This window comes from Megascapheus bottae, chromosome 26 (assembly GCF_031878675.1).
Source record: "Megascapheus bottae isolate mThoBot1 chromosome 26, mThoBot2.hap1, whole genome shotgun sequence".
Taxonomy (NCBI): Eukaryota; Metazoa; Chordata; class Mammalia; order Rodentia; family Geomyidae; genus Megascapheus; species Megascapheus bottae.
Window position 1 is genome coordinate 19331090 of NC_143534.1, and position 72089 is coordinate 19403178.

The 72089-nt window shown below is 41.9% G+C and overlaps 1 long non-coding RNA gene across 1 annotated transcript; it reads right to left on the reverse strand.

Annotated features, from left to right (window-relative positions):
• Positions 1 to 2113: 2113 nt before the first annotated feature.
• On the reverse strand, positions 2114 to 26395 carry LOC150046035 (uncharacterized). Its single transcript, XR_016532717.1, has 4 exons — positions 26317 to 26395; positions 8791 to 8896; positions 4226 to 4322; positions 2114 to 2188 (listed from the first exon to the last, which is right to left on the reverse strand). It is a non-coding gene; the product is annotated as an uncharacterized LOC150046035 (long non-coding RNA).
• Between the last annotated feature and the right edge of the window lie 45694 nt (positions 26396 to 72089).

Below are 72089 nucleotides of genomic sequence, written 5' to 3' on the forward strand. Positions count from 1 at the left end.
TGGCTTTGGAAAGGTTGTTCCACAGACCTGAATTTGTTTGCCAGCTTCTCAAATACCTCTTTGGGGAAGGTTTCTCTCATTAAGCAGTGTCTGATTTCTCTCACGAAACCGTCTGTGCACTGGTACGTTCTGACCTGATAGGTTTGGCATCCTTATACAAATGCAGTGCTAAGGGACCAGATGTGCACCAAGGCTTCAGTGAGAGCTAATGGATGTGGTAAAGCCCTGAAGGCAAGATTATTTTGCAGGGAGGCCTTCCCTAATGTTTGCTGATGATAGCCAAGTGGGCAAGTTCACTCGTTTCTCCCCAGAAACATAATCCTACTTTCGGTACCAACAAGTATTAATTCAAATCCCCAGAGGGCAGTCCAGGATATGAAAATAACAGTAATCTAATCTGGAAGAGGAAGAAGTATGAATCATCATTACAGGGTCTGACAAAGAGGAAAGTGATTAATGCCAGCCATACAGAGGTGAGGGTCCATGTGGTGCCTCTCCAGCGACAGCAAACCAAACAGTGGGACCCAGAAAGCAAATATCAGAGAAACAATATCCTGGCTTCCATCCCCTGCCAGGGGAGCCAGGAGGGGGAGTCATGCCATGTTCCCAGGACCACATTTTTAAGACATTTTATATTGAGGAAAATTCCAAGACTGTAAAAGCCAAAGGAAGGTAATTTGACTCTTCAGATCTCGGTTCTGCTCTGCTTTTTGATTCTGTTGAGAAGGGTGTAAGCTCTAATGATTAGTTGTAACTGCAAGGTTTGGGGACTAGTGGTATCTGAGAAAATGGCCTAAAAACCCCAGTCTTCTGCAAAAGACAAGGGAGATGGCTGATAGCCACATGAACAAGAATGCTCTCTTAGTGGTTATTGCCTGCAATCCTAGCTACTCAGGATGCCAAGATCTCACAAGTGAGGTTCAAAGCCAGCCTAGGCAGGAAGGTCCAGGAGACTAATCTCCAATTAACCACCAAAAAGCCAGAAATGGAGGTGTGGCTCAAGGGTACAGTACCAGCCTTGAGCAAAACAAATCTGAGCAACCGTCTCCTGAACCCAAGTTTGTGTGTGTATCTGTATACTCATGCATGTGCATGCATGCACATGTGTGTACACACACATACACACCCTCTCTCTTAACCACCACCCAATAACACAGTTCTGAAAGAAGTCTTGGCCTTCCCTCCAAATCTTCAAAAAGAACACCAAAGCTCGTTGCCTCCCATCTCCAAGAAACCACAGTCAAAGTGCACTGGGAAAGTTGGTCAGGGCGCCTGTAGCTCTGAACCATTCCCCCCTCCCTTTCTTTTCTTTTTTTTTTTTTATTTTTTGCACATCTGTATTCAATTTTCTGTCCTTGGGGTTTTAAAAGGAACATTTATTCCAGGGCCAGGATTCTCAAGTTTTATGGTTATACAACTCCCTCCCAGGGCCAAAGAATGTTTGAGAAGTCTTAAGCCCAGCAAAGAGAATTAGTAAAACTATCCAGATGAAAGTGAAATCGAAAAAGAGAAAATTAAGACTTGTTCCAATTGATACTCAGTCTTTCACCTTATTGTACATTATTTGTTTGTCCTTCTAAAGGTTGTTGCATGCATTCTTCATGAAATTACAGGTAAAGGACATGTGCATGTGTACAAGGTCTGGAGGGAGATGGGAGGGAAAAGATGTATGAAGGCTTGTCTCCATGTATGCTTTCCGCTTTCGCTGTATGGCAATTTTCATTTTAAGTTAGCCTATACACTACAATTGTATTAATAAAAGTTCAAAGACTTAATAAAAGAAAGGGGTTCCTTTAGAATGTTTATAAACTGCTTAGTTGTTCCTACTTAGATAGTTGGATACCCTTGAAGGATTTTTGTTTTTATTGTTTTTTGGTAGTAGATAGCAGTTTAAAACAAAACCAAAACCCAAAGAATCTTTTTTCATCTAAAAAGTTTCATTAGTGACATTTTTTCAGTAAACTGCTTTAAGCTGACTGACATCCAAAAATCATTGCCAGGAAACATAAAAGGGGATGGGAATAGAATGAGCCTCCCGCCAACCATGAAATACTAACTGGTTTACAAAATGCAACCAAACAGAGCTATTTTAGAAATTCCACAGGTTCCTTACCTGCCTTCTTCTGTTCTTCCCTTCAGGCCATCAAATTCTGCACCATGGTCATCTGTCCAACGCTATCTGCACAGGCTGACAGAATCCCTTCATAGTCAGTCGACCCCTGAAATCGCTCAGAGGCTTTGCCTGCCTCATGCACACTCATCTGATTCGCCAGACAAAGCAACACTCAAGCTCTGGGTCTAAGGTTTGCGACACAGCACACACCACCCACATTAGAGGCCTGGATACTGCCCAAAACAAATAAAATGTTTTGGAGAAACAAAGCAATTTGCACTGATCCACCCTCAGCAGAAAAAAAAAAATGGAACTGGTACTCCTCCATAAAATGACCTGCAATACTGTCAAAGAGCCTCATAGAAACAAATCTTTGAGAACAATTAGAAGAAAAGCAAACTGACCTGGCCTACCCTGAGCCATGACAGGTCTGCTGCAAACACTCCAGGCCATGAATCCAAAGCTGAGCCCACAGTGCCCTTCCTATTTTGCACCTCCTTTCTTTTATTCTTCTAAAACCAAGCAATCAAAAGTGCCCTTTAACCAGCTTTGCAGCAAAGATAACAGGTTGAAGTTCATATGATTCCTGCCATAAACTACTCTAATTCTCTCTAGATTAGAAGTTGCTAGAAGCTACTTTGGATCCTATACCAAGGGTACAAGACAGCTGAGGAAAAAGCTATGGTTCTGAAATTAGAGTTTTTCTTTTAAAACTGTGATTTCTTCATGGAAAATCATCTAGCTTCAAGTCAAATAGTCCACACTGTCAATATGACTGACTCCTTATAAATGTTAAAACCTGATGGAGCTGAGGTCTACAGCAAATAGAATAAAGTTAAAGAAAGTAATACTAAAAATTATTTCCTCAAAACCCCTAATATGTGCATATTGTATGTATATATACAATAATCTTGCACATTAACACACATTTACACACACACAAACACACACAAAGGATACTCAGATTTATATGCTATTCCCTTAAAAGACTTGCTATCATGATGTCTTTCCGTAACTATTTTTTTTACTCTTAACATACTTACGTCAACACACAGATACTGCTAATCTCATTTATTATTGCTGTATTCATAACATCAAATAATGCAATGGCTAGAGTTCAAAAAACAACTAATGAATGAGGGAATCCTGGTCATAAGCAGAGCAACATTGTTCTACAGAACTATTCTGAAGCTTGCTAAGCACACATCATGTTGATTTAGCTTTAAAGAAGACTTGTTTGTGTGTGTGTGTGTGTGTGTGTGTGCGCGCGCGCGTGCATGTGCGTGTGCACACATGCACGCATGCGTGTGTGCTCATGTGTTGGTCCTAGGCTCTGGTACTCAGAGCCTAACGTCCCTGAGCATTGTGCCACAGGCTAGGTAGTACTCTACCACATGAACCATAGCTCCACTTACAGCGTTTTGGTGATTAATTGTAGACGAGAGTCTCACAAACTTTCCTGCCTGGACTAGCTTTCAGCCATGGTCATCAGATTTCAGATTCCTGAGTAGCTGGGATTACAAGCACAAGACAATGATGCCTGGTAAGACTTGTTCCCTTTAAAGGAATGTTCCCCAAGCATCCATAGGTAGAGATCCATCAGCTACAACTTATCTCCTATAAATTTAATGACAAAAGAAGCTGTGTTCTAGGGAAAACACTTGGAGGACTACTGCCCCAGATAGACAGGTCAAAGAGCAAAGTCCTGAAATACCACTCTGCCCTCATCCTACAATGACTATGCTCCTACCTGGCAAACCTAATTCAGAGTTATTGGCAGCAATTTTAGGGCCATAGCTTAATTCAAAAAGCAAACATCTGTTTTAGTTTTCCTTTTTGTTCCTGGCTTGCTTAAAAGGTACACTGGGATACAGGATCACTAACAAAATATGAAGAGTTTTGTTTTTCTAACGATCATAATAGTTTCATTTCCCAGTATGTCTATGGGCATACAGCCCAGTGTTGGGCAACTTAAACCTTTTTGGAGCTCTGGCTCATGTGATTCTGACAGGGTCACCATTTGCAAGGTGCCTTAACTTGTCCTCAGTATACAAGCAAAGCCAACAACATCATCCTACCCACAAAACATGTAATTCTTTCTCAAGAATTTACCTTAGTGCTGATGTTTAAATCATGGCTTCAGATGTGGATTAACTTCAGAATCATCTTATCTCAGTTTTCTGTGTCTTCAAGCTTCTCTACTTGAACTCTGATAAAAGAGAAATAAGAATCTCTACTCAGAAATCTAAGAGAGAGAGAGAGAGAGAGAGAGAGAGAGAGAGAGAGAGAGAGACAGAGACAGAGACAGAGAGAGAGAGAGAGACAGAGAGAGAGAGAGAGACAGAGAGAGAGAGAGAGAGAGACAGAGAGAGAGAGAGAGAGAGAGAGAGAGAGAGAGAGAGAGAGAGAGAGAGAGAGAGAGAAGGCACCCAATAAAAGATAACCCTACATGTCAGTATTCTGGATGCTGTGCTCTAGTGCATTCAGTGTTTTGAAGAGCTGTTTCTCTCTGTTATTCACTCATTTCACTCACTATATTATAGGCAGTAGGGCATATTTATAAATCTTATATTCAAAGTATGCAATAAAACTACATTTTTCTCCCCTTTCAACTTCAACTTGGTGAATAAAAGTCATTTCTAGGGAATGGTTCTGCAAAGCTCTTATTTTCCTGTAAACGAAATTTTATATATTTGGCCAAAAGGAAAGAATTATCTTTAGTAAATACAATACTTTCTAAATTCAGACTTATATTAAGATCCAAAGAAGAGGGCTTGGGAAAATGAACCCTGAAACACATGGAGACCTGGAAAGGAGACTTGGTTGGAACTCATTCGGAAGTTAGATGTACACACCCAGAAGGAACTAATAAAGGTTCAACTGCTTAGAAAATGAGATGCACAAAAGCAAGACTGGTATAACCTTTCCTAAGCATCCAGAAGGAAGGATTTGACTAAAATTTGGGTTGTGCCATCAATTCCAAGCAGAGACCATCATTAGTGGTTCAGTGGCTGAGGAAGAATGGACTAGAATGTTCTAGCATCCACCAGAGCATAATAGATGACTATGTGCATTTCTTCACATGATCTGCCTCAGGAGGTGTCTTACCTGGCCAGTCACTCCTCACACTTAAAATAGCTGAGTGGTGTGTGGGGAGTTTTGAGGTACCAAGCAAAGAAGGCCGCAGCCCCAAGATCCAGATGGAAGGGGACAATCACTTAGGTTCATTAGCTGTCAAGGAATTAAGACAAGGGAAGCTTTGAGGAAACCAAACATCTCATCTACTATGGTATTTTTCTCCCTGTCTCCTGCCCATGTCTATTCAGCACTTTCTCATATGACCTTTGAAAAAAGCCAAGAAATAATCAGTGCAATTGGCCTTAGGAGAGAATAGCACCTAGAGATGCTAACACTGTGAAGGACCCTGCAAAGAACCAGAGCTTGACAGTCCTTGGTTCTCAGTTTTTCAGCACTTGGTCAGAAGCCTACTATGGTATTGAGAGATCATTGGAACTAAAACTCAGAAGCAATGTATTTAGGGAGTCATCTTGTGGTCGGTGAGGAGGTAGAAGGGTGTTGTCTATGTGAAATTCCCACAAGGCAAAAAAAATAATAATAAGTTATCACCACTATATGGTATAATCCAGACAGACACAAAATCATCACTTTATGCCATAAATATGGTTGCAATACACACAGACAAGCTATTGGGTTTAAATAGACTACTCTCTGTGCCAAAAAAAATCATTTTTTCTCTTTTCCCACAAATCTGTTTATTACTAAAAAGCTTTGGAGCCTTTGTGAACTGGGTTAGGTCATTTTGAGCCTGACTTCCTCACTGGGGCTTCTTCTTAGTATTCTGAACTGAGGAGGAATTTGTCTGTTTTGGAAGAGGAGAACCTCTTACTGTGCCAGCCACATAGGAAGCAAAATAAAATTATTCAAAGAGAGCAAAGGTCAAGAGAACCACAAGAAGCCAAGAAGAAAGGAGAGGAAAGGAGACACAGGCAGGCATCCTCATCCCTTTCTCTTCTTTAAGAGCACCATTTTCCACCCAGATGTCACATCTGTATTTGCCCCTGTGTCCCTCCAGTGCCCTGAGGGCAGAAAAGTTGTTTTGGGCTTCTAAAACTGCAGCTAGAAATGGAGAAAAATTCTACAGTAGAGATCATTAGTTCATGGACTGGGGAGACGTCTCTGGACACAAAATGAGTTAACTGTAGAAATATAGTTTGCTCAAAGACAAAAAAAAAAAAAAAAAAGCTTGGGCATAGTGGTACATGACTATTATCCCAATCCCAGCTGCTCAGGATGTGGAGACAGGAGAATCACAGAGGCCAGCCTGGATTAAAAAAAAAAGAGTTAGCAAGACTTTATCTCAACAAGCAAGCCAGGCATGCTGAAATCCCAGCTACTCGACAGGTAAGGGAGACAGAAAGACCACAGTGCAAAGCCAGCCTGACCAAAATAGGGTTTGAGCATCTATTTAGACAGCACTTGGACTGAACTCAACCCTAGTACACTCAGGCTGGAGGGAAGCAAAAGAAAGATCGTGGTTACTAGGTAATACAATTTTAAAGTAAAATATATCAGTGAGAAACCCAATGAATCCAGAAAAGAACAATAATACAACTAGAAAAGAGTTCAAATTTAGTGATGGGTTGAAATTGAATAAACTAGTGAAACAGAGTATATAAAAAAAAATTCCAGTGGAAAATAAAACACTGAAAAACAAATGACCCATGTGGTTCACATGAAAGGAAGAAGAGAAAGGAGGAAGCTCGAGGACAGGCGATGATCTTGCCTTGCCTTTCCAGGGCTCTCACGTCTGAAGATTCAATCCTTCTAGTTGAAAGAAACTTTCCCTTGACTTTCTTCTCTATTCTGTACATCTGTAGATGGTTTTCCAAATTCCATTGAGAAGCCTCCGGTTTCCAGGAGCCTCTTCCCTGACTGTCTTGCTGCTTCGTCAGCAACCTTTTACCTTTCCCAAATTTGTGCCAAATGGCTGATTATGAAGGAATATTGTCATTGCAGCCAGCTCTCCCTGCTGGGGATGGGTTCCAGCTTTACCCTCATACCAAAATCCATAGATATTTAAGTCCTTTATATAAAATAGTATTCATAATATAACCTACACACATCCTTCTGAATACTTTAAATCCTCTCTGGATTACTTTTTTTTTTTGGCCAGGCCTGGGCTTGAGCTCAGGGCCTGAGCACTGTTCTTGGACTTTCTCCAGGCCAGAGCTCTACCACTTGAGCCTCAGCATCACTTCTGGCTTTTTTTTTATGTATGTGGTACTGAGGAATTGAACCCCGGTCTTCATGCATGCTAGGTAAGCTTTCTACCACTAGGCTAAACTCCCGGTCCCGTCTCTGGATTACTTTTGCTTATAATACCTTACATAGTATAAATGTCATCTAAATTATGAGCACAAAAATGCTTTTATACTGTACTGTTTAGAACATATGGACAAACATACTTTTTTCACAGAAAGTGGCTGAATCCTAAAATATGGAACCCATGGATTCAGAGTTATTACTCTCAAGCTTCCCAAACTGGATGAGCCACAGTGATAAAAATAATATTCAGAAAAATAATGATGATAACAGTATTATTCTTATTTCAATATTTGTAAACCATAAACAAAGTGCCCCCAGCTTCTCAGGAGTCTGAACTCTATGAATTCAGGCTTAAAGCCAAGTCTGTGAAACTCTTACCGTCAATTAACCACACATGCATAAAAAAATGCAAGTGGAGGTGTATCTCAACTGGTAGAGCACTAGCTGTTAGTGAAAAAGTCAAATAAGAGTGTGGAGACCTGAGTCCAAGTTCTAGTACCAGAGCTTCCAAATTAACAAAACCATTGATCTGCAGAAAGGAGCTATGTGTTGGGTAGAGTCAGGTAGACATTACTGGGACTTCACCCAGTTTAACAAGAAACCCTATTTCTCTGCTCTTCACACATATGTTTCACTATATTAGTGTTTCTAGCTTAGAATCCTGCCAACATTAATTCTAGCTCCAAAACAGTGGATAGAAAAAACCAGTTAGTAAGCAATTGGATTATCTCATGAAGCAGATAAGGCCAGAGGCAAGGAGTAAGGTCATATGGGAAAAGGTGCCATTGAAAGACAAGCAGAAGGAACCCTGAGACACCTATTGTGATGCCTTCACAACAAGGGACAGACATGTCTCAGTGACACACTCAGTGACACTGAGGCTGGCTGGGCTTCATTTAGAATTGTGTGTATAACACACCGAGGTGAAGAACAAACAATAAAACATTCTGTGAATTTCAACCACTTGACCATTTTCTATGCCCAGTCATTCACAGGTGATTTTGCAATCGTATACTTGTAACAATTTGGCACTAAGATATTATAGATAGATAGATAGATAGATAGATAGATAGATAGATAGATAGATAGATAGACAGACAGACAGATAGATGTATATGAATGTTTTCCTACTACTAGCTTGTTGACTAAATAAATGTGGTTTTCGTCAGGTAGGATGTGTTCAACTGGACTGAGTCAGCCTTAATGTCTTTCCTCTATTAATCCAGAAGACTTTTATTTCACAGCCACTTGTTGCTCTAAGATCAGACTAGGGGGCTTTTCAAAGCAAGAGTCTTTTTGGATTGTATGTTCATAGTGTCCCAGGTACATACCCTGTGTATCTGTCCAGTATCTGCTCAACAGATACTGCCAGGAACGAATAGGCAGAGAGGTAGCTTGTCTTCCCTGGAAGGGCTTCCAGCCCCAGCACTCCACGGGCTGCAAGGAGATACAGTTCCAGTCAAAATAGTAACTGACGTGGAGGACATGTGAAGGAGAGGGAGCTAAAATAGCACCACAATCCTCCCTGGTGCATGCAGAAACTCCCCCACCCCTCTGTCCTTGATGTTAGTATCCTCTAGGGACATGATCCCAGCTTTATGGGCTCTTTGCTGCTCTTCAGTGGCAGCACATGTTCATCAAGAAAATGCCAGGCCTTGTGCATCTGCAAATGTGCTTCTATAGAAGCCTTGGAAAAGGACATTCAAGAGATAATGGGTATTATTCCGAATCAGTGCAATAATTAAGTTAACAAGGGGAACTTGTTAATTCTTTAATGAACACACATACACTAACAAATTCTTATTAATACACTTGCAGCCCTGATTTTTGCTGCTTATTTAGAAGATGAACTCCAGTAATTTTTTTTCTGCCTGGGTTGTCCTCAAAACTTCAGTCCTCTAAATCTCAGCCTCTTGAGTAGCTGGGATAATTGATGTGAACAACTGGTACCTGCCACTCTCAAATCATTATTTATTATTACTTTTTGTTGTTAGTGCTCTACCACTTACCCTCCACCAATGCCTCCAACCACATTTTTTACATATATTTTTATTGTAATTAATAGAAGGGTTACATTATATTCACCAGATAGAAGGTGCATTACTTCACAAACATTGATTCCGTTTCTCATGTTTTGGTCCCCATTTCTCTCCCCCCATCCCCACCCCTTATCTTGTTTTCCCCTCTTCCCTATCCTATTTCAAATAACCAAATAAACATGCATACAATGTTATCAGTCCGACCACTTTTTTTGTTTTTCTGAAATCTTGGGTAAGAGCTAGAGATATAGCTCAGTAGTAGAAAGTTTACCTAGCATGTACAAGGTCCTGGTTTCTATCCTCAGCACACCAAGACTTTGGTGGCTCTTACTACTTACCTAAAAGCAACCACAAAAATGAATGAACAAGTTGCACACATTGAAAAATAACTCAGCTTGCTTCATGGTAGATATGTGTGCTAGATTTGATTTTTCTATTACCCACAGCAAAGTTGGCAAGAGCCAACTTTTATACTTGTAATTTAGTCATTACAAGTAGTCACAATCAATCATAATTACATAGTATATTTTGTACTTTCAGTTAAATACACATTGTCCATACATGTGCTAAGTAAAACACAATGCAACACCTGAACATTTTATACTGCACATCAAAGAACTTCATCCTGTCTGCCAAGTATCCTCAGACCTGAGTATATCTGCAAACTTTGTGTGAAGATTTTTCAGAGAATCCCAGGGGTCTCTCACCATAGCTAAAATAAAACTAAAAAGGGAAGCAAATGGTGGTTTCCCCACTGGGCTCAGAACAACACAGTGTCTTGAGTCATCTCTGGACCTCTTTCACCCCTGGGTCCCTTACAGTCAATTCATGCAACGCAACATTGAGAAGGCAAATGTCTCTCCTCGACTGGCTTCACATATATATTTTCATGAAAATAACAACCCTAGCCAGGCAATAATGGATCAGACCTACAATTCTAGCTACGCAGGAGGCTGAGATATGAGTGTTTTGGTTAAAAGCAGGCCCAGTCAGGAAAATCTCTGCTTATCAGCCTTTCTAAGAGATTAAGAGATGGTGAGTCCAGACTGAACCTTGATGACTTTCACACCTTTTCTCCTATTATCTAAGTTACATCTCCTGGACGTATACCAAGATGGGTCTCAAGAGTTTCAAATATGAGCCTGTGTGTAATGTGGATGCTTTCTGGGACCCCCAGCTATGCCAGGGACTGCACTTTGAGAAGACAGTTATAATGTCCAAAGCTACAATGAATTCAGTAACACAGCCTATAAATTACATAGTATCAGAGCATTTAAAGTAACTTTACATTTGTGAGACATTATTTAACTTTTAGTCAATGCTTAGAACAACATAAATCCTTTAAACCTTTTTGCGATAACTCCAAAATGCATGTGTAAAGTCAGGCTACATCAAAGCCAGTGTGCACATATATAGATAGACTCACTGCAGTTGTGCTAGCCTATTACATAGACAGGGGGCTTGTTGGCTATGTGTGTACTCACTGCTCCTTAGGGCCCCAAACTCAAGTCCTGAAGTATAGGCTACAGCAAGCAAAGCAAACTTGACTGGATTCCCAAAGACAACCTCAAGACTCTTCCTTAAATGACTACTGCATGAGTTTCTCCATATCCACAGGAACTAGATTCCAAGATGCTCAGTGAATGGTCAAAATTGTAGATAATACCAAACTATAATCAGTCAATCCCAAATGCCTAGGGAGAAAGTACGGTGAGGATAGCAAGAATAGTGTGGATATGAATAGAGGATTGATTCCTGTCTTGGACAGAATGCAACAACATGGAATGAAATTTTATGCCTTGATGAGGTATGAAACTTAAACATATATATACATATATATGTATGTAGATGATTTTCTTCTGTGTGCTAATACTTGAGCTTGAACCCAGGGCGTGGGTATTGTCCTTCAGTTTTCTCACTCAATGCTGGTAGTGTACCACTTAAACTTTTTGTTCCACTTCCAGCTTTTTGCTGATTAATTGGAGATAAGAATTCCACAGACTTTCCTGTATGGGTTGGCTTTGAACTGTGATCCTCAGAAATCAGTATCTTAGAATGACACAGCTAGGATTACAGGCATGAGTCACCAGTGGTCATCTAGCCTAGGTTTTTTTTTTTTCTTTTCAGTTTCTGGAAATTTCCATTTCATATTTCTAGACTTGGAGTAACCCAAACAATGGAAAGCAAAACCATGGATGAAACAAGATTGAGACAGCTTTGTGAGGCAATGCCAGAAAAAAAAAATGGCTGTCAAGCAATGCTAAAAGAAACAATTTTTGGATGGAAACATCAACAACGAAACTCAGAAGGGGCAGAGGAAACAATTAAAAATTCTTCTGCCAAAATGTGCAGCCCGGATGGAGTGAGCCATCTGTGGTAGACTCCATCCTTGGAATAGAGGAAACAGGGATGGAAGGAGGCCGGTGTACCTCAGATTGACAACCTGACTTCCTTCTGAGCCCCGGGGAGCACTGAAGACCAGAGTGCACATGGGAACATGGCCCCATAGTACTTAGGCTAAGCAGCCGCTACACAGCAGTCTCGGTGCTGTCATAAAACGGCTTCTGACTGCTAACTCAGTTCAAATCAGTCTTTTCTTTGAATGAGTTTTTAGAGCCCAATAGCCATGTGAGCAAGACAGACTCATAGAAAACACATATTTCAAGGTATTGGGGGTAAAGCTGAACTAGTAACAATCATGGCAGCCACTAAGTATGTGCTCAGAAGGCATGAAATGGTTGCCAGGCACTGTTCTAAGCACCATATACGTATTAACCACCGAAGATCACTACTAGCAATGATTACTCTCTCCCTGCTAATCACCTAGCTATAATTACTAACACCCTCCCCCACACCACCATCACTTTACAAAAGAAGAATCCGAGTCTTTAAAATGTCCCCTAGAGCCAGGCACAGTGGCTCACGCCTGTAATCTTAGCTACTCAGGAGGCAGAGATCTGAGGATCGCAGTTCAAAGCCACCCCAGGCACTAAATGTGAGACTCTTATCTCTAATTAATGACTAGAAAACAGGAAATGGAGTTGTGGCTCCAGGGGTAGGGCAGAAGCCTTGAGCTATAGAGCTTGGGGACAGTGCCCAGGCCCTGAGTTCAAGCCCTATGACCAACAACAAGAACAAAATGTTCCCTAAGGGTTAGGTGTCAATGGCTCATGCCTGTAATCCTAGCTATGCAGGAGGCTAAAATCTGAAGATTGAGGTTCAAAACCAGCCTGGGTAGGAAAGTCTGTGATATTTTTATCTCCAATTAATCAGCAAAAAGCCAGAGCAGAAGTGTAGTTCAAATAGTGCAGAGCTACCCTTGAGTGGAAAAGCCACGTAAGTGCATAAGGCCTTGAGCTGAAGCCCCAGTCACAGTAAAAAAAAAAACAAAACAACAAAGAAAGAACCCAACAACAACCATAAAAAGGGTTCATGGCCAGTTAATAGCAGAATTTGGCTCTAGAATTCCTATTCTCAAACACAACTGTATACATCACAGCTGATTTTAAAAACTATGAAAGGGACTGGGGCTGTAGTTCAACGGTAGGGAGTGCTTTCCTAGCATGTGCGAGGCCCTGACTTCAATAGTTAACACACACAAAAAGTAAATAAATAAGCAGCCTTAAAAGAGATTTAAAAACCCTAAGTATCTCTATGCTTTATTGTAACTACCTTTGAAGAAGCACAGAGTACCCTACAAATAAGCACAGAGCTTTATCTCTTGTTTGCCTGGAACAATATAACAAGATGCAACTTCATCATTGCAGAAGTCCAGAACTTTGTTCATTGACCCCTTCTTCTTTCTTCCCAATACATTCACAGAAAGATTGATGGAAGTTCATTTATTTGGAGCAAAAGCTCCTTTAGTCGTGTGTGTGTGTGTGTGTGTGTGTGTGTGTGTGTGTGTGTGTGTGTAAAATTAAGTACACCCCAAGTTTAGATCATAGGTGGGGATCTCTCATACAGTTTTTCCCTTTACCAACAGGTCTACCTTCTGAAACTATCATATATAGGTAAGATAAACAATTCTGATCCAAAGATAAACAATTTTTATGATGCAAATTGGAAAAGTATGCACTATTCTGTCTAGGCTAATGAAAATTCATGACATCTAGCTTATCCTGCCTGGAATCAACTCCTTTGCCAGTGTATCCATTCTGTATACACTACCCACCTGAGTAATCAGAGCAACTGTCCCTATAACACAGTTTGTTTCCAAGTAACCCTAGTATAACTTCATAATTGTCCCAAAGCTCAAGGATACTGATGGGATATGCTAAAGGTTTCGTTGGCTTCCTTTATGTGAAAGACAAAAGTATAGTAAATTATTTTGGGAAAGGAAGTAAATTCAAATAAACTTCAGTTTCTTAATATAATCGGTCCACTTTGTTGTGACTGTTCATAGCTTACTATGTCTAATTTACAAATTAGACCTTTTTGTGGGCATGTTATATATAGGGAAAAAAAGTGAGAAATGTGTAAGTTTGTAAGAACTGTGATTCTAAGGCGTCCACAAAAGTCACATAGGGTGGTGTGTTAAAAAATAAATGATGGGGATGGGAGTTTGGCCTAGTAGTACAGTGCTTGCTTAAAATGCACGAAGATCCAGGTTCAATTCCTCAGTACCACATACAGATAAAAAGCCAGAAATGGTGCTGTGGCTCAAATGTTAGAGCACTAGCCTTGGGGAAGTCCAAAGACAGTGCTCAAGCCTTAGGATCAGCAATAAAAACAAAAAATAAAATAAAAATAAATGAGCATGTGGCTCTTTCTCTTCATGTTCTGCCAATCACTGAATAGAAGGCAAGCAGGACTCTAATTATCAGTCTGCCTGCAAAGTCTGTGACAAGCAAATGTGTAGATCATTGACACTTTCAGGTATTGCTGTCCAAATACTGAATCCCTTTGCAAATAAAACAAAGTTGCTGCTAAAATCTACATAAGCATGAGTAAACTTAAACGAATCTTGACTGGTAAATGGTGAACTTTAGTGAGATAGGCACAAATGTAAAAAATAATCATTGCATCCTTGATCACATAACTAGGGTATGATGTATGTAATGTGTAGGCCCAGAGCACAAGTATGGCTCTTCCCTTGATTCAGTGTCCAGCTATTCTGAGGACCTATGTGTGCTGAGTACTGTTCTGGCAACTAAAACAATAATGTGCCACCGAAGTCCTTGTCCTTATGGAGTTAGTGTCTCTTGGGAGTAGCTAGCAAAGCCTACATGAGCGGACAAATGAACTGGCAGAATGTGAATGCATAATAAGGAGCAAAGGCAGAGTAAAAGAATGAGGGCTCTATTTTAGTAAAGTGGTGGTTGGCACTGCTGGAGCTGGGGCTTATAGAAGATGTGGAGGGAACACACTGAGTAAAAGATACAAGTACCAACTCCCATCTCTGGAGATGAGAGGGCAGCAGGAACATGGTAGAGACTAGCAAATGGGGCCATTCTGCCTCCAGTGTAGTGAAGGAGGGTGATCCCACGAAGGCAACAGGACCGGCTGGTGGGAGAGCAAAGTGTGGGACAATGGGCCATGGAAGGAATGGGCTAAGAATAAACAGAGGCCTTGCTGGATGTTAGAAAACAAAAACAAAAACAAAAACACCTCAATTGTAACCTGGCACTGGTGGCTCATGTCTGTAATTCTAGCTACTTAGATCTGAAGATCATAGTTCAAAGCCAGCCTGATAGACTGTCAGCCTTGAGGAAAAAAGCATAAGGCCCCAAGGTCAAGACCTTGAGTTCAAGACCCATGGCTGGCACAAAACAAACAAAAAACCCTCTGAGAAAACATACTTTGGAATGTGGGACCAATGGGAGGTGAAGCAGACGAAGCAGGGAACTTGACATGTGCTTACCAGAGCCATGGGGTACCAACAGGAACCCGTGGATGGGTGGTGACGGTGGCAGGGGTAAGAGGTGGACAGAGGGACCCTGGTGAGTGAAAGGACCAATGTCTGAGCAGGAAGATGCTGGGGTAGGACAGGTAGAAAGCCATCAGAGTTGAAGGGAAATGAAAATTACACTGTTATTAAGGAGTTGGTACGATTTTAGATAAAGAATGGGATGGTTCCAATGACATTAGTTGACTCAGGTCCAATTCAGTAAATTAATTTGGTATATTAGTAATTTAGTCTTGCAATAACATCCTCACTGATTAGATGCCATTAACCACACACAGCTAAAATCAGATTTCTATGAGGAAACTATGTGATCCAAGAGATTGTTAGAGTAAGTGCTCCCTAAATCACCACTCATTAAATGCCTTGTCCTCAGTGCCCTCCCCCCCAACCCCTTAGAGGTGATGGAGCTTGGGGGAGGGCATAGACAAGGATTCTTGATATCACTGAAGGTAAGTCATCAGAAGGAGCTGGGATCCTCAGTCTCTACCTTCTTTTGTGTCTAATCAGGATTGGTTTATCTCCATTACCTGATCCTACCAGGACAGGCCTTGATTGACCCAAAGACATGGACTAAACTTTCCAATACTGTGAGCCCAAAGTAACTTTTTGTCTTTGTAAATGTTTTATCTCAGGTAGCTGTTGTGGAACTGACTAGTTAGTTAGTGAACTCTGAAGAAAACAAAGATTTCCATTAGAACTTGTAAACATTGCAAAGCTGTATAAAACATATCATCAGCGTTTTGAAGATCCAATTTACTTAATACTCAAACCAAAGAATATCTACAAGATGGGAGAGTAAAATACTTTGACTTGGTTTCCATTATAAAGAAGTCAAATAACGATTTTGCATTGGTTGGCTTAACAGTCTTTTAGGTAAACTCTTTAACATAATTCAAATTGAGCATGCATCTGCATTATAGATTATTTCATTCAGATTTAGGCACTGAGAAAAGTCAGATTTGTAAAGCTTTGAACCTAGTAACAGGCCAGAAACTACATAGAATTGTACCAGCAAGAGCAAGTTAATTCCTCCAAGAATGAGGTGCAGTGGCTGGGTCCAGCCAGGCTCAGCTTCCTTCATTATTCTCATGTCCCAGAATCACATCTGCTCCATCCTAGGCCAGGATTCCAAACATAAGGAAAAATTTAAATTGTTTGGATTGGAATAACTGACTCTAGTCTGCTAACATGACTTTTTTCCAGAAAACTATCAACTCCACAATTTCCATCTTTCCTTCTTCCTTTCCCACTAATTCAGCCCTAAGAACAGGAGTACAGAGTTGGATGAGAACCAGATCCAAGCATGTGCACACTTCCCAACACAAGGGGCTTTAGGCTTTCACATGCCAGGGGCATCTGCTCCCAGTGAAGAGAAAATAGTTCAACCTAGTCAGAAACATCCAAACCTGAAACCACTTGGTAAACTTCATCTATTTTTTTTCATTTTTAAAATGTTTTCCTTCAGCCAAGCACCAATGACTCAGACCTGTAATCTTAACCACAATGGAGGCTGAGATCTGAAGATCATGGTTCTAAGCCAGCCCCAACAGGAAAGTTCATGAGTTGCTTACTCCAATTAAGTAGAAAAAAAAAAAGCTGGGGCCGGGAGTTTGGCCTAGTGGTTAAAGTGCTTGCCTAGCATGCATGAAGACCTGGGTTCGATTCCTTGGTACCACATACACAGAAAAAAGCCGGAAGTGGTACTAAGGCTCAAGTGGTAGAGCTCTAGCCTTGAGAAAGTCCAAGGACAGTGCTCAGGCCCTGAGCTCAAGCCCAGGACTGGCAAAAAAAAAAAAAAAAGCTAGAAATGGGGGCAGTCGGAGAGTGCTAGTCTTGAGCAAAAAAGCTCAGAAACAGCTCCACGGCCTTCAGTTCAAACCCCAAGACTGGCACATACACACAAATAGAGTGTTACTGGACACAAAAATTTCTGAAGTTATCTAACTCATCTGTCTTTCCATCATTAACCAAGAGAGAAAACCTTTGAGCCGTGGTGTTTCCCAGGGTTTCCCAGCAGTTTGTTTCCTCCTTCCTTCCTTTCGTTCTTCCTTCCTTCCTTTCTTTCCCTTATTTCCTGTTTTAGTGCTAGTTTTGAAGGCCTAGGCACTGTCCCTGAGCCCTTTTGCTCAAGGGTAGTGTTTTACCACTTGACCTTTTTGGATAAGTAATGGGAAATGAGAGTATCCAGGACTTTTCTTCCCTGACTGGCTTCCAGCTGTGATCCTCAGATCTCAGACTATACTGTTTCCTTTCAAGTAATATTTTTGAAGTCCTTTAATGGTGTTCCAATTTTTTATGACATTCCATCTTTTAGGATTTTCTCTTGGAATGATGTGACCTTTCTGTTCTCAATGATTCCTTATTCAAGTCTATGAATTTACTGACTTTTCCCACAGTATCAGAGATTAAAGACAGATTTTTTTTTCCTGGCTTATTGCAAAGATGTCAAGATATATATAATTTTCACTTAAGAAGATTTCTTTCTTTCGTATAATGTCTTGTCCTTATACTAACAAGTCATTTTTGTCTTGTTACAGAAAACAGCAAGATCAAGGCTCATAATGTAGACTTTTAGGTTTTTAGGTAATTTGTTCAAATATTTACCTTATTTCTTCCCAAAGTCTCCAGACAAACCACATCTATTCTTATTTTTCAAAAACCCCAGTGTTAAAACACCCATAAGCATACCATCAAGCCCTGTGCCAAGCCTGTGTTTCTGTGGTTTCTCCTTGGACTCATCTATAATGACCTAAAGATGTATTTTATCAGGACTCTTTGAAATCTGTTAAATATTAAATATAATGAAGTGAAATGCTGGGGAATTGGGTCAGTCTAAATCACCAGCATTAATCTGATCTGCTATCATTTCTCTGTAATTTCTATAAACTTTCCAAAGTTATCACTGACCAAAACTCTAGCTTACCACTAGTTCATTTTAGAAGCTAATGAAACGTACAGGCTCCTAGGAAAATCCCTCTAATTGGGATTCTGGAATAGGGGTCACCTAGCATAGACCATAGGTCATATCAAGCTTGCTGCTGACTTTTGTCAATAAAGTTTTATTGGAGCATAGCTATGCTTATTTGTTTCCATTTTGCCTTAAGCTACTTTCATTCTATCCCAGCAGAGCTGAATAAGTGTGACAGAGACTACCAAGCCTTCAAAGTCTGAAATATTTACTATTTCCTCTATAGGGAAAATGTTAGCCAACTTCTACTCAAGAGCTCTAAAAAATGATGCCTAAGATGATGATGATAAATCCTACCCTTTGTAACTTTGGAATATCATTTTCCACAGAGTAAAAATTAAATGAAGCTAGCTACTCAAGAGACTGAGATTAGGAAGGTGACAGTTCAAGGATATCCCAGGCAAAATATCGAAATCCTTATCTCAACCAATACCTGGACACAGCAGAGCATGCCTGTTATTCAAAGCTTTTATTCCCACAGGAAAAGAAAATAGTAGGATCAGGGTTCAGGCCTGCCTAAGCAAAGAGTGAGAGACTATTAGAAAAACAAAGCAAAAGGTGCTAGCAATATATGTTTCAGGTAGGAGAATACCTGCCAATCAAGCAGGCTTTGAATTTAAATTACACAAAAATTAAATGAAAAAAAAATTACTTGTAAATATGCCTATTTCAGTGCCTGGTAGTCAGTAGGTGATTAAGAGAGATCTGGTTTGTTTGTTTTGTTTTGTTTTCTAGTTGCCAACCTCTTTGTGGTCCTTCAAATCATTGGGCCACTTTCTGCAGACTTCGGTGTACAGCTGGCAGTTCCTCTTCATGCACCTGAGATTATCCTAACACCAAGTCTTCTGTGTTGTTATTATTATTGTTGTTGTTGTTATTATTATCATCATTGTTCCCTTGTTTGCATCTGCATCTGGAATGTGGGTTCTTCATGGGTAAGCACCCATGTTCTTTACTTTTATCCTCTCCAGGGCTTGGTACACAGCAGAATCTCAGCAAAGATTGCTTCCAAGAATGAGTAAAGAAATAAATCAACACTTGCCTGAATTCTAAAACATGTTATACAAGCACTAATGAATAACACATTAGTAAAGCAGACAAGAACTTTCCACACTGAATCTACAAATCATGAATACTGTTTTTGTGTGTCACTGACTTAAGGTTCCAACATACTACATAGTATAGCAGCCTCAGTGAGCAGAGAAAAGGCAGGCTCGGACTTCAGTTATATGTGGAGTCTGAGTTCTTAGACCAACAAGAAAGCCCAAGTTGATTATCTATTGCCGGTAATGCTTGGAATTATTTCACTTGAGATTATTTTTCCTTTTGACTTTTTGGGTATTTGCATTAACAAAATGAATATTTGGGAGATGGCACTACATCCATTTTCAACATAACATTCACTGGTGTTTCATATTCACCTTACACAGAAGGCCCAAGGGAATTGTACACAGTTTTAGTGTTGCTTGCATTTTGACAGCGACCTAAGAAGGTCAGGTAGATGATTTTTTATTGTTGTCTCAGGCTAGTGCTGAGAAATGTTTCAATTCTAGAGCATTTGGAACTTCGAAGTTTTAGATTAGAGTTGACCAGCCTGTTCTAATGGCTTTGGTTTCAACCCAAAATAAATTATAGCCAAGACTCCTCTTTGACTGAAAATGCATAGCACGTTATTCTTTGTCAACAACAGAAGCTGGATTCAACAGGTCTAATAAGGTAATACACTAGATAGTGTAAAATTATTTCTTTGAAGAGATAAGTGCTTTGGATTTTTGCTACAAGACTCAAAATGAATAAAAAATGAGTAAGTCAGCTACTAATCTAAGTTCTCAGGGTAAAAGAGCAAAGAAATAAAGTCCTGACTCTAGTCAAGTAAATTAGCTTAGAAAATTCTCAGAACTGGGGGAGGGTAATGGGTACCAAGACATGTGAAAGGGTATCAATGTATGTGAATTAATGCACCTTTTATCTGGCAAATATCATGTAACCCTTTTATTAATTACAATAAAAATTTTTTTAAAAATTCTCAGAATTAATTTTGACAAAGTATTTATATGCTACAGGTTCCCCATATTATATTACATAAATAACAAGGAGGGTTTCACATTTCCAAAATAGAAGCTTGTTCCCATTTCTATATCAGTTTACTATGGTTTGCTGTAACAAATCACTACACATTGGTTGGCTTAAAGCAATACACAGTTATTATTTTATACTTCCGGTAGTTAGAAGTCTAAAATGGGCCAACCATTGGTGGCTCATGCCTGTAATCTGAGGACCACTGTTCTAACACAGCCTGGACAGAAATGTCCATGAGATTCTAATCTCCAATAAACCACCAAAAAGATGGAAATGGAGGTGTGGCTCAAGTAAGAGACTGCTAGTCTTGAGTGAAAAAGCTAAGGGAAAGCACCCTGTCCCTGAGTTCAAGCCCCATTACTGACACACACAAAAGAAAGTCTGAAATGGTCCTCACTGGGCTAACAGAAAAGCTGTTCACAAGGCCACAATCTTCCTGCACCCTTGGATCTATTTCCTTATCTTCTAGCTTCCATTGGTCCTCTACATTCCTAAGCCATGCTCTTTCCTGGTCCTTCTAAGTAACCGTCACCATGGAGATGACTGTGGACTATCATTCCGCTCTCCCATTTCTCTTCACTCCACAGGAGTCATGTGATTACACTGGTCCCACTTGGAAAACACAGGATGCTTCCCCATCTTAAAAGGGGCTGAATAGCAGCCCTAATTCCTACTTTCTACACAAATGACATATTCTGGGATTGTGTATTAAAAGGAAGACATCCTGGTCTGCATGTCACCCACAGCTTTGTAGCCAACTAGTCCAGGTCACACGTATGAGGCCAATGCCAAACTTAGAATATGTGGATCACAATCTCGGAAACTATCTTACCTCAACTCCCCATGTAACACTGGGAATTATACACCTATGCAACCTCACTTTGTGTGACTGTGCCAGAGAGCCAAGATTCATTTAATGGCTGTTTTGTTTCCCCCCCCGCCTTTTGGTACTGGAGGAGATGCCCAGGGGATTTGTGCACATGTATTCTACCACTGAGCCTATCTCCAGACACAAGAGCAAAGACAGTTTACCTTGGTTAACACAGGTACATGTCAACCGCGAGCGTCTCCTGCAGAGTTACCTCCCTGCAGATTCCTGAAGCAATCTTGACCACGATAGTACATGACACATGCTTGGGAGGCTGTACTCTGGGCAAGGTCAATAAAGGGGACCACAAGAGTATCTGGCTGGCCAGGACAAGGCAGAGAAGGTCACTCTGGCTTTAAGACGTTACCTTAGTGAGCCAAAGCTCTTAGAGCACAGAGCTGGATGTTGGTTTGAGGGAATTATAGCCAGCTCTTCTGTTTTTTTGACAGCAGCCTCTGGCCACGAAGAGGGCATTAGTTCAGCTGGCATCAGCCGAGGATGTAATGCCCATTTGGCCATATGGAGCAGATTTTCCAGCTCCCTGCTCAGACTGGCACTCACCCATGACCCTAGGGCCTGGAAGCTTCTACTGATAACTAGCCCAAGTCATGCAAAAGTTCCTCCCAGGTCACTGGAGCCCCTCTTTCTGCCTGATCAGATATCACCTGCCTCAGGAATATCTCAAAACAAAGGTGAGTAAAGTATCTTGAGCATCTGAGTATTTAATACCCACCATTTAATGGTGACTATATCAAAATTCAAATTAGAAAAATGGAAGGCTTTTGTAAGCTTTTTATCTCTGTCTCTGTTTCTCACATACTAGGATTTAAATTTAGGGCATTTGTATTATATCCCAGCTTTTCTTTCCCTTCCCTTCTTCCCCCTTCCCTTCCCTCCCCTCCCCTCCCTTTCTGCAACAGGGTTGAAAAATCAAGGTTTTACACTTGCTAGACAGCACTCTGCCACTCTGAGCCAAAGCTATAGACCTTGGGGTATACTTGGCTATCCTCTTATTTAAACTTCCCACCGTAGCTGGCATGACAAATGTGCAGCACAGCACCAAGCTCATTGATTGAGATGGGGGTTCCTTGAACTTTCTGCCTGGGCTGGACTGGAACTGTCGTCTTCCTGGTCTCATTGTCCAAGTAGCTAGGATTGTGGCTATTCACCAACACACTCAACTTTCAGATAGTTTTTCAGATAGTATGTCGCTGGGGTTAATCTCAGATGGAGATTCTCCTACTTCTACTTCCTGTATAACTGGGGTTACAGGCATATATAACCTTGCACCGCCCAGAAAAAAACAATTAAGGAAAATAAAAACAATTACAGAGCTGAATCATATTAAACTTCTCCCTAAGTGACTATGGCAGATGCTCAAGGGCTTTGGGACATCCTCCTTTCAGAGACTGTTCCTCAGTTTGGCTGTCACCCTGGCTTGGGAGCTCAGATGCCACTAGCATGGGTCATTCATTCCCTTTCCACCTCTAGGTAATGCTTCTACACGTGAGGCATGAAACACACTGGATGCTTTCCCTTTCTTGTGCTCCTTTGTTCCTGTTAGGTATCAGCAACATCTTCAAGCCATAGAATAAAGGCCATCAAGAGATCCAGGCCAGGCCCCAGATCTGAGTGCTTAGACTCACAGTGACAGCCTGGGCCAGTTTCATCAGCCTCTCTGCCTTCCAGCTCCATGGGGAAAGAGGAAGAAGCCCTTCTAAGAAATCCTGCAGCTCATCTAATACAGCAAATGAATATCAGATCCTCATTTAGTTGATGCTCTGCCCACTAAATCCACCACGTTTAACTCTGAGAACCCCAAATACTCAAACAAGAAGATACCCCAGAGGACATCTGCTCAGGTATCCTCAGTTGAGAGTGAAGCCAGGCTTGCAGAAAACAGAGCAGTCTCCCTAAGGAAGTCATTTTCTCTCCATTCTGGGACAGATGCCCAAGGAGAGGTTAGGACTACCTTATCTACAGAGCAAGGGATCAGGAATCTGCTAGAATCCCAAGTCTCTGAATAAAAGACTCTGTGTTGAAGTCTAGAGCTTGGTGGAAACAGATCCACAATTTGGCGAAGTAGCATTTATCCACAAAAGAAACAAACCAATACAGCAGAGGCCTGGGGAGGTCTGGAGATGCTGGAATCCCAGAGCCCTTCTTCTTGTGTTCTGCCTCTGCTGTGGCTCTTTTGCATTCTAGCAGAGTCCAGGCGGAGAGGAAGGGTGGCTGCCTCCTAACACTGATTTTCTTGTGGTAGCTCATATATAAAATTTCAAAGACTTAGGCTTAGAACTGATTGGGATTACTGCTTTGTTTGTTGTTGTTCGTTTCTGTGCTGGTTAACTAGGGCTTGAATTCAAGGCCTAGACACTCTTCCATAGCTGGTTTTTGCTCAAGCTGGTGCTCTACCACTTGAGTCTCAGCTCTGCATCTGCCTTTCGGTGCATATCCAGAAGAGCCAGGAAAAAGGGGAAAGAAAGGATGGAGGAGGTAGCCAGTGGGCAGGGACATTACATTCTAGGCTGGCCTCCCTAGTGATTGGCACACAGAGAGAAAATGGAGCACAGCAAACTTGCAGGGTAGGGAAGCCATGAGTCTCCCACAGCTGGAGGCAGAACTGTCCTAAGGATGTTGCATTGGCAATTGGCATAGCAGGAAAGGAACTGCAAACTGAGGCTGGGGCACTTGCAGGAAAGGAGAGAAGGGGGGTAGGCACCATTGTGTGACACAGGATGAGAGTTCACACAGGCTTGATGGCAAGTGATGTAAGTCCTGCAGACAAAACCCAGCAATGCCAAGCCATGACACAGCTTCTAAAGGTTGGACAAGCCTAGAAGAGGAAGAGGAAGAAGGGGGGGAACAGAAGTCCAACTGTCACAAAATTATTTATCAGCCAACAAGACATCCGACATATTTTAGCCACCATAAAGTTCTTGTCCCCAAAATTTCCTTCCAGGTATCCATGCTTAGTGTGGGGTTTGTGCCAGGTTGCCTGTTTCTCTCTCTCCTGGGAGAGGGTGGTAAGTTTTCCTCAGGGGCCCCTATTCAATGATGTTATTAGATCATCAGAGCTAGAATGGTCTTTTCATGTGCCCGGCTTCTTATCTGCTGCCAATGACATTATGCATGCTGTCATACAACACCAGGGCCCTGGTCTCAGCCACAGTAGTTACTACACCATAAGCACCATAAGCGTGACTCCTCAAACGGGCAGGAAAGGGAAACAGAGGAGCCATCTCAACCCTCCGAAAGGGACAGGCAATTCTTTCTCCAAATGACTCATCCTACAATGGAGCTGAGACCTAACCAGAAGAGGAAGGCTCAGAGACAACTACAGCACACCCTTCCTGCTCTCCACCCTCCCTCATGTCAGCCCATCAGATCTTTTCCTGGAAGGGACTAAGGAGGCCAGCCCAATACAGCCTGTCAAGGGACCCTGACATAGACACCAGCACTGACTCTGTCTCTGCTTCCGAACCTGTAAGCAACCTTGAAAGAATCTTCAACACAATCACTGATAATGAGAAACCCATGTGGAAGTGTCTCTCCCCACAGAAAGTAGCCAGTGCACAAAGCAGTTGCTGTGTCAGTCCAGTCACATTGATTAGTCCTCCCCACAGCGACTAATAGTTTCTTCAGAGAATTGTTTTATTTAATTTATTAAGCAACTGTTTACTGAGCACATGCTCCTTTCCAAACACCAGGAGCTTAGGTTCAAGTGATAGACTTGTATTTGGTATAGGGAGAGTCTGTTTCTTGACCAGGCCCAGAGTTTAAGCCCCAGGACTGACAAAAACAAAACAAACAAACCAAAAAAGTCTGTTTCTTTAAGTCCTCTACTCTTTGATGGAAGAAGCTAAGTGGAAACTAATTTAAATTAAAATTTTAATTTAAATTACAAATTTAAATTTAATTATAAATCCAGCTGTTAAAGAAGAGAGAAAGGAAAAGAGTAGGTATTTTGAGGAACTGTGATTGTCTGTAGAAATGAAAGACTGTGGGCAGATTTTATGGTATGTAGCACATACAAAGCCCTGGGTTCCATCATTAGCCCTGCAAAAGCAAATCAAGCTTATGTGTGACTAAAATGAGTCCCTATAATTTTGTCATTCAATAATCTGTACCTTAGGCATTGTCCCATTCTCTGGGTACAGAACAGGCAGGGGAGGAGACAAGCTTAGAAATGTGGGCTAAGAAAAAGACTGGCTGGGGATGGAGCTCAGAGGGCTACAGCCTGGGTGCCATCCAAGAAGAGGGGGAGGAGGAAGAGGAGAGGAGGAGAGGAGAGACAATGGGGAGGAGATGAAAGAGGGGTGAAACAGAAAGAAAGAGAGAGAAAGAAAGAGAGAGAGAGAGGGGAGGGAGGGAGGGAGGGAGGGAGGGAGGGAGGGAGGAAGGAAGGAAGGAAGGAAGGAAGGAAGGAAGGAAGGAAGGAAGGGGAAAAGAAGGAGTTGAGGGGCTAGGGGAGAGGGGAAAGAAAAAGAAAGAGGAAAGAAAGAAAGAAAGAAAGAAAGAAAGAAAGAAAGAAAGAAAGAAAGAAAGAAAGAAAGAAGAGAGAAGAAAGAAGAAAAAAAAAAGGAGTGGAGGGGCCAGGGGAGAGGGGATGAAGTATCAGTTGTCAACTGCTTAGGAAGGGAATAATACCTTAATTCTTAAATAGACCTAGCCAAAAAAGGCAATTTGAGAAGAATATGGTTTTGTTGTTATTGTTTTTTTTTAATACTGTCACATAACTAAATTATAATAGTACCAAGTTATTTATTTTCTTTGCCAGTCCTGGGGCTTGAACTCAAGGCCTGGGCCTGAGGAATCGAACCCAGGACTTTGTACATGCTAGGCAAGCTCTCTACCACTAGGCCAAACTCCTGGAACCCAAGTTAATTTTTGCAAAAGAAAACATCTAGAACTCTCTCTTCCTTGTTATTTGCTACTACAGCAATTGACCTTGTCCAAGTATGGTAAATATGTTCTAAAAATCATTGTAGTTACCTTTTATTCGGTTTGTTGAAACTTAAAGAGAATTCACCATCTCTTCTTGAGCTTCTTTAATTTTAGAAAAAAAAAAAAAACAAAACGGTGTCCAATTCCACTTGAATCTAAGGAGGAAAGCAAAAAGGTTTTAAGAATTACAGGCTGTAACTGAGAGGTGGGAAGTTCTCAAAGGAGCTTCATCTCACCTCTTACTTGATCAATACCCCTCCTTGCCCTTTGGCCTTGATTGCAGTGGAATTTGACACAATGACAAGAATGTGGCTTAGTGGTAGAGTGCTTGCCTAGCAAGACTGAAGCCCTGGGTTTGGTCCTTCAGTACCACATAAACAGAATAGGCCAGAAGTGGTGCTGTGGCTCTAGTAATAAGAGTGCTATCCTTGTGCACTCGGGGACAGCGCACAACTTTCTATTTTGGCAATATTTTAATTTTTTTATTTTTGGAGAATTCAACTCCAAGGACATCTAAATATGTATCCTATGGCTAATTAATCTCTAGCCCCTACTTGGTAATTTCAGTCAGGATTAAAATTGCCCTGCTGCCCTTACTGAATTTTCTTTCTGTGTGTGTGTGTGTGTGTGTGTGTGTGTGTGTGTGTGTGTGTGTGTGTGTGTATGTACTAGTAATACAGGGTATTGAACTCAGAGCCTAGATACTATCCCAGAGCTTTTTCACTCACATAACCCATTAACATCCAACAATTTTTCCTTTAATGAATTAACTGATTAATTAATTTTTGCACCATTACTGGGGCTTGAACATAGGGTGTCTGGCTTGTGGCTTTCTTTGCCCAAGGCTGGTGCTCTGCCACTTGAGCTATGCTTCCACTTCCCTGAATCTGCTTCAACCCAGCTTCACGCGAAACACCTTCAGTAACTACCACAAACAGACAAGTTACTCCCCAACTTCTACAATTCAGACTTCCCTTTCTCCCCAACACCCTCCTCAGTACGATAACTAATCATGATCAACATAATCGTGGCACACGGCTCCCCCACACATTCACAGGGCAGAAGCCAACATTTCCCAGCGCAATGAGGAACATGCCAATTACTCTTCCTTTATCTGGGCAATAGGGAACAAATCAAATTACAACAGATAGACCAACGATTCTGCCTCCCCTCAAGGGTACATGGAAAATTTCCAAGATCTTGAAGAAAAATGAGAAGGCCTTCATTTTTTAATAATGTAACAATGAGCTAATTCCGTCTGTGGATGCTTTACCACTGAGAACCCATCTGCTGCTGGGGACTTGTCTCTACTCTAATGATGACTGATTGCTTTATTTTCTGCCCAGGGTGGCTGCTCCAACCAGAAGCCAGAGGTCTCAACCTTCCCAAGTGATTAAATGCTAGGTGGAGTGTGCCGGGGCCCATCAAATGCCTAAGGATGCCTTTCAGAGCTCAGCCTGAGTTTCTAGCTTGTTCCATGCCTGCTGGCCTCTCCTGATCTCAATTTGCCCAGCCTGGCAGCAGTACAAGCTTTTTTTGGTGATTTTCCCCTTGTCCTCCTTCTGATTCACTGAGTGTTTGTTTCTTCCTGTTTACAGCAGCAACAATAGGCCTCTCAGTCCTGGGATGTATCTATCATAGGTCTGAGAAGTTTTTCCAAATGATAGGGGGAAAGAAATGTCTACTTCTGAAGATGCCTATGGTCTTGTGGCCAGGAACAATCTCCCAAACTCCTAAAATTATGCAAATACAGCCTAGTTCTGGTGGCCTGCCGCCCTAGCTATTCAGGATGCTGAGACATGAGGATCAAAGTTTGAGGACAGTCTGGGTAGAAAGCTTATGAGACTCTTATTTCCAGTTAACTACCATAAAAACCACAAGTATAGCTATGGCACATGTGGTAGAGTACCAGCCTTGAGCAAAAAAGCTAAACAAGAGTGTAAAGCCTGAGTTCAAAATCTGCCACCAGTATAAAAATTGTATGCCGATGCTTGGTTGACCAATTGTAGGATATATTTTCCTATATTAAAACACATTGACCCAATAAATCACCAGTCATTAAAAAGGAGAGATGTGTCAAACAGGCGCAGTGGCTCATGCCTGTAATCCTAACTACCCAGGAGGCTAAGATCTGAGGATTGAGGTTCATAGCCAGCCCAGGCACTAAAGTCTATGAGACTCTTATCTCCAATTAACCACCAGAAAACTGGAAGTGGCTCAAGGGGTATGGCGGTAGCCTTGAGCTGAAGAGCTCAGGGACAGTGCACAGACCCAGAGTTAAAAAAAGAAGAAGAAGAAGAGAAGAGATTTGGGGCAGAAAATACAAACACAGAGTTAAGAGCAGAAGCTAAAATAGGACTGAAATACTATTTACAACTTTTCAGAGAGCTTGATGGTAATTGGGCGAAGCTGCAATAATGAGATATAGATAGAAAGAGATATATAAATAGTGCAAAAATTGAAAGGAGCTGGCTGATGTCTGCTAAATTCTTGAACTCTATGAATGCAGAATGACGTTGCCCTTGACAGGTTTAAAATATCAGCAATTTAGAATCACAGAATGTTGGCATTTACAGGAACATATATACCAAAAGAAATTAAATCACCTATTCATGGTCAGGCTAGGTATTTACTGGTTAGAACTGAGACTATAATGAGGTCTTCCCACTTGTGTACCTCTTCTTTAGTAACTCAGTACTACAGAGGCAAACAAAAAGAATCCGTTATCTGAATTTCTGTAGTGATGATCTTGTCCAGAAAAGCATAGCTTCAAAATCCTCAGATATTTTCTATTAATCAACTGCAATAAAACTTGAGCATCTATCAGAAATTTTGTCTTCATTCATCTTTATTCCCATACAATGGGTCCTAGGGCCAATCATTTTTTTTTAACAGATGTGAATTCACCATAAGGAGAATTTTGGAAAGTTTGTCCAAATAATTTGCTCCTTTCAAAATCATATTTGATATTTATACTATTTAGCCTGTTAGATATAAGTGGAAACAAACTTACCTTCATAACTTTCAGTTTACTTTTACATGGGAACTCCCTATGTAAGTGGTTTGCTTTAGATAGCCCTTGTCTGATTCTAATTACCAGAGAAGAAGGAATTTTTTGAAGCATTAAGTCAGGAATATGGAGTGTATTTATATCATTCTGAGCCAAGTACACATTTTTGGAAGCAAGAACATCTGATCCAAAATATGCCAGAAACACTAGGGAACAATAAAACCATGTCTTTTTCTGTTCCTTTGTCAGCAAATACAATGCATTCTGTACTTCATACAAAATAAAAATCAAAGCTACCATATCACAAATGAATATCTCTCTCCATTTTTAAGTGGGTGTAAAAGTGTAATAATAAATTTATAATCCAAAATTAATTTTGCTATTCTAGTTTATTGGAACCAAACTCTGGTTATGGATAGTTGTTGATTGGCATATTGTGATTGCTTTCCTAGTCTGATTCTGAATAATTCATGATCTAAACTCTACCTGAGACATTTCAAGTCAGCTGAGTTTGCCTATAATCAAAATGCTTATAATATGGAAATAGTTAATATTAAGGGGGCTTAACTCACATTCATTTAGATAATGAAACCTTTTGTAGGGACATAAAATTCATTTTAGAAGCATCAATTATTCAGTGGAACATTTTCTTCTAGAAGGGTAAGAGAATATTTTTCCCATTAAATAAAGCTGCAACATTCCAGAGTAGAAAGATATTTCCTTTTACTTTTCAATCTGCAGGACTCATAACCAATGAAAACCAATTGAGAATAGGCAAAATATTTGCAAACAAGATTCACTGGGCATGACGCTAGCAGTTTGACTAAAATAATGCACAATTTATGTTTATTAATTCTGTCTCAGAGGTCAAGACCAAGCTTAATGACTCAGTCTTTCTGCCAAATTAACTTCTCTCTCAACTAAGTATACATTTGCAGCTCACAATTAACAACAGCAGAGTCTCCATCTGTCTGAAGCTACCAGAAACTGAAATTGTGAAATATATTCTACTGTAGGTCCACACAAGCTACTTCATTTCCTGGCATCTAAGGAAAAGAAAAAGAACTCAAAATCATTTTTACAAATTTTTCTTTCCTTTTTGGTGGTACTGGGGTTTAAATTCAGGGCCCTGGTCTCATTCTACTTACTTACTTGCTCAGCAGGTGTCCTACCACTTGAGCCACAGTCCTACTCCTGCTTTTTTTGTGCTGGTTATTACCGTCAAGACAGTCTCTCAGGTTTTTCTGACTGAACTTTGATCCTCCAGATCTCAGCCTCCTACCTAGATAACTAGGATTACAGGCATGAGTCACTGGCATGCATTTTTGCAAATACTTGAAAGTCATGCTAAGGAAAACAGGTGAGCAGCTCTCCTCTGGTCCACTTCCTGGAATGAAATAAACAATGGGCAGGGTATGCATGGTAGGGAGGTGTCAGCCAATAGGCAACTGAAAACTCAAAGACTAGAGTCTTGCTGGGCTCATTGGTTTAAGTTACTATCAACCTCAACTGGAAGAAAAATGTGCTCACCTGTAACCATAATCCTTATACAGCTAAGACTGGAGAATTGCAAACTCCAGGCCAGCCTGGACTACAACAGTAAGGGCCTATCTCAAAAAAAAATTTTTTTATAAGTATTCAATGGTTTCCTCACTAAACAGCCTCATAAAACCATAGGAAACAAACACACTATAAATTTGGTTCATTCAACAATTTAAAAACTGCCCTTAAAGAAAAAATGCAATCCTAGCTAAGGTGGTGCAGGCGGCTTATTGAGGCCACATTCTAGCTATACAGCAGGTACTGGCCTGAGGCTTGCTGTAGTAGAAAATAAAAGATATGAGACCCTATAAAATGTATGAGACCTTATAGAATATGTATGAGACTCTAAAGATAAATGAATAAACTCCTAAATATAACAAAAACATAAAGGTCTGAGGGTCTAGCAAGTATAGTGGAGGGAGAGGGAGAGGGAGAAGGGGGAAGAACGAGAGGGAGACAGAGGAAGGGGAAGAAGGAGAGGGGGGGAGGGTCATTCCCAGACTGATTATCAATACAGGAGAAGGTATAACTACCCTGACAAAGCAGGCTAGCTCTCCTGCTTGCTGAAGGAAGCTGGGCAGGCCACGGCATGTTGGTTGTGGGCTGAGAAATCCCACAGTCTGTGTTCGGCCCCACCTAGCTGGGATAACTTTCCACCTTCCAAACGCTTTTCCTTTTTCATAAAAGAACAAACACAAGATTTCTCCTAGCCTTAAACTACATAATCAGCATCATGAGCATAACACATTGCTGAGCCTCCGTTAGATGTTCAAGAGGTTTGGCTAGTCCAACAAGATGAACAGAATACCTTCCTGGCTTTTTCTGCACATACAGTGAGATGTCAGCAGCTATTCCTTTAAACTAGAGTTGATCTCGTCTACCCAATGCTGGGACTAGAAGTTATTCTTTCCTGCTATGAAAATATCCAAACTAATTCTACCGGAGGGATAGGACACATATTTATCTGGGTTTGATGATCACTAAGTCTGACAATAATCATGATGTGTCTGGAACTTCAAATGCCTTGTAATTAGTTCTGTAATTTTTTTTTATCATAGTCCTAGGAGGCAGAAGAAATTCTTGCTCTGATTGTACAGACCAGGAAACTGAGATGTGGATAGTTAAGAAACTTGCCACAGCATCAAAGCCAAGTAGGAGTCAAACCAGAGAAGTGGTTGCAGTACCCACACTCTTAAGCAAGATGCTATATGACTAACTTCTTATGTGTATATTTATTTAGGGGCTGGAGGAGAGGAAGAAAGACAAGGAAGAAAAAGGAAATTTAAAAAATCCAGGGGGTTAGGAGTTTGGCCTAGTGCTAGAGTGCATGCCTGACATGTACGAAGGCCTGGGTTCGATTCCTAGGTACCAAATACATAGAAAAAAGCACAAAGTGGTGCTGAGGCTCAAGTGGTAGAACTCTAGCCTTGAGAAAGTCCAAGAACCGTGCTTAGGCCCTGAGATCAAGCTCAAGACTGGCAAAAAAAAAAATCCAGGCCACACACCAGTAGCTCATATCTGTTATTCTAGCTACTAAAGAGGCTGGGATCTGAGGATCATGGTTCAAAGCCAGTCTGGGAATGAAACTCCAGGAGACTGTTATTGCCAATTAACCACCAGAAAACTGGAAGTGGCCCTGTGGCTCAACATGGTAGAGCACTCGCCTTGAGCTGAAGAACTCAGGGACAATACCCAGGCCAAAAATTCAAGACTCACAACTGACAAAAACAAACAAACAAACAAACAAACAAATAAATAATCTAGCCAGGCTTCGGTGGCTCACACCTGTAATTCTAGCTAGTCTGGAAGGCTAAGATCTGAGGATGGCAGTTCAAAGCCAGCCTGGGTAGGAAAGTCTATGAGACTCCAATAAACTAGGCCAGAATTGGAGGCACTTGTGACTCAAGTGATAGAGCACTAGCCATGAAAACAGGGACAGCATTCAGGCCTCGAATTCAAGTCCTGGGACCTGCAAAAAAACAAAACCTCCAGGAGAACCATCCTTTCTCCAACACATACACACACACACACACACACACACACACACCTGTGAAAACATTATTATCTTTGCATCTTAAATGATCTTTAGAGGTTCATTCATTAAATAAAGGCCTGGTCACCAGCCTATTAGTAGGTAGTAGAACCCTTAGAAGGTGGAACTTGCTGGGAGAAAGTCAGAGCTGCTAGGAAATTAACAGGCCTTCTCCACCACGTGCTCTCACCAGGATATTCTATGTTGGCACAGGCCCAAAGTAATGTGTGAGGCAACCATGATTGAAACTGCTGAAACTAAGCCAAAACAAACCTTTCATTCTTATTAACAGATGGATGAATGGGTGGGGTGAATGGCTAGAGGGATAATCAGGTGGCTGGGTAGGTGAAGGAACTGGTGAGTGGGAGGGTGGGTAGAAGATGGTTGGACAGAAAGAACGTTTTGTCAGTGCCATTTCAGAACACCTGACCCACCAGGGGACAAGGGGACAAGGTGGTGACACGCTGTGCTAATGTGGCTACATCTGCTTAGGGTAAAACAAAGCCATCCAGCTGCAGAAAACCTGTCTCAAATGACAGGAAAATACTGCATATTTTAATGGACTTAAAACAACTTGAACAACTGGACGACATGCTGGATCTAGCCCAGTCTTTTGTGGATTTTAATAATGGAACAACTGTTGATTTTAATAATGAAACAACATTGTTAGTTCTGGTGTGTGTGTGTGTGTGTGTGTGTGTGAGAGAGAGAGAGAGAGAGAGAGAGAGAGAGAGAGAGAGAGAGAGAGAGAGAGAGAGAGAGAGAGAGAGAGAGAGAGAGAGAGAGAGAGAGAGAGATACTGGGGCTTGAACTTAGGGTTGATGCACTCTCTTAGCTTTTGCAGTCAAGGTGTTCTCTCCACTTCCAGCTTTTTTGGTGGTTAACTAGAGATAAAGCGTCTCAGGGACTTTCATGTTTGGAGAATGAGCCTTTGATCTCAGCCTCCTGAATAGCTAGGATTATAGGTGTCTGTCACTGGTGCCCAAATTTGCTGAGCCTTTTAGTTGGTAGTAGAAGTTAATGAACTGTTAGATGTGCAGACAGATGAGGTCAAATCTCTAGACAGGAGAGAAGGCCAGCCCTACCAGTCCTGTCCTCCCCTCTACCCTCCTGCCCTACCTCTGGGTCTTCAGGACCAGTTACAAAGGAAACCAAATAAACTCAACAGTGGTTTGGACTCTAAACTTTCTCTTCCGGCAAAGTTGTAAGAACAGAAAAGGGAGCTGAAAAGCACCCCCTGTTCTAATGGTCCTGGCTTTCCAGGGAGAGATTCTGGGGGCTTTCCACACTCAGGACTCAATTATTGTTTGTCCTTCACAAATAAAAATGAGGAAGATGATATAATGATTAAATCTAAAAAATAGAGGGACACAAAATGTAGTCAAGAGTGCCTGGCTTTGTTGATCATGGCACAATCTTCTCTATAAGGCTCAGATATGCTGAAATATGATAGAAACTGGACAAAGGAGGCCCTCAGAAGAAAGCAGAGACACTAACATCATTTATATATGATGAAATTCATCAGCAAGCTCACTTTAGGTCACATTCTTCACTGAGAAAACTTGTTTTTGTGGAGGGCAAGATCTTGTGCTTGCTAGGTAAGCATTCTACGATTTCAGCCACACTCCACCCCCACCCCATCCCACAATTCTGTATTTCTTTGTTTTATTTATTTATTGTTTCAGTTAGTATCTCATGCTTTTGCTCAGGTGCTGCCTCAACTGCAACTTTCCTACCTCCACCTTTAAAGAAGCTGTGATAACAGGAATGTAACCACTATAATCTTAACTTTTTATCCAAGCTGGCCTCAAATCTCAATCCTTCTTTTCACTCCCTGAGTAGCAAGATTACAAGTATGAGACATCTTTGATGGGAGTGCTCCTGTGTTAATTAGTGACGGGTCATATTCCCTACGAAATGCAATGTTAGACAATTAGGTCAGTGTATAAACATCTCATAGAGCCTACTTAGCCAAGCTACAATGGCTGCAACATCACTAGGTGGCACAATCACATAGGAGGTCAATCATTATGTGACTAGATTTCCATGGAAATGCTCAAGGCTGCCAAGTGATCCCAGGAAGGAAACAAAATGTTACTGTATTTGAATATGGTACCTGATGTATTGTATATACATTTATTTGTTTATTTGAAAAAGGGAAGGTAAGGGATAAGAGGAAGGGGTGGGGGGAGAGAAAGTGGGAGCAAAACAGTGTTCAAGCAGTAAGGTACCCACTACCTGATAAATGTAATTATAACCCCTCCTCTGCATATCATTCCAACAATAAAATAAAAATAAATAAAATTTAAAAGAATCTGAACCCAGGAATTCGCAGGAAGAACTCTAGGTATTCCCCTCTGTGAATTCCCTCTCTCACAGTTCATAAAATGCTGCAGAATTCTTACTGATTTCTTTTTTAAATGTATCTTTGGTGGCAGTATTGGGTCTTGAACTTAGAGTCAGGGCACCTTCTATTTGTTTTTGTCTTTTGGGTTTGTTGTTGTTGTTTGTTTTTTGTTTTTGCTCAAAGATAGTGCTCTGTCATTTGACCCACAGCTCCACTTGTGGCTTTTTGCTGGCTAGCTTTGTCTTCCTAAGCTGGCTTTGAACCTGAATCCTCAATTTTCAACTTTCTGAGTAGCTAGGAGTACAGGCATAAACAACTGGTGTCTCACCAAGTATTCACTATTAAGATAGGAAAAATTAAAAAGTGTTTTTTTTGCTTAAAAAGTATGTAAAAATGTTCACTTTGAAACACTGAAGAGTCCTCCACTTTTATAGACTTTTCACTGACATTTACACATTTTTTTTCTCACTCCAGTTACTGAATGTTCCCTGTGAGCACTGGCTCTGAGGCTCACTTGGGTCAACAGGGGTCAAATGCCAGATACGAAGCAGTCTCCCTTCACCAGGCGTTCTATGCCCTTGGGGTTCTGGCAGCCCTGCAGCCATCTCAGCCACCTGTTGCCAAAAGCCCCTCCCAGTGCACCCCTCCTCTCCACTCACATTCCACTCATTCATGACAAGTGGAGCAGGAGAGGGCAGAGGAAAGAACACAGGCTTCTCTGTCAGCCATCTTCGGATGCATTTGAGCAGACACAGGGGAACCCAGCCCTGAACTTAGAGCCTATGGTCCATAGAATGTGGATAGATGGAACCACCAGGTGACCTCTACTAAGGGAAGGGTCTGGCTCTGGGGCCACAGAGATAAAGAGAAGTGTGGCTGGGGCCTCCCTGGGTCTGCATAGAGGTGATAATAGTGTCCTACAGCACTGGTGTTGGTAAAGTCAACAGGAAAAGCACACACTCCTCCCACTTCCTGTCAGTTGGTTGCGGAATTGCCTGTTCTGGACACTAGTGTTCACGAGTAATTCCTGCGGCAGTGGGCCACGCTTTCCTGCCTGCCACATTCACCATGGCAGCCTGGCTTCCTTTCATCAAATGTGGACAACTCATTCCCTAAACTATGGTAATTTTTGTTTGTTTGTTTGTTTTAATGAGTGTGTGTGTGTGTGTGTGTGTGTGTGTGTGTGTGTGTGTGTGTGTGCCAGTACTGGGGCTTGAAGTGGGGGCTTGTAGTATTTTTGCTCTCCTTTCATGCTCATGGATGGCTCTCTGCCACTCAAGCCATGCCTCCAGCCCAGCTTCTTGCTGGTTAATATGAGATGAAGTGTCATATTTTTGTGCCCAAACTAGCTTCGAATCTTAATCCTCTGATCTCAGCCTTCTCAGGAGCTAAGATGACACCTACTTGCTCACACGGGCTAAATCACAGCATTTTATGTGTTATCGCCAGTAACTGAGCGTACAATCAAGGGCGACGTAAAATATGCCACATGCGCAAAAACATGATGAATGCTAAAGATGATGATATCCCAATTACCCCGACTACAACATGACACACTGTAATACATGCACTGAAATATCACACTGGATCCCCAAATACACACAACCAGTACATGTCAATTCTACATTTTAAGTAAGAACTACATTTATAAGCTGGGCGCCAGTGGCTCACACCTTTAATCCTACCTACTCAGGAGGCAGAGATCCGAGGATTGTGGTTCAAAAGCCAGTCTGGGCACAAAAGTCCATGAGACTCATCTCTAATTAGCTACCAGGAAACCCTAAGTGGCACTGCAGCTCAAGTGGGAGAACGCTAGCCTTGAGCTGAAGAACTCAGGGACAGCACCAGGGTCCAGAGTTCAAGCCCCACAAAGGAAAAAAAAAAGAACTACATTTCTTGATAGTACATCTGGAATGCTCATATACTTCACACATGGTAGGTAAGTTTTCTGTCACTGGGCTATACTACCAGTCCCCATGTTTTTTTTTCTTTTACTGGCCCAAAGCATCTAGCATAGGTAAAATGGGAAAGCAAATCTCAATTATGCTTCAATGAATTGCATTTAAAATTTAATTTTTCAAGCTAATGATCATTTCTTCCAGTTCTTCCCTTCATCTACCACCAAAAACAAATCACTTACTGACAAAACTAAAAATAAAATACTGTTGGCTTTTATTTGAAGGAAATTGGAAAAACGTCATGATGGGACACAATCATTTTCACAAGAAAATCATGAGGCCGGGTGCCATGGCTCATGCCTATAATACTAGCTACTTAGGAATTTGAGATCTGAGGATTGTGGTTCAAGGTCAACCCAGAGAGAAAAGTCTGGAAGACTTCTATCTCCATTAACAAGTAAAAATAAATAAATATAAGTAAATATATATAAGTAAACACACATATAAAATATATATATATATAACCATATACATATAAAGCTGGAAAGCCTTAAAAGCTCTTAAAGTTGTAGCTCAAGTAGAGTGAGGGCAAAAGCTAAAAGTGAACACTGAAAAAAAAAGTGAAGAGTACAAAAAAACTAAAGAACAACATGCAGGCCTTGAGTTCACACCCTAATAATGGCACAAAAAGAAAAGAAAGAAGGAAGGAAAGAAGGAAGGAAAATTATGATAACAAATACAACAAGTTATTGATATTATTCTTGAATCGTAACCCTAAAGAACCTGTGAAAACCTGCAGGAACCAGACAAAAGGACACAGGGACAAAAAGGTCCATGAAATTGGTTGCACAATCACTGTGGGTGGGGGAGGGGTGCTTATGTTCTTGTACAATTAGCCCCTGCTTCCTACCCATATGCTCTTGCTAGGCCCAGCTGCTTATTTAACTTTTAGATTTCAATTTAATGGCATTTCCTCTCACCTGATTTAAAGGTTTTTCCCATCCCTACCACCACTGGTATTCACACAGTTATTTGTTCATGTCTATCACCCTTTCTAGACTAAAAGGTCCAGGACAATAGGGCTAGGTCTGTCCTATGAATGAACAGTACCCAGTGTACAAATGCCAGCATGGCCGGGACACCAAGAAGACCAAAGGTGGAGAAAATCACCAATGTAGTTCTTATTTATCTGTCCTAGACCACAGAAGCAGCAGGGGGAGAAGGCCTCAGTGGCTCACTCTCTCTCCTGCTTTGAGTTACACACCTGGTATTACCTAGACAGGGTTGCCGTCCCAGCACCCAGCACAATGCCTCAGACCAAGTGCCAGAATAATTCCTGCTACTTCTTTCTCTTTTCCTGAGCCAGATTCTAGGAAAGTATACACATGCTATAACCAAATGCTGGTGGCTCATACCTGTAATCCTAGCTAGTCTCAGATTTGAGAATCAAAGTTCAAAACCAGCCTAGGCAGAACATTTCATGAAGCTCTTACCTTCAATTAACCACCAAAAGGCCCAAGGTGGAGCTGTGGCTCAAGTGGCAGTGCAGTGACCTTCAGCATACAAGCTAGCTCCTGAGTTCAAGCCCCAGTACTGACACAAAGCAACAGCAACAACAAACCAGACAGAGAAACAAACAAACAAAAAACCAACCCTGAGCACAATTTAAGAGAGCCATGCTGCCAATGGGAGTAGGATCTGGGTGCGGCAGAGACAGATGAGAAACAGGAAGCAGAGAAAGTGGGGATGTGTCAGGAGCTGTATTCTTCACTTAGGGACGTGTGCTCCAGGCTTTCCTCCTTGGACCATCAGGAATAATCCAAAATCTCTCAAGATCTAACCTCTAAACCCAAAAGACATGCACAGATACCAGCCAGGTGTCCTGTGATGGGAAACGACGACAGTAACTTTCAACACATTTCAAGAAGCATTATCCAAAAGCTGTCCCACGGGGAATACAAAGGTGCAATGCCTCGGTGCCTTTGATCATATAAAATAATACTGATCAAAATGAATTCAGGAAACGAAAACAAGTGGCTTTTGTTTTTCTTTGTGTCTTTATTTGTCCTTTCATCTATCTTTGAGGGTTAGGAAGGGAGAGCACAGAAATGGAGGGACAAAGGGTAAACAAAGGCAATAGTGGTACTCACTAGACACTATGTTGAAGATGAACAGGAAGGAAACACTGGAAGAACTGGGAGAGAATGGGGGAAGGAATGACATTGGCCAACAAGAAATATACTCATTATATGATTTATGAAATGTTGACCCTTCTGTATATTACCTTTACAATAATAATTTTAAAAAACATAGCTAGGGGCAAGGAATGTGGCCTAGTGGTAGAATGCTTGCCTAGCATGCACAAAGCCCTGGGTTCAATTCCTTGGTATCACATACACAGAAAAGGCCAGAAGTAGTGCTACAGTTCAAGTGTACAGTTCTGGCCTAAGCAAAAGAAGCTCAGGGACAGCGCCCAGACCTAGAATTCAAGCCCCAGGACTGACAAAAAAGAAAGCAACAACAAACAAACAAACAAACAAAAACCCACCCCTTATCTAGATCCAGATGTTTAGATGGCTGTGATGGATCTGTCTACATCCTGTAAATCTGATGTCAGCTTTCAAGGTATTACTTGAAACAGAATAAGACAGGATGAGAGCTTTATAATGAATTTTTTAAATCTATACACCAGAAAGTATTACTGGTCCTGGGCTATGAGTAAATAAAAGCTAATTTTAGGGGGAAGGGATTCTCTTTCTCAGTCTGTACCTTTCCCAAGGAAATAGTTAATCCAGCCCAAAACATAGATGCCATAAATACTCATGGTTAAAAGTATAAGTATGTGCAGTTAGTTGGCTGAACAAAGGACCCTCAGGAGACATTTAAATCCTAGCAATCTGGAAATGTTACCCATTTGGCAGACTCCACAGATGTGATAAGATTGGTTTAGGGACTTGAGATACAAAGATGATCCTGCATTATCACAATAGACCCAACACAATCACTTAGCATCCTTACGGAGAAAGCAGAGGGAGACAGACTAGGGACTATATAGTCTACTTTTCTGGAAGTTTAAAACATTTTTTAAATATTTGCAAGGAAAATTTTGAAGGGGGTGGGAAATTAAGTATCTCTACATCTCATGCTATTAGCTTTGCCTCAACCAAACTTCTGCTAGGTCCTTCAACTGAACCTTTGAAGATGTCTGTGGTGGCAGGGGAAAGGTAAAAATAATGACAGGAGCAGTAAAAGAAGAAGAAAATAAAGAATCCAAAGTATGTTATAGGTGAGAAGTGCTTGTTAGAGTGAAGTCAGATAGTCCCATAATCACAGCATCTTTGAATAATAATTGAATAGACTCTAATCAGTTTTAGATAATATAGCTAAGACTCTGTAAAGCATGCCAGAATTTGTGCTTAGCCCTTCCCCTGTACTATTTGATTTCCTCTCTTAATACTGATGAGACACATTATGCTTCCTATCCCCACTTCACAGATGAGAAAATGGAAGCTCAGAAGGAGAGTCTCAGAGCAAGTGATGGGCTGTTCCAAATTGTGATGTGAATAAACTCCACACAGCCCAGCACACTAAAATGGTAGTTACAAAATATTAAAAAGCTCTGTGCAACACAATTTGAAAAGGTAATTTGAAAAAGAAGAGTGTATAGGGAGGGAAGGGCGGGAACGTTGACACTGATCAAGAAGCATTGAATTTATAAACTGCTTTGCTAAATGGCAACTCCTTTATACAACTACTGAAAGATAAGAACAAATAAAACAAAAAGTTAAGTAAAATAAAATCTGCAATAAAATATAAAAAGATATGAATGTACACTACGGAGAGGGGAAAGCATGGTTCTTCCCTTAGCAAGATGGGGCAGAGGAGCAAATCAATAAAATACACAAAGAAAGAAAGATATCATGGGCAAAAATAGCATCAGAATGTGTTGTGATTTTGAACAATGGTGAAAGTAACTAAATGAAGCCCTTTGAGAGAGGATGAAAGCAGTCTTGGAGATGCAGTAGGCTGCGGTGAGAATTACAGAGCAAGGCATGTAATCACAGCTCACTCCTTGGCTCTGCTTCTGGCAGGGTTTGTACTAACACTGTTTTACACCCTTTGTATTCAAAGGTTAGACTCACTGTCCCACCAGCTCAAAACCACTACACATAACCAGTAGGCAAACTGATGACAATTCCAGGTAGAAAAGACAGCCACCATCATCCTCGGCAAGGTAAAAGTAAAGACATCAGAGGCACCAAAGGCCCATGCCTAGAACCCAGGCACCTTGGGGAGCTGAGGTTGAGAACTGAGATTCAAATCCAGTTTAGGTATAAAAGTCTAGGAAATTCCAAGGAAATACCAAACAGCCAGAAGTGAAGCTGTGGCTCAAGTGGCAGAGCACTACTCTTAAGCAAAAAAGCTAAGTGACAGAGGCCAGGTCCTGAGTTCAAGCTCCAGAACCAGCACAAAAAAATGAAAGTAGATAAAATAAGACCGAGAGATGTACAAATATTAAAACTGCAAGACAATCAGTAGAAGAATTTAATAGCTGACCTATGTGTTTATTTGTCTATGTGTGTTTGCTTATCAGCTTCATCTGTCCCAGCAGAATCAACAGATAAAACCCAAGCAGAAACATCAAAAACAGCCAAGGAAGAATATTAAGAATATTATTTAAGTTACAGAAGTAACACAAGCAAAAGAAGCTATAAAAAAAAAAAAAGTGTCGCCTTTGGAGGTCAATTATTGTCTCCTATCCCGTGATCAGCATTTTTCACTCTGTAATTTTCTTTTTTTTTCAACTGTGTTCATGAATCACACTGAAAACGCTCATTTAGTTCAGGATTGGCACACTTAATCTATAAACACCCAGATGGTAAATATTTTAGGCATACCGTTCTTTTGAGATTCTGCCATTGTAGCTTGAATAGACAATTCCCAAATGAATGGGTGTGGCTCTGTTCCAATAAAACTTCATTTAACAAACACGTGGGAAGCTGGATTTGGCCTGTAGGCTGTTGTCCGCTGACCTCTGGCCTACTCCAACATTTCCTAAACTTGGCACTACAGGATATTCTAGTGTACTGAAGAGATTTCCTACCAAAGAAAGGAAGAGTTTCCTATTTACAAGGGGTTGGAAAGGCTAGATATATCAGTGCTGAGCCTACTTCTCTACATTTCAGCCTCTTGCAGCCTCTAATGTGCTCATAATCTTTTCAACCTAGGGTACTTAGTATGATGCAACCATCCTTAATGCTGGAATCCAATAGACACACACCTACTAGTAACATTTCACCAGCCACTAGTGTTCAGTGGAACCGATTAAGAGTTCAGTGCAAACCAATTAAAAGACAGAGTTACAATCTAATTTCTACCTAGATGAATTAATAAAAGTTCAGAGAGAGGTTACACAAGCCAAGGCAATTCTACCAGATGGTGTCAGAAATGGGACTAGATGCCAGAGCACTGTTGCCTAAAAGAGGGCTACTTATGCAGTCCACATAACCAACTAGTATAAAACTAGCAAGCCACTGCTAAACAGAGTAGCTTTACAACAGATACTTCCATATAATGTACCCACATGGATGCAAATTTTATTTTCTTTAGATATCTCATTAGGTGAGGTGAGTTGACAGCATATTCACTGGTTCCTAATTCAAGAGTAGAGAAGAAAAAAAGTTTTAAAGAAAGGGAATAATGTAATGTTTCTCTTAACTCCCTAGGATTCTAGAATATTCTATTATGGATTATGCCCAATACATCATATTTGGGAGATAAAGAATTGGGGACATAGAAAAGGCTTTGAGAAACCTAGGAACTAAGCATATATGCCCAATGTCTTGTACAGATATTTCAAAAACAACGCAACATATTCGCAACTACAGAAATGCATTGGATATAATCTGAATTCTTTTTTCAGGTCAGTTGTGGGACTTGAACTCTGGGCCTGGGCGCTGTCCCTAAGCCCTTCAGCTCAAGGATACTGTTTTCCCCTTGAGCCACAGAGCCACTTCCAGTTTTCTGGTGGTTGATTGGAGATAAGGGTCTCACGGACTTTTCCCCAACTGGCTTTGAACCTCGATCCTCAGATCTCTGCCTCCTCAGTGGCTAGGATTACAGGAGTGAGCCAATGTGCCCAGCACAACCTGAATTTTTTAAGAGAGAAATTAGGAATACAAGGTTTAATCTGGGTCTAGGAAACATGTGAGTAAACAGAATTGAATGTGCTCTCTCTGCAAATAATAATCTGCTCCCTAAGGTGGATTCTGAATTCTAGAATCCTTTACTACACAATATTTTCTTTTCAACATACAAGTCAAATCAGCCAGTCCATTTCCGTGTGTGTGTGTGTGTGTGTGTGTGTGCGTGTGCGCGTGCACGTGCGTGCGTGCCAGAACTGGGGCTTGAACTCATGATACTGTCCCTTGGTTTTTCCACTCAATGCCAGTGCTCTATCACTTGAGCTAGGTGGATAATTGGAGATAAAGAGTCTCACGGACTTTGCTGCTTTGAACTTCAGGCTGGTTTTGAACTTCAGTCTTCAGATTTCAACCTTCTGTATAGCTAGGATTACAGATGTGAGCCATGGGTGCCAGCTTCTCCATGTTTTTTAATTGTACTCCCACATTTTTTTTATTATTATAGAAGTAAAGTTCTGAAATCATCCATAACCAGCATAGCTAGGGGCAGCTTTCCCCTCATACCCTCAAAATCACATGAAGATGGAAGCTGCCTTGTTCTGCACAAAGGAAACACTAACCCTGCTGGCACCCCATTGTGTGAAGTTGCTGCTCTAGGTCATTCATGGTAGCCCATGGAAAAATCAACAGCAGCTATAATTGGCCTACAAACCCTGCTGCGGCCTAGTCCCATACCAACTCTTCATTAGTGCTCACAGTCTGTCCCTGAAATCAGAGCTCCATCCAGACAGAGACTTATCCTGATGTCCTGACACAACAGGAAGTTGCCCAATACTTGATGCATGCTCACACACAAAGTCTCAGGAGACTGCGTACTTCCTTTGTTACATTTCTGAAATCCCTAGGTGCAGCGAGATAGAATGAGATAAGAAGGACCAGCTTCAAAGCAAGGAGAGGTATGAAAAGCAAGTTCTCAGGTTTACTTGCAAAAAGTTCTTGGTTTGATCTACCCAGATAATCACATGGTATCTGAAAAGAAGTGAGCGTAACTGAGGGGACTAAAGCAGTGACTAGGTGCCTAAAGCTCATACTTAGGTACTCAGGAGGCTGAAATTCCAGAATCCAGGTTCAAAGTCAGTCCAGGTAGTAAAGTCCATAGTAGCTACTCAGAAGGCTGAGATCTGAGGATCATGGTTCAAAGCCAGATGGGGCATGAAAGTCCTGTGAGACTCATCTCCAATTAATCACTAGAAAACCAGAAGTGCTGTGGCTCAAGGAGTAGAGCGATAGCTTTGATCTGAAGAGCTCAGAGACAGTGCCCAGGCCCAGAGTTCAAGTCCCATCACACACACACACACACACACACACACACACACACACACACGCACACAATCAAATCCATATTGGTTAAAAACACAAATGGTGTTGTTGTTTTGTTTTGTGTCTCTTCTCCTCCTCCTCCTCCTCCTCCTCCTCCTCCTCCTCCTCCTCCTCCTTCTTCTTCTTCTTGAGTTAAATGAGTTTTCCAGTAGAAGAAACATCAGTCAATTCAATGTATACTTGGGGTAGTTTTTCTAATCTCAAAAATGTGCAAATTTATGAATAAATGTTGTCAACTCACAGTCTTCAAAAAGAAGACTGAATTCATGTCCCAGATACTTTTGACTCTTTAGCATCTGTTAAGAAACAATTTTGGCTAGATTTGGATATAAAATGCCTCAATCATATCAAAATATATTCAACTATGTTGGGTCAAAAATCCAGACTTACCAGAATTTTTTAAAAAAGAGGCTGGTTTGTCCCTTACTACCCTTCATTACATTCTAAAATACGATATTAAATTTTCTTATATTTTTTATTGTAATTAATAGAAGGGTTACATGATATTTGTCAGATAGAAGGTGCATTAATTCACATACATTGAAAAATCATATTAAGTGAAGTAAGCCAGACTCAAAGGAACTTAGGCTCAATGGTTTCCCTCATTTTTCATAATCAGTAGAAACCTTGGGCTCTCCTAGCAGAGATTTGCAATAGAGCAAAACCTTGATACATAAGGCCATATAGTAGGACGCTAAATGAAAGGACCTCTAGGATATAGAAACAAAAGCCATATAATGAGCGATTGTTGTCCTTAAGGTACTATGTTATCTCTCATCTCCTGTGCTGTCCCTTGGTTATCTCATATTGTTACAGTATCTCACTTTGTTATCTGATATATCGGATATATTTGTATTTGGTAAGACCAAGACACGATATTAAAATTTTCTTCTTGTTGTTCTTCCTAAAATACAGTCTCACTCTGTAGCCCAGCCTGGCCTTGAACTCATGTTTATCCTGACTCAGACTTCTGACTACTAGGATTACAGTCTGATCATCAAGCCTGGCTTGAGACTTACTTTTCTTTTTTTTTTGCCAGTCCTGGCCTTGAAGTCAGGGCCTGAGCACTGTCATTGAGCTTTCTCAAGGCTAGAGCTCTAGCTCTTGAGCCACAGTACCTCTTCTGGCTTTTTTTTAATGTATGTAGTATCAAGGAATCAAACCTGGGTCTTCATGCATGCTAGGCAAGCTCTCTACCACTAGGCCAAACTCCCAGCTTACTTTTATCCAATTCTCTGAAACAAATAATGGTACCTTTTGTCACAAATGTTACATTTATAGTATAACAATATTTGGGGTAGACTGAGTTAAAGAGAATAGGTTATCAAAATTACTTTTACCTGCTTCTTAATTTTTAAAATGTAGCTAGTAGAGAACTTTCAAATTACATTCATGTCTCACATTATATAGCTATTGGGTCAAGTCAGACACTCTGGATTTTGAAGTTGTTTTGGGAGGCTTGTTTGTTTTCCACAGCCTTACCAATATTGTCTAAAAATGTCTTAGAAATACAGAATCTCCAGTCCTAGTCAAAATCTACTAAATAGAATCTAAATTTTAACAAAAACTTTTGGTGTAGCCAAGATGACATGACAGGAAACATTTATCCATCTGCTTGTGACCATCAAAGAGTGTGGAGGAGAAAGAAGCAAAATATGTGTTACAATATTTGTCTGGACAGGGGTCATGACAGAGGAAATGTGTTGAGCCTAGAATTGCCCCTAGTTGATGGCTGGAGGGTTTTCTTAGTAAGTACACAGGAAAGGAAAACTTTCAAAGAGCCAACCAAGCAGACTCCCTAAACTGAGGACATAGAGCTGACAGTTTGTGGAAACTAAAGTAAGTACTATTTGCAGATGAAGATACCTAAAAGGAAAAAATTGCTTACAGAGAGAATACCTGACATTTCAGCCCTATGTGTTCAGTACTTGTATGTAAGCAAACTTCCTGTGATGGGGGAGAGGAAACAGGAAAGATTCGTGACAACAGCTCTGTATGAACTGAAAACAGGGCCTGTCTCCACCAGACAGACTGGAAAGACCATTGGAATGTACTGAGTACCTAGAAAGACATTGCCTCCACAGGAGAGAGTAATTAGCTTTAAACTAAATACTGCCGAAGTCTCACTTGACAAACCTTAAAAGCAAGACAATTCAAAAGAATTAACTTTCTCCCAGTAATTTAGCTATGTTCCCAAACAGAGCTCAAGAATATTGTAGCATCCAATTCAAAATGATGACATAGCAGCCTGGTACAGTGGTTCATGCTTGTAATCCTAGCTACTCACTATTCTTTAGGTTGAAAGAAATGGGGACAAATACACATTAAGGCCAGCTCAGAAATTTCTCAACCAATAAGTTGAATGTGATGATATGTGCCCATTATATAAACCATAAAGGAGTCTGTAGGTAGGAGGATTGGAGTCTGAGGCCTGCCAGGAGGCAGGATGGAAGAGTGAGATTTTTATGCGAGAAAATAATGAAAGCATAAAAGATCTGGGGGTATGGTTCAAGAGGTTGAGCATCTGCTTAGTAAGTGCAAAACCAGGCCTGAATGTTTCAAACGCCAGTTTGAACAGCTCCACTCTATTTATGGTGGTAATCTATACTCTTCCAACAGCTGTTGTTTTATATTTCATAAGGGATTTTTTTTTTAAAGAAAAGAAGCTGGACAGCTTTACAATCAAGTTTTAAATAGTGATAAACATAATACCAGAAATAACCATTATTATTTAAGATTTTTGAAAACATGCCCTGGAAAGTCTCTATCGCTTGTTATTGGCTCAATCAAATCAAGAGTGGACAAAGACAGGTGTGAAGGCTCATACCTGTAATTCCAGCTACGCAAGAGGCAGAGACAGGAGGCAGACAGGCAAGCATGACCATATCTAAAGGAGAGAGAGAGACAGAGACACAGAGAGAGAGAGGAGGAAAAGGAAGGAAGGGAGGGAGGAAGGGAGGGAGGAAGGGAAGGAGGAAGGGAGGGAGGAGGGAGGGAAGAAGGAAGGAAGGAAGGAAGGAAGGAAGGAAGGAAGGAAGGAAGGAAGGAAGGAAGGAAGGAAGGAATTTGCTGAAGGTGGCAGAGGCCTAGAGGTCAATCTCCTGTTCCACCAGCAAAAGAAAATGTAGCCTTTCTTGTTAATTTTGAACAGAGCACTTTTTATGGTGGGTCTTATTTTTCAATTTCTTTATCTATAAAAGAAAGGAAGATATGTAACATCCATCTTCTAAAAAACAAAACAAAAATAAAATGTGTGGGAGACCACAACACATGCACACATGCACGCACGCACACACACACACACACACACACACACTTAAGTACACAGTAACTTTATTTTGAATGACTGTGGTGATTGGTTCTCTCTATTAATACAGAACAACATTAAGTTCACAAGATCATTCTCTCCAACTAACCATAAAAAATGTGGAGATATGGTAGTGATGCTCAATGGATAGAACCCCAGTCGTGAATGAAAAAACTAAGGGACAACACCCAGGTCCTGAATTCAAGCCCCAGTGCTCACCTGTATACGTGTGCGCACACACACACACACACACACACACACACACACACACACACACACAGTGCTGGTGGCCTACACCTATCATCGTAACTATTCAGAGGGCTGATGTTGGTTCAAAGCTGGCTGGTGTTGGTTCAAAGCTGGCCCAGGCAGACAAACTCAAGAGATTCTTATCTCCAGTTTAGTACTAAAAGCCAGAAGTGGAAGAGTAGTTCAAATGGTAGAGTATCAGCCCTGAGTGAAAAACCTATAGGACAGTGAGAAACCCTGAGTTCAAGCCCTGTATCAGAAGAAAATAAAGAAACAAAAATTGGGAACTCCAAAGTCTATAAACATCTCATAATAGTCCTGGTAATGGTATCAAATCAACTACCTCAAATACAATAGGGGCAACGGTGCCTGTCGCCACAGCTCCGAGCTATTCAAGAATCTGAAAAAATAAAAAATAAACATTTTTATCCTATCATTGTTGGGTAAACTTTATGCAATCCATGTGAATTTGGCAACCAAAGAGCATTATAAAACTTGGAAGAGAAAAAGACTTGGGTGAAGATTATACAAACAAAGCACTTCACTTGGCAAAGTTGATTTCTAGCTGAAAATGGGGAGCTGGGGAGAAATTACATATCAGAAACAGAGAGGGCCAGTAAAAACCAAGGTGTTTTTTTTGTTGTTTTGTTTTGTTTACAACAGTACACATCCAACAATCAGATCCAGTGTTACTCTCAGGCCTGAAACCCACTATTTGTGCTCACAGGGAAATGAAGAATAACATTAAGTGTGCAGATTTCTGAAAGGTTGGTCCTTTTGGAGTGAAGGGGATTTTTCTTTTCTTTTTTTTTAAGCCTAGATACAAAGGATGGAACCAATTTTCACAAGGAAAAAAATATATAGCACATTCATTGCTCTTATAAACTTGTGATTTCCTTCCAGCCTGTGAGAACTAAGTACAGAAGAAGAAAAAAAGAAAAGGCTATGCGATGAAAGCTTTTCATTTTTTTTAAATGATGAGGAAGTTATTTTTGCTTTTTTTTAACACACAGATGTTGGGTTTACATAAATAATCAGCTCCAATACTTTTCAGCCACACAATTTTCTGGTCAAGCATATAATAGGTTTTTCTTTTTCCAGGAAATTCAATGTCATAAGGCTATGGTGATGACTATTTTTCAAAAGATAATTAAATAATTCTGAGGTCAGAATGAAATCTATATATTAGTCCAGTTTCAGACTCTTGAACCAAATTCATTTTGAGGAATTTGGAAACACAGTCTAACACTGCTGAAGGAAGAAGTTCTTTCTAGACTTGAATTTGTGCTCCACTGCTTTATCCAAAAATACAAGTTCTTACCCTTATTCCCCAAAAGTAAAAATAAAGTAGTTGCTGGGTGCCAGTGGCTCCTGCCAATAACTGTCATACAAGCCAACCTGGGTAGGGAAGTCCATGAGACTTTTATCTCAAGATTAACCAAGAAAGAGCCATAAGTTACTCAGTGGTAGAGTACCAGCCATAAATGCATAATACTACAGAACAACACTCAGACCTTGAGTTCATGCCCTTACAACATCACCAAAACAAAAAAGTATGTTTATCTCGAAATTTTTTCATTTTTAATTGTGTAATGTTCTCATTTGGACACACAAGTCAGAAGTAGAGCTACCTTGTTCTGCCTGCTGCCCAAATCAAGAGCAAATCTGAAACAAAACAGTCAGACATGTGGTTTGCAAGTTCTTTGTGAACCCTGACATGATTCATCCTTAAGAAGGCTGCCCTGTAACCCTGTGACTTCATTTACCCCTTCTGGAAGAAGACAGAATCCACATTCGCTTCTCAGGCTCTTCTTTACTCAGAAAATAGGTTTCTTACAATCTGCTGGGCCATGATTCCTCACAGTTACAACTAGGCATCCTCAGAAACCACTTGGCCATCAGACAAAGCAAGAATTAGGTGTAAGAGCGGTGGTAGCCTATATCACTCCAATTTAAGGATAATTTAGGTATTCAATCTGTTCACAGCCTGGGGGAAAAGAGGTTCCTTAATTAGGGTCAGTCCAATAAGGATTTCCCAAGACTCCCCCTGCAGTGTGCAATTTTTGTGGATACAGGACCACAGGTAAGAAATAACCTCTGACAGCCTTTAAAACAAAAGGAGCCAGCACAGGATCAGTTTTGTTCACGACTTAATTATACACATCCCAGGTCAGCCACAACACACAAACTCCATTCCAAGGTTGTCCAGAAAAAGAATGTATAGAAAGTAAGATAAAACAAAGCATCAGCCTTAAATTCTGTTCTGTGCCTGTACAATTTCCATTTGCAAAACAAAGTTTGTCCAAAACAAACTTGTGTTTCACTTGCTTTCAGGTACTGCCACGGGAAAGCCAAAATAAATTTCCATCTTTCCCTCTCAAGCTCAGGCCTTTTAAATGACCTGACATGACCAGTTTCAAAACGGAGTGTTTCTAAGTTTCATTCCCAAAGCATTCTGAAAAAAACCAAAGTTCCCTCATTATGAAAACTTCAATGGAGAATTTAATGGAAGTATTATACTACACTGAGGTGACAGCCAAGTGAAACTGATTCAAGATAATGACAGAAGGGTTAACAACTCATTGAAAAATAAAAAAAGAACATGTCTATTAAGAAACATGGTCAAATAGGGGGAAGGAGGAAGGAATGGGAGAAAGAAAGCAGAATAGCCTGGAGAGAAACAAAGCCATACATTGGAAACCCTGGGAAACTGTGGGCACAGGGGGTGGCTTATCTAGGGAGTGGGAGGGGAGGGGGGGCAAAACTTGGGGCAGCTGAATTGGCCAGAGGAAAAGCTGCCAGAGTAATCCCAAAGGACCGAGATCAGGGCACTTATGCCAAGTAAGAGTAGACTGGACAGAGGGGGAAGCAATTAAACACCAATGACAGATGGAGAGAAGGCCATCCAAGGCAAGGCAACCCTAAGACACTTGAAACCTTGGATGCTAGGAGGTGGCTGGGCACAAGCAACAGACCTGGAACAGGAGGGGCTGAATGTCAAGGAGAAAACAACCATCCTAGGGTGAGGGAGATAGCTGCTCAGGTTTAAGACAAAGGAGCAGAACCAGAGCTGCTTAAGAATACTAGAAAACTCCTCAGCAAAGGACATGCTCTCTCCCTGGCTGGATCCCCGAGTTCACCACTGATTCCTACGACAAGCAATAAAGGACTGTCATATTTAACTTCTATGAACATGAATCGGAAAGGACATCTGTCTCCCTCGGGGGAGACTGGCTTATTTTCCAATAGTCTCTCTCAGGAAAGGACAAGATAGGTTAACTTTTGTATCTGATCTGGATTTGTAGAAGCCAAACCATTAAACAGAAATAACTCCTTTTCATAGTGTAAATTTGGAATCATTTCTGAAAGGCAAGGGATTGGTTAAGAAAAGATATTACTGGGTCCAAGAGCCATTAATGGGTCTCTATATTATATATAGCTGTGAGCACGTGTGTGTCTAAAGAAAGGAAAAGTGTTAGAAAGATAACAAGTCTATATTTCAGAGACAAGATTTAGAAACATAATAGGCTAAAAGAACAATTGTTAATCATGGCTACTCAAATGATAGAAACAGAGGATCACAAATTAAAGCCAGCCCAGGAAAAAAGTTAACAAAATCCCACCTCAACCAATAATTTCAGATATGATGGCTATTGTGGTTCCAGCTATGCCAGAGACAAAAGGAGAAGGAAGTGGGTTTGAGGCCAGTCCTAGGCAAAAATCTAAGACCTTACCAAAAAACAAAGCAAAAAAAAAAAAAGCTGTGGGCAACAACTCAAATGGTAGAGTGCTTATCTGTCAAATGGAAAGCTTTGAGTCTTGCAATTAAATAAACAAGCAAATATAAGTAAATGAATGAATGCTTTTTTTTTAAGACAACAAGCTGGACTAGATGACATACAACAGTGATCCTGGCAAAAACATGAGATGCTATCTGAAAAGCAAACTAAAAGCAAAAGGGCTGGAGGGGTGATTCAAGTGTTTTAGAGTGCTTTTAAGTATATACAAGGGCCTAAATTCCATCTCCAGATCGGAAGGGGTTGGGAGGGAGAGAGGAAGGGAGGGGGGGAGAGAGAGAGAGAGAGACAGAGAGAGACAGAGACAGAGAGAGAGAGAGACAGACAGACAGACAGACACAGAGACAGAGAGAGACAGAGAGAGAGAGAGCATGCTGTAACGTAATAAGTAAAAGATTTACCAGGATGAAAGTACCCCAAGGACAAACCAGGAGGACCAGCAGCAGTTGAGGCAAGCAGGACAACCCACAGTAACAAGACAACGAGTGATGGTGAAGCCATTCCTTTGTGAAGGATTCTTCCAGGAGAATGCTGATCCTGAGTCAGATTTTACTACCAGTCCTTTGTCCAATGCAGAGCCTCCATTTCTTCTGCAAAAATGGAAACCCAGTGGTCCTTCACTTTGAGCACCTAGTAGGGTCCTTGACAGCTCCAAATGAAACTAGCAGTAAAGTAAATTGGAAACTGAACCACCGTGAAAATCTGCTATTTCTGTACAGCAGGAATGAGGTATAAGATGCACGAATGGGCAGAGGGAGCCCAGAAGGGGATTAAAGCTGGTGGCTCACACCTGTAATTCAGAAGGCTGAGACCTAAGGATTGCAGTTTGAAGTCAGCCCAGACACATAAATTTTGAAAGACTCTTATATCCATTTAACCAGCAAAAATTCAGACAAGGAGGTATGGCTCAAGGGGTAGAACCCCAATACCACATGAAAGAAGCTAAGGGATAACACCCAGGCCCTGAGTTCAACCCCTAATGCTGGCAAGCATGCTCGCGCCCGCACGCACACACATACACACACACACACACACACACACACACACACACACACACACACACACACACACAGAAGACGGCTTAGAATGTGGGTCCAAGTTGGCAACTAAGCCACAGAATAAGAGACCTCTAAAAATGAGACAAAATTGCAAATCAGGTTTTATACATGTCCAAGTGATTATAGTTCAAAACCTTTTACAGAGCAAAGGGAACAGAGGCTGACTAAATACCAATAAAGTTCTGTGACTTATGCTGCAGCTACTGTGGCTCCCAATATTAAAGAGGACAGATGGTTGAGAGTGAGACCAGAAGCCAGGAGACAGGAAGGTCTAGGAAGACAGGTGCCCTTCTCTTGGTAATTCCAAAGTTTTCTCAAACATTGAGAAACTGTACGATTCTTCTCTCTCTCGGGACTGAGACTCTTCCTTGTTTCTGGGGGCTTTTTCTTTTTTGGCACAGCAACATGCAAGACTCAGCTTTAATGGAGCTGACAACATTACAACAGTGTTCTGAGAACAAAGGTGTGCCTGAAGAGAGATAGTCAGAGAAAGAGTCTAACCATACCACAATACTCACTTCCCTTTAACTGTTTGTGTCTGTTTTTTGTTTGTTTGTTTTTGTTTTCTGGTCTGTCTTGGCCCAGCCTGGTCCATCTTCACAAGCTTCCAGGCCTGTCACCATGCAAACCCTCAATGTAAGTGGAATTCAATCAACCAGAGAGCCAAATTTCACGAAACAACTTCTGGAAATTCAAGTTTTCTTCATGAGAATAATAAGAGGTATGGCCAAAGTACTTGCCAGCCTAACAAACACAACCTTAAAATGAATGTTCTGGAAAACAAAAACAATATTCTAGTTAAGCTAGATAAAATTTATGTACTCTCAGCAAAGGAAGAATGTATAGAATTAAACCCTATCATATCACAACTTTTAAAAACACTGAATTTTAGCTGGGTACAGCTCATGCCTGTAATCCTAGCTATTCAGGAGGCTGAGATCTAAGGATGCCGATCCAATTCAAAGCCAGCCTAGCAGACAAATCTGGAAGGCTCATATCTCTAGTTGAACAGCAATATTCTACATGTGGCGGTGTGACCTAAGTGGTAGAGTGCCAGCGTTGAGAGAAAAAGCTAAGAAAGAGCATAAGACCCTGAATTCAAGCTCCAGCACCAGCACAAAAAGCAAACAAATCACAAAACAAAACAAAAAATACTGAATTTTAATAGCATATCCTTGTCTTTGTTTACCAATGAGATATAAAACAGCTTAGGTCTAAAGTGCAATTATACCATCAAGAAAAATAACTTTAAATTTGAAAAGAAAAAGTTAATTTTGCCATTTTCTTTCACATCCTTTCCCTGGCCTAATACTGGAGTGGAGCAGTCTATTTCTGATGGCTACCGTTTCAAGAAAGGTCCTGGATTTTTCCCTTCCTTGGTTACTGAACAAAAGCAGCGAATGAAAGCACAGTTGCCCCAGCAGCTGGTAAGTTCTCTCCCTGTGCAAAGACGCAGTGGAACAGCTGGGAAATGCAAGATGCTTTGGAACACACTGCTATGTGGTCCAAAATAACACTGCATGTTCATCTTCCCTACAAAGGAAGCGACAGCCCAGCGCAGGCCTGGCACATGCCTAGCAGCTGCTCCTGGAACAGGAAAGGGGCTACAAATGGAGCAAGATGCATAAAGGTATATGTGTGTGTGTGTGTGTGTGTGTGTGTGTGTGTGTGTCTGTCTGTCTGTCTTAGTCCAAACAATTTATTTGCTGCCTTCTTGTCACACATACAGTTTCCAGTACACGTCTCATATCATATTACAATGTAAAACTAAATAATACTCCCTCTGTCTTACTCCCGTCTACACTGTTTGTATGTACAAAGATTACTTATCAAAGCCAGGTGTGGCGGCTCATACCTGTAATCCTAACTACTCAGGAGGCTAAGATCTGAAGATCACGGTTCAAAGACAACACAGGCACTAAAGTCATGAAGTCTGTGAGACTCTTACCTCCAATTAACCACCAGAAGACCAGAAGCAGCAGAGAGGTAGAGCAGTAACCTTGAGCTAAAGAAATCAGAGACAATACCCAGGCCCAGAGTTCAAGTCCCATGACAGACCAAAAGGGGAAAAAAAAATGACTGCTTATCAAAACTACTCCATCCAGTGTTTAATAATGTCATACACTTTCTAGAGGTTTAGATTCCAAAGTCCAGAACTATATAACAGCAGAAAGAAGGAAAGAAAGAAAGAAAAGAAAAGAAAGAAAGAAGAGAAAAGAAAGAAAGGGAGGGGAGAGGAGGACGAAAGAAACTGATTCCTCCATTGAGACATGCTAAACTGAAACTCTTAGCTGGATATTGGTGGCTCACATCTGTAAAACTAGCTACTCAAGAGGCTGAGATCTGAGGATTCTTGTTCAAAGTTAGCTCAGGCAGGAAAAGTGTAAGACTTTTATCTCCAGCTAACTAGCAAAAAGCCAGAAGTGTCACTCCAATGGTAGAGCTCCAATCTTTGAGAAAAAAAAATCTAGCAAAGCAAGAGCTGTGATTCTAAGCCCTAGTACCTGCATATGAGTGACAGAGAGAGAGAGACAGAGAGAGAGAGACAGAGAGAGAGACAGAGAGAGAGAGAGAAGACAGAGAAGACAGAGAGAGAGAGAGAGAGAGAAGAGACAGAGAGAGGCAGGGACAGACAGAGAGACAGAGAGAGACAGAGAGACAGAGACAGAGAGAGAGAGAGAGAGAGAGAGAGAGAGAGAGGAGAGAGAGAGAGAGAGAGAGAGAGGGAGGGAGGGAGGGAGGGAGGGAGGGAGGGAGAGAGAGGAGAGAGAGAGAGAGAGAGAGAGAGAGAGAGAGAGAGAGAGAGAGAGAGAGAGAGAGAGAGAGGGAGGCAGGGACAGAGAGAGAGAGAGACAAACAGAAAAAGAAAATTAAAATCTTTCAAAATAGTTGTTTTCCTCCCTATCACTCAGTGGTCCATTTTTAAACATGTTCTCAGGAAACATTCTATTTTTCCAAGATCCCTCTTCCCAAAATTGAGCCAGCACAATCATTTCAGAGATAAATTTTTTAAAAATGTTTTCCTCAGTCCTATAGATATCTAATGAATCAAGAAAAGAGAACACTTGCTTTCTTTAAAGTCCTGTCATCTTAGCCATTGGGATCCTGGCTTTTAACTTAAAGGAAAAGGAAATGGCTGGAGGGCCAGCCACAAAATTACACAGTGGCAAAACTAGAAGGAAAACTGACAGTCCCAGAGCCTCTTGTAAATTCCTTGGGCAACTGGACAAAGTTTTCCATCACTATCCCCTTCCCTCCCCCCATCATTGATGACTGAAAGGAGAAATCCTGAAAGTGAGCATTATTGAGTAACAACTGGGAGTTCGAGGAAACTGTCAATCATTTTCCTCATCTGGATAAAAACTGGAAGAGGGGGAGTAAGACACTTCTCTTAGACATCTCCATTAGTTAACTTTTTAAAATTAACTTTGTGTGTGTGTGCGCGCGTGTGTGTGCACGCCTGAGGTCTGGGTACTGTCTCTTTGCTTTTCCTGCTCTACCCCTTGAGCTACAGCTCCACTTCCATCTTTTTGCTGGTTAATTAAAGATAAGTGTCTCATGGACTTTCCTGCCCAGGCTGGCTTCAAACTTCCATCCTCAGATCTCAGCCTCCTGAGTGACTAGGATTACAGGCAAGACCTACTCATGGCTGACTTAGTTCACTTTTACTGAGTGGCTACTACTACAGTCCAGGGCACTACAATAAGGCACCAAGAATCTTATTTTATCCTCACAGTTTGAAATCAAGAGGCATTTATTATCAAGCCTGTTTTGAAGGAAGAAAAGAATTAACTTCAGAGAGGCCGAACAATTATCTGAGGTAATAAAGCAATCTGTGATAAAGGTAGCATCTGAACCCAACTCCTTTGATGTCAAAACACTTGTCTTACTCCTCACATCTGGATGTCCTCACACCTGGCACAGTAGAGAAAAACCTTTTGAGTCCAGGACTGTCATTCCAGGGTTTCAAACCTATTTCATTAAAGCGATACATTTTAAGTAATATTCCACACAATACCAAAGTGCCATAATTTTAAATGTGAGCTCAGTGTTGCACACAGCCATCTGCAAAAAGCCATAATCTTAGCTTCCTAGAAGAACTTCTTCTTTTAAAACTTAGCAGTCAATAAGGGTAGCTGTTATTTCCAAAGCTGACCTCGATTAATTTTAAACACACATTCAGCACAGTGGTCAGGCCACACACAGTTTAAACAGGGTAGGAACTTGGGCTCATTGCAACAGAGAAAGCAAACAGAGCTTGGAGCTGTGTAGAATTCAAGTTTATCTGCCAAGTGAGACAGGGCATTAAAGCAACAGGCAGCTCTTCCTTGGCCCTCTTTGGAATTGTTTTTAGAAGGAGGTCTGGTTCTTTCCCTCTACCTTAAACTTTAAATAAAATCTGGCTTCGGTGAGGCACTGGCATTGCCACAAGCCAGCAACGTTATGGGTTAATGAGCCATACCGGAACCCGGAGAATCTATGCATTCCTGTTTAGGATCAGCATTTGTGAAAGCAAAGGGGGTCCAGGAAACAGTCCTTTCTGTGGAGCAACATCGTCTAGTGGACCTGTTAACCGCTTTGGGCCTCGACTATAAAATAAAAAACAACCTCCCGGGGGCAGCGCGTGGCGCAGGATAAGAGGCAGGTGACTGTCCCAAGAGCAGAACAACATCTGCTCCAGCGGCCAGTGCTCCGCCCCAGCCAAAGCAAATCCAGGCTCTTTCCACACAATGGAAGGAGTGAGAAGAGGCAGATGAGACGTGAAAAGGTGAACGCTCTGCCTTGACTGCTGAGCGCTGGTAAGGCTCACAGCACCGAGTACTTGGCTAGCACCCCCCCCCGCCCCTTCCAACCCAGGTGACAAGCTGTCCCCTGGGATGCCCAGGGCCATACGTGGGCTTGGGCGAGGTGACAAAGAGCGACCCCAGTCTCGGGGTGACGGCGGGCTGGAGGGTCGGGAGCGCCTTTAACTTCCCCAGCTGGCTCCTCCCCTTCCGCAGAACTCGCCATGGCACCGAGCTGTCAAGCCTCCCACAGAACAGTCCATGCCCGGCGCCCCAGGCGCTTAGCCCCGCACCTGACCCAGATGGCAGCCCGGACGGGCGCCTCCCGCCTCGCCCTCACACCAGTGCAATTACCGCCTCCGAGGGCGCCACTCCAGGTGCCAGGGCTGCCAACGGGGGAGGAGGGGGCGCAGACAACTCCCTGGGGGACCCGGCACCGGCGCGGACACCTCGGGAGACCCAGCCCGGTTCAAACCCCGCGCAGGTCCAGCCGGAGGCGCGGGGCCGGCCCCGGACGCGGAGCGGGGAGGCGGGAGGCGCCGCAGCTCTCCACCGGCACCGGGAGCCGGGAGCCCTTCCCCGGGCCGCCCTCTTCCGCACCCCTCCTCCTCCTCCGCCGCCTCCTCCTCCGCCTCCGCCTCGCCTAACGGGCAGCCGGCCGCCAGAACTTCCCGAAACTCGGCGGGGAGAAAAGCCGAGCCCCGCCGCTCTCCCCCGGGCGAGGCGCGCGCCACGGCGGGCGCGGCAGGGACGGAAGTGGAGGGGTGGGGGAGAGCACGGCCGAGAGGCGCCTTTGTTACGATCGGGGGGACCCCGAGGGCGGCTCGCAGCACCCTCTTGGGGTTCGAGGGGGCCCCGGCATCCAGCTCTCCCTCCCACTCCCGATCGCCCCCCCTCCCTCCGGTTCCCGCCTCCGCGCTCAGCAGGACTGTTAGCCGCCCCCCCTCCTCAGCGCCCCGTAAAAGTGACCCAGCAGCTCGGTCCGGGAGCGGGGCTCGTCTCCGCGTCGTCAGCCCCCGAGCCCCGAGCCCGCCACGCCCGCCCAGGGGCGTCCTCACCTTCGGGGCGCACCGTCGCCACTCCCCGCAGGTCCCGGGCTCAGCAGCCGCAACTTTCCCGAAGCACCGCGGCGACTCCCCGTTTCTTTCCCACGGAACCCCGACCCGTGGCGGACCCGCTCTCCTCCCCCCCTCTCTCTCCGCCCGCCCCGGGGACGAGTCCCGCCGTCGCTCACCTGAGGAGCCCGCACGTCCCCTCCTCGGCGCCCGCCCGCGCGGAGAGCGGGAGCGGGCGCCCCCTGCCGGGCCACCGGGCCGGGACTCCTGGGCCCGGAGCGAGGGGCGGGGAGGGTGGAGCCCGCCAAGCCCGGGGTCCCGCGCCCCGACCCCGGGTCGCGCCTGCTCCCGGCGCGCGTCCCCGAGTTGCACGCCGGAGGCGAGCGCTCCGGGACAGCGCGGATTACGCACGTCCTGGATGGTTGTTTTTAATTTTATTTTTTTAACTGTTTACTGTGTTGACAGCTTGGTATCTCTCGTCCCAGTACTGAACTAAAGCGACGGAGGAGGAGGAAGACGAGGAGGAGGAGAAGGGGAGGGGGTCACGCCGCGCGTGGTTCTGCGGAGCCGGGATGCCCTGGATCGGATGGGGGGCTGAAGACCCGGGAGGCTGGAGGCTCCGCGAGCGGTGGGGCCGAGCTCTTTGGCGGGAGTCATCAGTTTCCCGGGAGGAAATACAAGTTTAGCGTCTCAGCGCTCACCCCCGACCCCCATCACCAATCAATCCCCCACCCCCGGAAACTCTGGAGGATGATCGGGTGTGGAGAGACTGCACCCAGGTCCTCTCCGGTCCCCAACTTCCCCACTTCACTCACCTTCTCACGCTCCTGGGAGGTGGGGAGGAGGAGGGGCCCGGCTGCGGCCCCTCGCCCACCTGCCAAGCTCCTCTGCCCAGTCCCAAGTTCCCCACGACCAGGGGGGCGCGCGACGCACGAGGACCTCGGTGGAGACGGCTCAGATCCCGGAGCCAGCTGGCTCCCCTCCGACAGTGGCCCGGGGACGTCCACCGGGTCCCCCCCGATCGCCGCAGCTGTCCTAGCAGAGTTAGCCAAGAGCTGCTCCGGGCTGACCAGGCGCCTCCTTCCCCGAGTTGCAGCCCGCTGGCGGGCGGGCGCTGGGTTATTAATTGTAAGGGCCCCCGAGTGTCGGCCTCCGGGCGCTCTGAGTGGCTCGGGTGGCGCGCCAGGCCGGCGGGGCCGGCGCAACCCACCCCCGGGCGCGCTCCCGGCCCGGCTCAGCCCCGGGACGCGCCCCGAGCGCGCGCCCAGGGCTCCCAAGATCTGATTGGCTGCTGCCCCAGAGGCCAGGGAAACGCTGCTCACCTTGGAGAGTGGAGGATCAGGAGTCTCCGGCAAGTCCAGAGCCGGGGATCTGGCCACGCGAGCGAATGTTGCCACCCAGGACACTCGTTCCGGCCGGTTACCAAGGAGACTGTTGGTGCTGGGGTACGCAGAACTGTGAGGAGTCACCTGGGCGCCTCGCAACCTGTCTGGAGGGGACCGTGATCACCGCAGTGGTTTTTGGTTACATCTGATTTCCCGCCCTCCCTCCCCCCCCCCCAAAAAAATTAACTAACACTAGATCTTCGTATCTCCTCACCATCTGGGTTTTTAATCCTCCAGGTTTTCCAAGGGGGCCAGGAAATTTGCATTTCTCACAAGTTTCCAAGTGATGCTGAGTTAAGGTTTGTGAAAATACTTGGCAAAGGGGTGGGTAAATTTACACGTGGAAAATAGGTTACTTTTTTGTTTCAGCAGATATTGAAAGAATTTAATCTCCCCCCACCCCTCATTCTCCACACACACACACACACACACACACACACACACACACACACACACCCCTCTGCTGCATTTCCTCTCAGTGTTAGATTGTGAATATTTTCCCCCTCTGGAGTTTGCACCAGGCACACACAGAAGTCCCCCTTCAAAATAAAAGAAACGTGAATGTGTTCCTTTGCTAGGGCTGCTACAGCAAAAGCCACAGACCACGACCTCTAACAGATTTCCTCGCTGTCCTGTCCTGAAGGCTGCGAATCGCAGGTCAAAGCATCCCACAAGAGTGGCAAGAGTGGTTCCTTCTGAAGATGGCACTCAGTTTTCTTTCTTTCTTTTCTCTTTTCCTTCTTCTCTCTCTCTTTCTTTCTTTCTTTCTTTCTTTCTTCTTTTTCCTTTCTTCTTTCTTTCCCTCCCTCCCTTCCTTTCTTTCCATCTTGGGGCTTGAACTCAGGGCCCCGATGATTTCCCTTTGCTTTTATTTCAAGACCTGTACTCTACTACTTAAGCCATACTTCTACTTCTGGCTTTTTGGTGGATAACTGGAGATATAAATCTCATGGACTTTTCTGGCCCACCTGGCTTATCCTCTTCGCCTTCTGAGAATCCAGGATTTACAGGCATGAGCCACCTGTGGTGGCTCATGTCTGGCTGTAGTCTCTTCTAGTTTGGACTCCAGTTTGGCTTCCTAGCATAACGGAACAGCATCTTGGAGTTATGTTGCAAACATGTACCTCCCCATAAATTATCTAGTGAATTCATCCATGCTTCAGGAAACTTCCATTTCCCAACCCATCTGACTAGTTCCCTGTCTGTACCCTTCTCTCTAGACACAAGGAGATGCCCTGCAGATCTGAAAGGTCCATGCTTCCAGATTCTGGAACAGGCAGTCTTAAACAGGTACTTCTGTGAGCTTCTTGGTTTGAAAGAGGAAATCAGTCCCTTTACAGTTTCCTTCCTCCATCACCAGCTTCAGGAATGTTCCCCGACCTGGCTCCTACTGCATAAGTATAGGTACTACACGTGGGACTATCCTAGTCGTAGAAAACACTGACAGTTTTTATTTGTCAGTTTTCTGTGTCCTCCAGAACCAAAGACTTTGTGTACTTTTTTTAAAAAAAAAATTTTATTGTAATTAGTAAAAGGGTTACATGATATTTGCCAGATAGAAGGTGCATTAATTCACATACATTGATACCCTTTCACATGTCTTGGTACCCATTTCCCTCCCCCCCCACACCCCCCACTCGTCTTGGTTTTCCCCCCTTCCCTATCAAATTTCAAATATCCAAATACAAATAAATTCAATATATCAGATAACAAAGTGAGATACTATACCAATATGAGATAACCAAGGGACAGCAAAGGAGATGAGAGACAACATAGTACATTAAGGACAACAATCATTCATTATATGGCTTTTGTTTCAATGTCCTGGTGCCTGAAGTCTAGATCAGATTTGATGCTCAAAAAAATTACAGTCGTATCTATACATATATACACATAATATATTTGTATACATAAATATAATTAATTGCATTAATAGCATATATTAGTTTATATGTGATATATAACATATACAATATCATATATATAAAGGTATATAAGATATATATCTGATAACCAATATATACTACATTATACGTAATAGTATATATTTAGTTAAACACTAGTGACTCATTTTATGACCCTTGTTATTTAGGAGGCTGAGATCTGAGAATTGCAGTTCAATTCTAGCCTGGGCAGGAAAATATGGAACTATTATTTCCAGTCAATCACACACACACAAACACATACACACACACACACACACACACACACACACACACATACACACCTTCCTTTAAGGAATAAGTGAATTCTTCCAAATTCAGAAGATTTGAGGGAACTTATTTTCGAGTACCTTTTTGAAGCAATCTTCTGTACTACTTTGTTTATATTCCCTCTTAAGTCCCCTCATGGTTGAAGATTTTAGAATTCCTGTTTCGATTCTGTTCCTTACTAACTATTCAGTGTTCCTTAGTTTTTTTTAATCTACTGATCCTCAAATTAATTTTGTCCTCAATATTTTTTTTTGTTGGTCATGGGCTTTGAACTTGGGGCCTGAGATCTTAAAAACAAAAACAAAAACAAACCCTCAAGGCTAGTGATGTACCATTTTGAGTCACAATGCCACTCCCAGTTTTCTGATGGTTAATTGGAGATAGGAGTTTCATAGAATTTCCTGCCCTGGTTAGCCTTAAACCTGCATTGTCAGATCTCAGCCTCTTTAGTAGCTAGGATTACAGGTGTGAGCCACTGGCACCAGCTCAAAATTTTGTTTTGATGAAAACCAGTTAGAAGCAAAAGACTATATAGTAAGTATCCTACATAGTAAAAGTATTGTCGTCATGAAATGTGTGTTTCAGTTTACTACATTTGTGGGGCTGTATATAAGTGTGTGGGTTTGGGAGTGTCATGTGCTTCTGCATTTGAAAGACCCTCTGACTGTTAAGAATTTGGAAGCTGGAGCTGTGCTCACATACATTTGCAGACAGAAAGGGGTGCAGCTATGTAAAGAACATCTTGTGGAAAGAGATTGTCTGGACCACTTTTCACCAAGGAATTGATACCACAGAGGGGAAAGCATAGTGTTGCCTCCGCAAACAGTTGGTATTCTGTAAATGTTTCTGTGGGTTGAAGATGGATGAAAGAGTGTGAGGAAAGTTCTCTTGGCCAGAGCCAATCAGAGATTGAAGAGAAATGAAATGAGTGATTCAGGGAAGGGCAAGGAGCCTGATTCACTGTCAAGTCACTGCTGGTAGTTCCTAGAGGGTCCCAAACTTGAGCAAGGGATGTAGTGACATGGAATTTCCTAACCCAGTCTCCATCATCAATGTTCCCAAGCTAAGAGTGATACTGGCTACACTCTACTGAAAGAAAAGTAGCAGAGAAGAGCTCAGGACTCTGCAGCCCTTCCAATCACGGCCTTCAATTTCTGAGCTTTGATAGTGCACTTGGTAGGAAGGCTCATTGATAGGAGCAGAGATTAGATTGGATTATATAACAACGGAGAATAAGCAAGTGACCCTTAAGAAACTATAGCCTTGATAGTTAGGCTACCTATGTCCGGTCACATTAGTAAATGCCTTTAAGCTAGAAATCAAAACCCAGCTCACAAATATTCAGAAGGTCATGTTCCCTATCCACATCTCAAGGTTAGAAACTGTTACAGATTAGTTCCATGGCACTGAAGAATACACATTATTGCTGCTATTTCTTTTTTCCCCTCTATTTCTGGTGGGAGCAGATTGGAAGAATTGAAATTTAGACTTTGGAGAAGATGGAGGTTTGTTTTTTTTTTAATGAAGAAAACTGGGATGAATCAAAAAGAAACTAAAATTGTAACAGGATAGATTATAAAAGACAATGATTTCTATTTGTAAATAGAAATACACTTGGCCTTGAATATTATTACTACAGAATTATAGTTTGGATTTGGAAGATGGGCAGAATCTGAAAGACATCAAGCTGGGACAGGCCTGAGTTTGAACCAAACTTAAAAATTGGTTCCAGATGATTCTTTTGAATTTTTTTTTGGCACAAACAAACAAATGAAAACCTGTGGTTCTGAAAGTTTTCTGGTGATGAAAATATTCTCTGTTATTTATAACACCAGCCTTTATAAATAACAACCATTGAAACTGAAGTAGATAGAATGGTGTCAGTTGGATTTTACTTCTTAAGTACAAAGATTCTTCAGCCATATTTTCTCTCTCATTCCTTGCACTACTAACATTATCATTACCCTTATGTAATACTTTGAAACCTAGCAATAGTTTGAACGCTAAGAGAAATATACAAACTAAAAGTTTTGTTGTTGTTGCATATTTGTTTATCTTAAGAGATGGGGCCTTGGTAAGTGGTCCAAACTGGCCAGGTTTGGATTCAAGAGATCCATTTTCCTGTCTCAGCCCTGAGCAGCCGAGATTACAGGTGTGTGACACTGACCTTGACTTTAACCAAAGACTTTACTCAATGCTGAAGAAGAAACATATTTATCAACGAAGTTTGGGCAATTTAAGGGAAAGTTCTTACTTCGTGGGCCCTTCTATTTTTTTGGTCAAAGGAGTACAAGCCACATAAGACTCTGGGGCCCTTAAAATCAGAAATGACCAAAGTGATCCTAATACTGGAATCAGCAACCAAGGCCAACAATGTATAGGCTACATCAAGAAGTTGTCTTCTCATGTACCATCCTTGTGTGCTATCTACTCTGTCTCTCCTACCACCTGGTCACCGGTAGGCTGCAGTCTCTTTTCTGTTTTTTGTTTTTTGTTTTTTTTTGCCAGTCCTGGGCTTGAGCTCAGGGCCTGAGCACTGTCCTTGGACTTTCTCAAGGCTAGAGCTCTACCACTTGAGCCTCAGCACCACTTCTGGCTTTTTTCTATGTGTGTGGTACCGAGGAATCGAACCTGGGTCTTCATGCATGCTAGGCAAGCACTTTAACCACTAGGCCAAACTCCCGGCCCCTGCAGTCTCTTTTCTATTTGTGTATCTGCTGCTTCTCTATCTCCTGAAAGCTGAAGAACCAGCTTGCTTCTGTTCTAAGAAGTGTTGCATTGGGCAAGTTACATAACTTCTCTTTTTAGTTTTTACCTACATGACCCGAGAATAATAGTACACCCTTCTCTAGTTTTCAAGAACAAAAGACACAAAAGATAGTAACATACTATCTTAAATATAGTAAGTGGATAATATTGACTATAGTCTTGTTTTTTTACAACTGGCAACTTCAGATAGCCTCTCAATAATTATATTTGAGTAAAATTCACTTTAGTTTCTCTTTCACCATTGACTTCTGGGATGGCCTCATTGTTTAAAATGATTTGTAATTTTTTAGAAATTAGAACTGGGGCTTGAACTCAGGGCCTCAGGGTCTCCCTTGGTCTTTTTCACTCAAGGCTTGTGCTCTACCATTTGAGCTATGTACCTCCATTTCTGGCTTTTTGCTGATTAGAGATAAGAGTCTCATGGACTTCTCTAACTTCAAATAATGGTCTTCAGATCTCATCCTCCTGAGTAGCTGGGATTACAGACATGAACCATGAATACCCAGAATGCATTCCCTCCTCTCTTTCTCTCTCTCTCGGCAATAAACACATTTTTACTGAGCTCTTTAGGTCCCATGCAAGTTATTTAATGGAAGGCTGTGGGTTTTTCTTGGAGTTGGGGCCAGCAATGGAAGTCATTAGTCGGTGTAGTTCAAGGATTTTCATATCTTGTTCTGTGTAGCTATTCCCAATAGACTGCTTGGTTGGGGAAGCTGACACTCTGCCTTGGGCTTCTATCTAATCAATGCTTAGATAGGCCCCCAAAGTTGTTTAGCTTGTATTCTGCCAGTGGCAGAGGCTCTCTGGAATGTCCTTCAGAGTTGATTTCCATACCCCTGTGCTAGTGCTCACAGAAACATTGCCATGTGCAAGGGACTCAGTTGTGAGAGGTGGAGAAAGGTAGAAAGGCAGAAGAACAAGAGTGTCTTCCAACTCCCTAAGAATCTCATCCACTAGTTATTTACTTCTGCTAATAAACATTCATATTTAAATAAGCACAGATGTACTAGAGTGACTGTGACAATGCCATTCTTAGTGCATCAGTTTTGGACAGTTAGGGTGTCTCCTGCCTGCCTAGGACAGAAGGAAGCCTCTGTTATCAATTCTGAAGCACTCCAAGGGGTCTTCACCTCCACAGAGGCGTTTCCTAGAACTGGTAGGTATGGTGTGAACAGACAACAGTACATGCAACTTTAAAACTCTCCTGAACTTCTTTGTCATCAAATTTAAGCCAAGGCCCATCTGTCACAATTGGAGTCTGTTTCCTCCCTTCCTATTTCTGGGTGAGACAGCAAACAGCTGTTTGTAGATAAAATCTTTCATATGGCTGAAAGCCTTTGTGGGCCTCTTACATCCTTGAGCTATAGCAGACAGAAGACTTCTTATTGGTTTACCCTGTTCACACAAACTAGTTCTTGCATTCTCTTTAGAAAAATTAGAATCCAGGATTTGATTTAATGTGGCAGGTTTTAAACTTATGAAACTGTCTTGAATCACATGGACTAGAAGAACACAAGAAGTAAGTGGTCAGCCACAGAAGTTTGCAGAGGTTTGTCTTTACTTGGATGATGATTTGCGATGCTTCTTCTGACCTTAATCTAACAGGTTTTGCAATAGATGATATAATCAAAGGCTTAAGGAAACCCCACCCTAGCTAGTTAGAGCCATAAAGTACAGCAGAATGCACCCCTGGGGTCACTTGGTTTGAAGCTGTAGACTTCACAAGAGCTCACCTATTAGACATAGACTGTCAGAAATAGCTTGGCTGGTATGACCAATACGTCATTACCTTGTCCTTGACATTGCAATTAAACCCTACAGGCACATCTTCCAGAGGACTCACAGAAAGCCAGTAGGAAGTTTGTGCTGAAGATGAAAATCTGGAGTTAACCACAGGTCTTAAGAACAGTACTTTCTTCTAGACCCTGCAAGAGATATTCCCTAAGGGATTAAGACCACAGCTGCAGAGTAGGCCAGCAAAATATCTGTGCTGAGTTTTCAGCGTGGTAGGCAGGTTTGGTGGTGGACTTCAGAAATCATACGTCACTTTCTGATTGTCAGTATTGCTGGATTCTTGCCACAGGTGGCACTCCTTCTCTCCCACTCAATGACTCCTTATTTCCCAAAGGAAGGTAAGAATCTTCAGTGGAATGCTTTCAGCTAAAAGTAACAGAATCATCTTCATAGGCTTTTCAGAAGGAATCCATAATGAGAAATCCAGAAGGTTTTACAATTTCTTTAGTCCTGAGACTCTATTTCTCCTCAGAAAACTAGCAAGAAGGCTGCATCTGCTTCTAGGCCTTGTATCTGTGTTGGGTAATGCTCACATGGAGAAAGAAGTCAGTTCTTCAAGCTTGTTAGAGTGACGGACCCATAAATTCTCCCTAGCTCCAGGAGTCTCAAAGACTGGAGCCTGAATGCAGCACACTTAGTCCTGAGCCAGTACCAGTGAGAGAAGCGGCAGGGCCCCTTGACCAGAGAAGTCCATCCAAGGAACTAAGGATATTGGCTCATACATGAGATCATTTATTACTGTCTTTGTAGCAAAAGGCTATCATAGCAAATGTAATTTAACTGAAGGTCTTTGGGCTCATTGTGTTCCTGGGAGTGGTAGCACATTATCAATAGCCTCTATAAGAATGAAAAATATCAACAGGAGGGGAAACTCTGTCCATCTACCTATAGCCTCCTAATGATGTGACATTCTCGTAAGGATGCAGCTTAAATGCAGGTTGCCCTACTGCACAAAAGATAAATCTTCTATGGGTTTTGAGTAGAGACCACATATACACGCATGTGCATATGTATGTATGTAGGCATGCATATATGTATATATGTAGGAGTTGTCAAAGAGACCAGGAACTTTCAGGTATATACAGTGGGACTTTGATAAGAAGTGGGAGGGAAAATATATGGTGGCACTAATTCCTATGATCCTCCCTATATTTATCTGTTTCCCTATATTTTACGATCACCTCACCAACTCTGTCTTTCCCGTCTGGTTGCCAGGTGACTCACATCTGTAAACTTAGCCACTCAGGTGGCTGAGATGTGAGAATTGCAGTTCTAAGTCTGCAAAGAGCAGGAAAGTCCATGACACTCCTCTGTTATTGTTTTTTTGCTTTAGGTTATTTTTTTCCTTAAATAATTTTTTGTTATGATTAAGGAATACAGTGGGATTTCATTCCATAAGCTAGTCAAAGGAGAGTCCATGACACTCTTAACTCCAATTAACCAGAAAAAATTCAGAAGTAAAAATGTAGCTCAAGCAGTAGAGCATCAGCCTTGAGACAAAAAAGGTAAGTAAGAGCTCAAAGCACTGAGTTAAGGCCCCAGTACTGGCACAAACAGAAGCAAAATTGTCTTCCAACATGTTTCTATGGCAAACAGCCTTGGGGGACTTTATGTCTCTTTCTGGCTTAACCTCTCTTAGATCTTCTGCAAAGTAACTCAATGATGTGTGGCTGGCATTCTTCTCTGGATGATTTTGATATAAAAGTTCCAGAACTTTAAGTACTTCTGTTGCTGTGAGAAATACATAATCCTTTGTTTCTGACTCAGGAATATCTTGTCTCCTGCCTTCATGAAACGATCATGAACTCACTTGTTTGTAAATAGGGTAAGATCTCATACCTTTCATAGTTTCAGATATATGTGATTGTTTCTGGACAGTTTAGAGAAAGAAAGTTGATGGGAACTATCAGGATAATTTAGGACTTGACCTCATGTGGGCTACAGAGAAATGTCTCTGGAATCTTCACATCCACCTGAGAATGTGATCAAGTAGTTTGGGGAAATAAAGCAGAATGCTATGCATTTTCAAACTGTCTGAGTGACTGCCTCTTATCCTATAGTCTCCACTTTCTCTCTTCTAATATCAGAAACCTTTGACTTTAGATGTATCCAAACTGGCAATGAAAATCTGCTCAGCATGAATCCTAGTAGAGTCCAGAACTGATTCTAAGGGTTAGGTCTAAACTTTAATGTCTAACAGTAAAAAGAAATGCTGCCTGTGATGTTCTGGATGAAAAAAAAATGAAAAACAACCAAGGCTTAGAGGACAATAGAGTTTGTAGAATTCTTTCACCCAGTTATACATTTTTTTCTTCACATTACTATCAAAATGTTAACTCTTGAGACACTATGGAGTTATGAGAGGTCATACATGAGAATGAAAAATCTATATTCTTGTTAAGAAATAAAGACAACACTAACCTATAATCCCAGCTACTCAGGAGATGAATATTGGGAAGATTGTGGTTTGTGGCCAGCCCAGACAAAAGAAAAAAATTAGTCAGAAATAAGCCAGGCATGGTGTTATACATTTGCAATCCCAGCTATGTGAGAACCATAAATAAGAAGATCTTGGTCTCAGGCTGGCCCTAGGAAAAAAATGTAAAATCCTGTCTGAAATATAATCTAAGGTATAGAAGGAGAGAGTCATGGTTAAGGAGGTAAAGGGTGTGTACCTAACAAGTACAAGGCCCTAAATTCAAACCACCACCAAAATCATCATCATCATCATGAGCCAACATTAAATGTTTTATGTGTGAGACTAGCCTAAACTACTGAGTGAGAATCCAATTTATCAATGAATTTTCACCACGTCAAATTGCCCATCAACAATATTTCATCTAAATCTATTAGATACATTAGTGAAAATGTTATTATAGACTCAAGATAGATTCACAGTACAGCAGAATTTGAATAACTTATTAGTTTTTTTTTTTACAGTACTGGTATTTGAGTTCAGGGCTTTGTGCTTGCTAGACAAATTGCCACTTGAGTCAATGTGTTCATTTAAGACAGATATAAGTCCTTCCTTTAGAAATGTTCGTACTGGAAGGTTTAAATTGAAAATACATTAAGTGCTATGATGAAAACGTCAATAGTACTTATAGTAAGGGCTGTAAGCATGTATGGTAGACTGACAAACGTCTTTGACAGTGGAGTTGAAATCTTAAATCTTTAAAGGAATTCAGTGTCCAAAGAAGTGAGAAATGGAAAAGAATTGTTGTTGCATTTTTCTAGTTTTGCAGAACACATGTTCAAAGGCCTTGTGGCAGATTGATTTTAGGACAATAAAAAAGATTGAGTATAATTGGAACAATTTAAGCAATAAAATACATAATGACAAATATATTATTACTTTAGAAAATAAATATCTGTGATTCCTCAATAATAATAAACTGGAAAGAAAGCTATTCATTACAGTATAATTCCAATGAATAAAAGAATGTCAGAAATATAAAATCAATAATTTGGTAGGTATCACAATAAAAATCCTTGTGTTCAGTATGTATCAATTGGTACTAAAATTAATCATCAAAGTATCATGAAGAAACAAACATAATTATACAGATGTAAAATAGTTCTCCATCTCCAAAACAGAATAAATGCACAGCGTAGAATCTTGTAGATATTTTCTCAACCAAGAGTTCACAGGATGGCAACACAGGATGGCATTCTGTGCATCTTGACCAGGAAAACTGGAACAACATAATATCACTGCTGTGGTATTTTGGCCAAAGCATATGAAATCTAAGCTTCAATATGAGGAAACATCAGAAAATCCAAACTGGAATGATGCTTCCAAACAACTTTCGTGTTCTTCAAGGCTTCCAAGATCCTAAACAGTAGAAGGAGATAGAGGTGCTACTCTCAGTCAAAGAAAACTAAGGATCATGACAGCTAAATTTATGGAGGAATCATGAGCTGCATACTGAGACAACAGGGAAGGTTCTAAAAGGTCTTTAGATTAGGTAATAGCATTCTGGATTGACATTAACTTCCTGGATTTGGTCACTGCCTCATGGTTTTGTAAGATTTGGGGAAGTCAGGTGAAGGGTGTAGGGAAATCTTTGCACTATTTTTGCAACTATTTGGTATGGCTAAAGTTATTTTGAAATAAAAGAAAAAAACAGACAAGGAGGAAAAAAGGTCTAGCTAGGCACCCATGGCTCATGTCTGTAATCCTAGCTGAAATCTGAGAATCGCTCTTCGAAGAAGCCAGCAGGGGCAGTCTGTGAAACGTTTATCTCCAATAAACTACTTAGAAAAAGTCAGAAGTTGTGCTGTGGCTCAAGTGGTAGAGTGCTAGCTTTGAGCAAAGGAAGCTCAGAGAAATGTCCAGCTATAGATTTCAAGCCCCAGACCCCAGGACTGGCAAAGAAACGGGGGGGGGGGGGAACATAGTACTGCCAGAAAAGATAGGTGATTTTAGGACAATGAACTTCAGAGGCAGAGACAGAAGCAGAGATAAAAGGCGATTTTTCCTGAGAATAGTGGAGAGGTGAAGGGCATGCAAGTCTAACAGCTGTGATTTACCCTAAAAAATACCAAACTTGAGCTATAGATGAAGTTTTGTCTAAAGAAGGGTCTCTGGGAGTAAGCTATGAACACAAGTAACTGAGAATGGGTTTACCAGAAGCTGGTCTGTTTGAGGGGAGTTTAGAAACATGAGTAGGAGTTGGGTAGAATAATGCAGACAGTCTGCCCGGCTATTCCTTTGTTTTATTACTTGATAGGCAGGTCCAGTCCTCCAAGTACAGCTAAGAGATAGCATTAGCTCTTACCTACCTGGGCTGTGACTCATTGTAGACAAGTGCCAACATACCCATGAGTGGAAAGGAAGGAGCATAGTTTCAGTTCTCCAACTGGCTTTGCATTCTTTCTTTTCCTTATTGGGTATGTCCTGAACTTGATTGGTGATGCATACAGAGTTTTCATGTAATTTTTCCTCCTTTCTCATAGCCCTCCCATCAAAAGTCTCCAAGCATTAGCCACTGTGTATCACAGACTGCTTCTAATAGTCTCCCAAACATTTCTTTTGGATTCACATCAAGAATTTCA